Source organism: Dermacentor silvarum, chromosome 10 (genome assembly GCF_013339745.2).
Source record: "Dermacentor silvarum isolate Dsil-2018 chromosome 10, BIME_Dsil_1.4, whole genome shotgun sequence".
NCBI classification, from domain to species: domain Eukaryota; kingdom Metazoa; phylum Arthropoda; class Arachnida; order Ixodida; family Ixodidae; genus Dermacentor; species Dermacentor silvarum.
The window spans coordinates 99,276,431-99,348,519 of record NC_051163.1 but is presented as its reverse complement, the minus strand read 5'-3'; the positions used below and the strand labels follow the sequence as shown (position 1 = coordinate 99,348,519).

At 46.9% G+C, this 72,089-nt stretch overlaps 2 non-coding genes across 2 annotated transcripts; both read left to right on the top strand.

Moving 5' to 3' along the window:
- The first annotated feature begins 53,569 nt into the window (after positions 1-53,569).
- Trnat-cgu (transfer RNA threonine (anticodon CGU)) lies at positions 53,570-53,641 on the top strand. Its single transcript has one exon. It is a non-coding gene; the product is annotated as a tRNA-Thr (tRNA).
- Positions 53,642-54,034: 393 nt separating this feature from the next.
- Positions 54,035-54,106, top strand: Trnat-cgu (transfer RNA threonine (anticodon CGU)). Its single transcript has one exon. It is a non-coding gene; the product is annotated as a tRNA-Thr (tRNA).
- Positions 54,107-72,089: the final 17,983 nt, after the last annotated feature.

Genomic DNA, 72,089 nt, shown 5'->3' with positions numbered 1-72,089 from the left:
GATGCAGTTTGCTTCGGCATGCCTTAAGAACCTTACAGACAAATTAAAGAGTGCTTCTGTGTCTAAACACAGTTTGCTCGTAAGATAGTTGAGTTGCTTCGGATATGTAGAAGCGCATGCTAATATCAAATGGATGACATCTCGACTTGCCCTCTTTTGTCAGGTGGTTTCTCTGAGGTCTCATGCTAAACGGACTTAATCATACGGCGCGCGGGTATTTTACCCTTTGATTATACGTGCAATGACTAACAAAATTCACATCACACTTTTGCAGATAATTTGCCTTGTTTGAAGAAACATTGCTTGTAAAAATTTGTCTTCAACTGACGCCAATACAAGCAAGATATGTTTGCATATTTACAAGATAAGGGGTGATCTATGAGGAGTCTGCTGCTGTTTGTGCTCAATTTCATGGGACGTTTCCTGTGTCATTAGTGGCCTGGTAGGTATTCTTTCTTTTTTCTTTTGTGAGGATCTTATATGCGTTTCCTAATAGTAGTTATGCTTTAGGGAGCTTCACCGCTCCCTTTTATTTCACCGTCACATGATAGTCGATGAGCTCCCGATATAGGCTATGTCTCGATAGCTTGGCACAGCTGAGGACACCTATACCACCATGGCGGCATTCAAGCATAATGGGGGGAAAATGTGGGCAACTTGCCCTAGTGGTGCAAGGCTGGAGTAAACAGCAGAGCTGGTTATCGACCTAGCTTTTCTTGCACGTTTTACTAGGCTTTGCTAAGTTTTGCTAGGAAATGCTAAGTGCTGCTAGGCGCGGTATCCCGAATGGGCTCGCCACCGACACGCATATTCTCGCTTGGCCGCGCTTCAAGATGAGCGGCGGCTTCTTCGGCTGTCCGGATCTTCTTTGGTCTTCCCATGTCAAGGCTACATGTACTCACCACAGAGTTTGCCACCGGCACGGCGGCTCCGAGCTTTATCTCTCCGGTGACGTCACGCCAAAGCTGCGCCTCCACACTTGCCGGGGCGTGGCTGGTCGAAACGTGCCCAGCCGCCGCCAGAGGCGCCTGCTGCAGCCACGGACACCGCTCGCGGTCGGCGCCAGCGTGGGGAAACGGCGAAACACAGACGGCGTCGGCAGCAGCTCTGCGCGTTCGCTCGTTAGTGCTGCTCCAATTTTGCTCCCCACTCTCCACTATGCTCTCCCGAGCATAGTGCGCACCGAGCGCATGCTCTCCTTCCCTCTCCTTCACTTCCCATGTCAAGGCAACATGCGCACGGCACGGAGAGGAGGCGCTTCCCGAGCTGTTTGCTAGGCAACGCACGGTGACGTCAACGCTCGGAGCAGTTTTTGTTCGCACTACACCGCGCAACCAAGAGCTTAAACAGCTCCGATGGTAAAATGCTGGCAGATTATGTGAGAGAGTGCATCTGAGAGCCCAAATAAACGTTTGCACTCCCCTTACGCTACTTTCCACTTGTCATTTGACTTTCTGTTTCATCCTCGTTGAAGTGAGAGGCAAGCTTTGGCCTGTTGGGCATTTCGTTCCTCTAGAAATAGTCGTGCACTACGTGTCGCAGTACGCTCTAGTCGAAATGGTCGAGTTTCTTTTTTGTTCGCAACCTCTGCCGCCACCGGCAAGCCTAGTCGGGGACGTCGCTTTGCTGCTTCTTTGATGTTCAGCAACCCACGTTCGTGAAGAACGCGGTTTTCTTTATGACAGCGTTCATACGGGCTCTCTTACCGAGTTTTGGCCGCACCAAACACATTTAGCACTACTAACCTTGCTTCTTTCGGAGAATACTTCATGTTTGAGCTGTAGCGCTCCGGAGATTCATCCGACGCCCTTTCAGCGGCTATGATGAACCGTGCTACAGCAAAGTAGCAAATTATTGGCACAGTGACCAATTAGGCTTTTTGGGCGTTCCACATCGTCAACGCATCACCGGCGCTAGTGTTGTGGCGCCATCTGCTAAGTTGTTATGAAATCACTTTTACCGCTCGGCATTGCTTTGGTAGTACTAGCAGCATCAAAACAAACAACTGATCTAAATAATAACGACAAATTATACCTAATGGTTTGCCCTCAACGTGAGATGACTAAGCGGAGACGGATTTTACCACTTATTTTGTGCTGTCCGGGTGGAGAGCCAGTAACAGCCATGAATTCGAAACAAAGCGGACCGTCCAGCCTGTATACGGCTGCCATCTTGCTGTACGTCATCGTGGTTAGGTTTGCGATTACGTTTACCAGCGCTTAACCGCCACAATATTTCAGAGTATCCGACGTGCATGCGGGGAGGGCCTAACATATCACGTATCGCTGTAACGCATCATGCAAGAATCAAAGCTAAAATCCTCTTATCTCGTAAATATTCAGACAGTTACGCCCTGAACTATATTTTGCTGCCCAAGAATATTGCCTCTGTACACCTCGTACCTTTGGCAGTGCTGCAAGTTAGTTGTGAGATGGAGTATACGGGGTGCTGCTGCGACAGTAGTGTTTTGTAGAGAAATAGTGTCATACATGAAAGAAGGAAAAATATAGGAGGGAGCATCACCCAACGTTATTGAAGCCGAGTGTGGTGGTCCAAGACGGGTGCTATGCAGGATGCGCCGAGTTTGGCGAAACTCGGGATCTTCACGAGCTGTGGCGACACCCCAAGCTGAAAGAACAAATGGTAACAAGACAAAGTTTGTCCGTCGCCACGCCTCCAGTTTTATTGGTTTATCTAGATTCACTCTGGGTGGCTATCATCTCTTGGGCGGTCGACCAACTGGGGCTCACGTAATCATACGGTCGGTGCATGGTCGTGCCTTCTTTCACTTGTTTTTCGTTCCACTAAGTGCATTACAGGCACAAGCAAGTTACAAAATAAATGCATTTAGTACAACAATATTAGTCACATTTATGTGACTTATAAGCATTTTAATGTTTACATGATGTACACTGAATGTGTATTAGACTATTTTGTAGTTTAATACGTTTCGCGTTATACCACGAGGGGACTCTCGCCCTCCTCTTTTCTCGTCTGGATTGGATTGGCGCGGCTCGCTACGTACTTGCGCTAACATTTCCGAGCACCGATTGGTGTACGCTTGGTTTTCTCACTGGGGTTTCAACAGATCGCTCGTTGATCATTCTCTTTCCTCTGGGTTGGATTGGTGCGGCTCGCTACGTGCTTGCGCTTCTATTTCCGAGCACAGATTGGTGTGCGCCTGGCTTTCACACTGGGCTTTTAACAGATCGCTCGTTGCTCCCGCTAAAGACAGGCTGTGACTAGGGTGCATCGCGCGCGCATCGAGGCACCCCAGCTGCCCCAGCTGCGAGACGAAGTGAGCGTTGGCTAACGCCTAAGGGTTTTGCCGCGCACTTACCATGCAAGCACTCAGGAATGCTGGAAAGCACTCATACAAGGGTCAGAAAACTACGCTTTATTTTCTTTTACTTTGCGATATACCTTCATACTGGCAAGCGCTGAGCGATGGCTTCTAACAACCGCAAGAAGGACTCTTTATACTGGGTAGCCCAAGTGATCCGTGGTTTCTATCAAACGCGAGAGGGTCTTTGCAGCGCACGTGGCCGTTGAGTGCCACCACATCCATCCCAGGTGGGACTCCAGCATCGGTGCAGTTACCCTGTACCCATCGCTGACGAGGTGGCGTTTTACTTTTTTGACAATAACTTTCTATTTTTTTTTGCGTGTGAACGCCCGTGATGAGGTCCACAAAGTTCACGCTGTGGTTGAATATCTCCCAATGCAGATTGAGGCATAGCCCCGTTAGCATCTACTAAATTTGGGGTATATTTGTATGCGGGCCAATTCTTCACTATGAGTTGAAGCGTGCCGCATTTAGGTCACGAAAGAAGAGGAAGAACAAAGAGGACGAAGGAAGAGGAGGACGAGGAGGGCAGTTTCAGTTAGAATAAAATGGCGGAAACCATCCGTCAGTATTAAGCTATGTGTTTCCTTTAGTTGTGTTTACTAGGAACGTTACATGAGTAATGGTCCCCGGTTGAACATTGGCTGCAATAATGGCGCCTAGCGTCGCCGCTTTTCGTCGGTCGACCTTGAAAGTCGCAGCACCCCTCTGGTCGCGCAGAACATGCCGAAGACTCATGGGCCACCATCTTTAACACCGCCGTAATTTTGGCAGCTCGGCGGAAAGTTGTCGCCCGACATTAGGCGGCCTCGATTGTACTTTTGCTCGCCGCGAAGAAGGCACTCGTCAATTTGTGCTATCTACCCGGGGCCACCGAGTGGAGGTTGCGCCAGCAGCTCGTCTCTCGCGAACTTACGGGGGTAGTTCCTCCATTCGGCGATGGCGTACTCCGATAGAGGAAACAAGTCGCTGGTCATCTCCTTCAACAGCCATATGTCTACGCTTTGGCTCACGCAGTACGTGAGCCAAATCATTAGCCGCCTGGAGAGGTGGTCGTTCGGACGGCTGAGGATGTAACTGTAACTGCAACTGTAAGGATGTAACTTCCTTCGCCTCTCTGCCCGTGCAGGGCAGCGGTACCGTGTAACTGCGAAAACTGATTTCGGCAGCTGTTGCACCGGAAGGCAGCCTGGCGTCCATTCTGAGCCTCCCAATATATTGTGACCACTTCGCCTGCACAGGTTGGTTGGTCCGGGTTGAACCTTAAGTGCTCGCAGGTGCCCCAGTACTCCGATGAAGACGGCTGACCTGGCCTGGGGCGCGGTGGACGAGCAGCGCTTGAAACAGGAGAGAGCCGAAGCGATCGCACGAATTTTTTGTCCGCAGCCTAGTCACACCACTCTGTGCTCGGAAAGCATAATTTGCCCACCACGCTGTCTCCGCAGACGACGGCCTTCGCCTAACTCCTCACACAGCCAGCGCACTGGCGCTTGGGAAAGGCAAAAACGACGCGAAACTCTACGTCGGTCATGTAGGTGAACGGGTCCAGACGGTCATATAGACGCTTACTGCCGCTGGCTGCTGCTGCCGCCCCCATGTTTATTTATTTATTTTATTTTATTTTTACATTCTGCAGCCCTGTTTGGGCTATGGCAGGAGTGGGGAATTATACAGTTGTAGAGCGTACACAAATTGCAAATATAAGCAGCACGAAGCAAGAACAAACAACACAAAAGATAAATCAATAACAGTCAAGCTTAAGCAAGAAATCGTCCAGAGGAAGGGAGCGAATGGCACCAGGCAGAGAGTTCTAATAATCAATGGTTAAAGGAAAAAAGCTATATTTAAACGCATCTGTTCGTGACCGATAAGGTACAATATTAAGATGGTGGTATCTCCTAGATGAGGAAGGTTCCACAAATTTTATGTATTTGCTAAGGCAAGAATTGTTCGATGAGTTAATTAGTGAATGCAATAGCATTAGGGATTCTATGTTGCGACGGGTGCTGAGAGTTGTTAGATTTAACTCTGAAAGTTTAGAAGACGGAGAAAAGTTGCTGTCATAACGACGGTAGATAAACCGGATAGCTTTTTTCTGGACCATTTCCAATTTCATGGTGTCCGATTTCTTATGCGGATTCCATACCACACAAGCATACTCCATAAGTGGCCGGATAACTGATTTGTAAGCGACTACTTTAGTATTTAAAGGAGCTGTGCGCAAAGTACGCCGTAAGTAGCTCAGCTTCTTAAGTGCTTTGTTGCAAATATAATTTATATGATGAGACCATGACATGTTATTAGTAAAATAAAGACCCAAGTATTTATATTCGGACACTCTTTCCAGTGCGCAACCGTTAAATGCATAAGAAAATGTGGATGGAAACAAACGCCTACAGAATGACATGTACACGGATTTCTTGAAATTTATAGTCATTTGCCAGGTTTTACACCATTGGCAGAAATAGTCAAATAAATTATTAAGAAGAATATGATCTTTAGGTGAGTTTATAGTTTGATACAGCACGCAGTCGTCCACGTATAAGCGTATGTTGACAGGTATGCTGGAAGGTAAATCACTAATATACAGCAAAAAGAGTAAGGGTCCCAGGACAGAACCCTGCGGCACACCGGAAGTTACGTCAACAGCGGCAGAGTTGGTGTTCTTGAAACGAACGCTTTGTGAACGGTCACTGAGAAAACTAGTGATCCAGTTAACAAGAGAGGAATTGTTAACTATCGAGTCCAGCTTGCATAAAAGTTTGGAGTGGGTAACTGTAGCAAAAGCTTTTGAGAGGTCGATAAAGATAGAATCAATTTGGTAACCTAAATCAAGTGTACTGACAATGTCGTGACTAAACTCTATCAACTGAGTAATAGTACTGTAACCACGCCGAAAACCGTGTTGAAAGTTAGATAAAATATTGTTATTAGCAAGGTAGTCAGAAATATGCCTGTGTAGTATGTGCTCCAACATTTTGCAGGAGTACGATGTTAGAGAGATCGGCCTGTAATTTGACAGACACTGTTTGTCGCCAGATTTATATAACGGAATAACTATTGCTGTTTTCCACGACGAAGGAACTGTGCTAGTTGATAGTGATTTCTTGAATATAAGCATTCGGTAGCGACAACACCAAAGAGAATAACGACGCAGAAAAGTATTGGGAATCCCATCTGGGCCGCAGCTCTTTTTCATGTCAAGGTTCAAGATCATGTTAAGAACACCTTCCTCAGAGACAAAGGCATCTTCAATAGGAGGATACACATCACTGCTGTAAGGAGGAATTTCGAGGTTGTCTATCACGAAAACAGATTGAAAATGCGCGTTAAATGCGGTGGCGATTACCTTAGGATCACTAGAGGACACATTGTTAACCATAATAGTATTGCTAGAACTTACGTTAGGAAAAATTGCGGTCCAGAATTTTCTAGGGTTACTGTGCAATAAGTTAGTTAAGGTAACATTATAGTAAAAATTGCTGGCTTTCTTTGCCTTGGTGCGATATTCATCCTTAAGAAGAAGAAACTGTGCTGTAGCATGGATGTCACCCGCACGCTTTAGGCGTCTCAGTCTGGAAATGCGGCGGGACATGTGAAGTAATTCTCTAGTCATCCAAGGGACCGTTGGGTTTTGTTTCTTAGTTTTCAGAGGAACAAAGCTTCGGATGCACCTGAGGACAGTGTCTTGAAAAAACGAGACTAATGCATTAACATCGCAGGACGCGTTAAGTTGTTCGAACTGCTCGAAAGAATTACATAACACATCAGTAATTGAGTCATCATCAGCCCGATTGAAATCGTGAAAAGTAGTATAAATATAATTAGACGCAGGGACACTTAAGGAAATTGACACTAGTACAGCTTTGTGATCCGACAGACCATCTACTACTTCACACTCATACTGGTCGTCAGGAAAACACGCACTGACGAACACAAGGTCCAAAACGGCTGCCCCTCGGGTACTGCAATCAACGATCTGCTTTATACCAAATGAAAGTGAAAGGTTGACAAGCTCTTTGCACAATAGGACATCGTGACCAGATACGGATAAGCTTGGCCATGTTAAGCATTGAAGTCGCCCATTAATATAACATTAGCAGAAGAAGCATTATGTGCGTTCATGAAATTGCTTAACGTATGCAGATCTGTAGCGGCTGATCCAGGAGGGCGATAGAAAACACCAATTAAAGAGTTTTCTTATGAAGGTTAACCTTACACCAAACTGTCTCAAGCTCACGGGGCCCCTCAAGCACAGAGAAGTTGAGGTCAGACCTCAGAAACAATGCGACACCACCGCCTCTTCTTCCATCTTTACGATCGCTCCGAACTACATTAAAACCGGGTGGAGATATTTCCGAGTCACAGATTTCGTCATGTAGCCACGTTTCAGTGACTCCGACAATATGAGGCGAGTAAGTAGTTGTTAACGATACAAAATCAGAAAACTTATTTATTAAACTTCTGGCATTAGTATTCAAAAGCCGAAGGTTGTCGTGAGAATCTTCGAAAAGTCAGTGTGAACCAGCTCGTTTAACAGTTGAGCGACTCTTTGAAGAAGTAGTAGAAGTATTTATCAAAGTTTTTGTACTGTCGTCCCAGGTGTATTTCACATTGTCAATGAAGGCATGATCATAGCGCAAACGGACTATGTGACCATTATTCCTGTAGGAAGTGGTAGCTTCCCACAGACTTTTTCTGATAGAACGTACGCGAGCCGAGAAATCTTCACCTATGTGAATATCAGTGCCTTTCAGTCTAAATGCATCTTAAGAACAACCAATTTGGTGCGGTAGTCCAGAAGCTTAATGATGATGGGGCGCGGTCGATCGCCATTCCTTTTACCTATCCTATGACAGCGCTCGATTGGGGGGCATTAAATTTTAAGCTGTCCTGTAAATAATTGTAAGGCCTGACTTAGCAAAGCTTCGTTAGTTTCTTCTGCCAGTTGAGAAACTCCATGCAAAATAAGATTATTTCTACGTGACCGGTTATCGAGATCATCGTTCGAAGACAAAAGTTTGTTTACTGTATCATTCAATGATTGGATTTCAACACGGGTAGCATTATCACTCGATGTACTAATTTGAGAAGCAGAAGACCAGGACTCAAGATCGCATACACGTTTTTCAAGTGCATCAAAGTGAGAGTTAACTGTATGTTGAAACTGCTTAATGTCGCTTATATCTTGTGTCATTCTATTTTGTCCTTCAAGCAGCTTAGCAAGCATATTGGCTATGTTAGGATCTACACCGACCGAAGCCATATCGTCAGATTTGCCGTATGAAGATCCAGAGTATGTTAAGTCTGCAGTACAAGTACCTCTAGAACGAGTGGCCTTTTCGGAGTTATCTTTACAAGGTTTAGGAGGGCCTGGATTCAACTCAACGTCACCGCTCAGAAGCAGTGTGCTGAAGCAATACATGACATAAGAGTGCAAAGAAATAAGCGAAAAACCATGACCATGTGGGCGCGGAAACAACAGCAGACAACGATCATCTGAGCGAACAGTGGTAGCTCCTTCAAGATAACATACCTGTGCAAAAAGCAGAGTGCGGATGAGCATACTGTCGTCACTGCTGTTTCCTCGCCCACTGAAGCCAGAAGCGGATGGTGCGGGTTTTATATCCTGCTCGAAGATGTCACGGGACCATGCTGACCGGTATCAGAAACATCCAGAACAATGTCATCGATGACGTAGGCATACGGATTGCTTAGAGCGCAAGTAGACAAGCCATGACTATCGTCCACCAGGGAGATAGGGCTGTCCAGGCGCAAGCAGAAGCTGTCCACGTGCTGAACGCGTTTCCGTGAAGCTTGTAGGCCAGGTTGTAGGTCGCAGGGTTCCACATCCAGCGCAGCGCAGTAGATGGCTCGATCAGCAAGGCAGAGGAAAGACTGCGCAAAAATCAGAGTGCGGATGAGCATACTGTCGTCACTGCGGTTGCCTCGCCCACTGAAGCCAGAAGCGGATGGTGCGGGTTTTATATCCTGGCTCCTAGATGTCACGGGACCATGCTGACCGGTATCAGAAACATCCAGAACAATGTCATCGATGACGTAGGCATACGGATCGCTTAGAGCGCAAGTAGACAAGCCATGACTATCGTCCACCAGGGAGATAGGGCTGTCCAGGCGCAAGCAGAAGCTGTCCACGTGCTGAACGCGTTTCCTTGAAGCTTGTAGGCCAGGTTGTAGGTCGCAGGGTTCCACATCCAGCGCATCGCAGTAGATGGCTCGATCAGCAAGGCAGAGGAAAGACTGCGCAAAAAGCAGAGTGCGGATGAGCATACTGTCGTCACTGCTGTTGCCTCGCCCACTCCGAGTTCAACTCGAGGAGGGTTTCGCGATGTACTAGCAGGCCTCGGAAACTCCGCTGGTTTTTTGTCCACGCGAATTGCAGCGCCATCCATGAGATGGATGCGAAACCAAAATCGCTTTTCCTTTTTTTTCTTGTCAACCCTCTCTAAACTTTATCGTTTCTCCCTCGCCTTCAACTATCGGTGTCGCGGCTGGTGCGGCCCGCGCTCGTCGTCGGCCGTGCTGATAACGGCAAAAACGGCAGCATTTTTTTTTGGCATTATGCGGTCAGTTTTGCGGTTTTCGCCTTCCGCGCTAGCAGTGTGGTCTGTGTGGTACCCTACCGTTGCACGTTTGTCGGCTTTTCCCCGCAATGTCTCGCAGCTGTCGCTGTTGTGTGTGGTTCAGTGGTGTGCGAACACATCGAGACGAAGTGAGCCATGCGACGTGAAATTCTACCGCATCCCTAAAGACAACAGGTGAGCATTGTGCAGTTTGCTTCCAGGTTTTTATTCGTGATAGTAACAGTGCGCAGTCGTACATGGCTCTCTGGTGGTGAGGCAGCACCTGGCTGATTTGAAAACACCGCAACGATGCAGTAAATCGTTATGTCAACAAGCAGCGAACATAAAGCTCCTTATAAATATAGTACCACCTGTGTGTACCGCAGGAAACACGTGTGTAGGTGTGCGCTTTGCGCTTATTTCTAGCTAATTGGTCGCCATCATTTAAAGATGCGTTTCTGAGAATTGAGGTTCACATATCACAACTAGTACTCTGCCGCGACGCGAAACTAGCGCAGTTTTGTATGATCCAACTGCGATGTTATAATTTATGATCTTCACTGTTCTTCAGAATGGAAGCGTTTTTAACCTACGCTGGAAGGATGGACCTGATGGGTTTGCCCAGAGACAAGGTCAACAACCGCAGAAAATGTGCTCGACGCACTTCCCGGAGGTGGATTTTATGGACCGAGCGAGAAGCAGGCCGTGAGAAGCTATTCTGCGCATTGGCCATTAGAGCAATTACAATAAATGTTTTTACATGTGCGTACATGAAACACCATCCGCGTTTTGTTGCACTCTATAGTGCGTTGCACTGTCTGCACCAATTCTGGTTTTCGCTAACGAACACAATAAAGTGAGTCCAAAGAACTGTTGTGTTGCAAGTGGAATTATTTTTTAATACAATTTGGGCACATGCTAGCTTTATTGTAATAATGAACGCGACTGCCTGGATGAAAACGCAAAAAGAATCCACTGCGTACAAGCACGAATACACGAATGGCACGGCTGGACAGGAGAGGAGCGCGGAGCGCGCGCTTCGGTCCGGCGGTGCGTCTGATAACGGCCACGACAAAAAAAAGAAAAAAGAAAAATAACCCGCCGCGGACAGCTAAAGAAATAAAAAAAAGAGCCTTGCGTGAGGCATGAGGGGAGGGTGAGGCGAGGCATGGGAGAGGGATAGGAAAGTCAAGAGGGAAAGGAGAAACGAGCGGAACAACGGTATCATTAAAAAAGGAAGAAAAAAAGTGCTATAGCGAAAGGGGGAGGCTAAAACAAAATCGCGCCGCTTTTCTTTTTTTTTCTTTTTTTCGCCACCATAGTACCGTCATCCATCCGCTAGGGCCTAACTGAAGTGCGCCTTGGCGCTAGCGTCGACTGAGCGTCTGCTATAGGAGAACCAATGGGAGGTATAGGAAGTTTCACCCCCCTGGTACTAGTTTGGCACGAGTTCGCCTGTCAATCAAAACCATAGGTCACGCCCCGCTGGAGGCATGTAAGTCTTGTGCGTGCCCACCACGGTTGGGCCACGCCCAACTTATTTTTCGGCAACAGCCACGTAGTGCGGAACTGAGAGGCATTAACAATCTTCACCGGCGAAATAAAACACGCACAACGCACTGTCATCTTTGATGCACTGAGCACCACTATAAAACAAAGCGTCGACTTTCGCTGGCTTATTGCATATATCTTCTTGGGCTGTGATGGCCCCACAACACGGTTCATTGCCTGCATTGTGGCGACGTAGCGCACAGCAAATAATTATCGGCAGGTCACTGTAGCTGCTTGCAAGGCGTCGATGCGCCGCGGTGGACGACGATCCTGAGCAGTGCGTTGTGTTTTCCAACGACAACGTATCGCAGCTGTCATTTTCGATGGCTGCTCTGTCATAAGTCATGTATCGGAGCCGCAGTGTCGCAAACACGGTCCCCCGCAGGGGCGTCTGCGTCAGCAGGCGTTTGGTGTGTTGCGACACCACGGACCCGAGCACATGGGGGTTGGACCCTCCCGCGTCTAACCGTGCGTGGCTTAGCCGTGTCCGGGGAAAAGGGGATCCTGGAGGTTGAGCCGAAGCCGGGAGTTTGGACCTTTATGGCCCCCCGGCGGAGGCAACACACCTCTTTGGCCTCGGCTTCACGTAGACGGCACCCCCGGACTGACCCACCCGGGGGAAATCGGTAGTTGCCTTTTCCTGTCTCTCTCTCTCTCCCTCCAACCTTCGTCTTTCTCTCTTACTTTCCATCTCTCCTGTCTTCTCTTCACTTCGTTTTACTTCCTATTTTCCAGACAGCAAGGGTTAACCTGGTGTAGTTTATCCATCCTTGGGTCTATTATATTAGGTTATAGTGACTATGTACAGCTGGCGTCTGCATCTCCTTCGGGTCTTGTAGCGTCCCCTTGTTGGGCTCGGTGGTGGGCGGCTGGCATAGTTACCGAAATCATTGTTAGCTTATGGCTTTTTCTTCATTCCCCCGACTCCCTGATCGCTCTCACAAACGAGGGCGCACCGAAGATATTTTTGAATTCCATGGCAACAGATTGCAAATCTTCCCCCGATTTCATGTGATCCATTCTGATAAACCCGAAAAGACGGTGAGAATGATCTCACCCTTTCTTGTTTCGAAAAGTCTGACGAAAGCTCTTGGAGCAGGCTACAAAGCATCGAAAATGGCTAGCGGCGACCTCCTTTTGGAGCTCCGCGATGCGAAACAGCACGAAAAGCTTCCTAACCTAGTGTCATTCGGGGAGATCCCAGTGACAATATCCCCGCACCGAACTATGAACACCAGCCGTGGTGTTGTCTCCGACGATGACCTCATGGAACTGACAGAAGCTGAACTGTTGGAAGGCTGGAGCGAGCAAAACGTGATCACTGTTAAATGAATCATGCTAAGACGGGACGGCAAAGAGATCAAAACCAAACATATAGTACTTACTTTTGGCTCAAGCATCCTGCCCGAGACAATCGAGGCAGGCTATGTAAAGCTACGGGTCAGACCCTATGTACCAAATCCTCTTCGTTGCTTCAAGTGCCAGCGTTTCGGCCACAGTTCCCAGAACTGCCGAGGCCGACAGACATGTGCTAAATGTAGTTCCGGTGACCATGCCTCTGAAACATGCGAAAACTCTCTCCACTGTGTGAACTGTGATGGCGAGCACGCCGCATACTCGCGGTCGTGCCCGTCCTGGAAAAAAGAAAAAGAAATTGTAACGATTAAAGTAAAGGAAAATCTAACGTTCAAGGAGGCACGCAGGCGGGTATCCTACCTGCCAAAGAACACCTTTGCCGAAGTGGCGCGTCAGGGGGCAGCGTCGCAACGGCTTCCGGCGGCTGTCCGGCCCGCACACAGTGAGCCGGCAGTGACGCCATCTGCCCCCCCGGCGGCTGCAGCTAACGCTGCTCCGCCAACTCACAAGAAGGGGCCATCAACCTCCGGGCTGGTGGCCTCAAGGGCCTCGTCCCTCGAAACGAGGCCTTCCCGTCAAAACAACCGCTCGCAAGAGCGCGTGTCCAGCGCCTCGCAAGAGGCGATGGACACAACAACCTGCCAGACAGCGCCGCAAGCGCCAAAGGAGCCGCGAGAATCTCGCGATCGCTCCAAAAAAGAAAAAGCCCGCATCACAGGGCCCGACAAGGGCTCTGTAAGTTAAATTAGTCTCTTTTTTAAACACACAGCACAAAAAAACACTTCCAACATGAATACACAAATAATACAATGGAACGTCAGAGGACTCCTACACAACCTCGATGACGTCAAAGAAATCCTACACAGGTTTAATCCTAAGGTGCTGTGTGTACAAGAGACGCACCTTAAACCTACACAATCAAACTTTCTCCGGCAATACGCCATTTTTCGTAAAGACCGCGATGACACAGTCGTCTCTTCCGGTGGTGTGGCTATTGTAGTCGATAGAGGTATTGCCTGCCGGGAATTAAAACTTCATACGCCCCTAGAGGCAGTTGCTGTCCGAGGGGTGTTGTTTGACAAGCTGATCACTATCAGCTCTATATACATCCCTCCCAATTATCAGCTACATAAAACTGAATTCCAAAACTACATAAATGAACTTCCGGAGCCATATATAGTTGTCGGAGATTTCAACGCACATAACACTTTGTGGGGAGACTCACGTTGCGATGCGAGAGGTCGTCTAATTGAAAATTTTCTGTTCTCTTCAGGCGCATCATTACTTAACAAGAAAGAGCCTACGTATTACAGCGTTACACATAACACATATTCATCCATTGACCTAAGTATAGCATCGAGTACACTAATGCCATACCTGGAGTGGTCCGTTCTCAAGAACCCCTTTGGGAGCGACCACTTCCCAATTATGCTAGGCTTAACAGAACAAGATAGATGCTCGCCACACGTTCCCCGATGGAAGCTTGACTCGGCTAACTGGGAACTTTTTCGAGAAATAACATATTTAGGCCGGGATGACATTGCCTCTTTTAACATAGACGATGCTGTGGCGTATATAACAGGTTTTATCATTGACGCTGCTGAAAGGTGCATACAACAATCTAATGGACTGGCTAATAAGCGTCGCCTGCCATGGTGGAACGAGGAATGCCAAAAAGCACGTAAAAAGCAAAACAAAGCCTGGGGATTGCTTCGCAACTCCCCAACAGCTGAAAACCTGATAAATTTTAAGCAAGCAAAGTCGCAGGGCAGGAGAACGCGCAGACATGCTAAAAGAGAGAGTTGGGAAAAGTACATCTCCAGCATAAATTCGTACACCGATGAAACGAAAGTCTGGAATAGGGTAAATAAACTAATAGGCCGGGAGTCACATCCCCTACCCTTAGTAAGTAGCCAAGGTGATAGCCTGGAAGACCAGGCGGATTGTCTAGGTGAACACTTTGAATATGTATCAAGTGAATCGCACTATACAGAAACTTTCCTGAAGTTCAAAGAACGCGAAGAACGGCAGCCCCTTAACCGCAAAGGTTCTTCGAGTGAGGCTTACAATCGACCATTTACCTTAGCCGAACTTAAAGCATCTCTCACATGTTGCAACAACTCGGCGCCAGGTGGCGATCGTATTATGTATGAAATGGTTAGATACCTACACCCTGAAACACTGAAAACACTCCTGTCTCTTTTTAATGCCATGTGGGCGGCTGGGTGTATCCCGTCCTCATGGAAAGAAGCCATAGTCATCCCGATACTTAAACAAGGCAAAGACCCGTCCTTAGCCAGCAGCTACAGGCCAATAGCTCTAACAAGCTGCCTGTGCAAGCTGTATGAGAAAATGATAAACCGGCGTTTAATCAGTTTCCTAGAAAATAACGAAACACTAGACCCCTTCCAGTGTGGCTTCCGAGAAGGTAGGTCGACAATAGACCACCTTGTTCGCATCGAGGCAAACATCAGAGATGCGTTTATTCATAAACAGTTTTTACTTTCTGTATTTATAGATTTAGAGAAAGCGTACGATACGACATGGCGCTTCGGAATTCTGCGAGATCTTTGTGCGATGGGGGTCCGCGGTAATATGTTAAACACAGTCGAAAGCTACTTGTCTAACCGCACGTTTCGCGTAAGAGTGGGCAATGTTTTATCTAGAACATTCACCCAGGAGGCTGGTGTGCCACAAGGGGGCGTGCTTAGTTGCACACTCTTTATTGTAAAAATGAACTCCCTGTATACAGTTATTCCACGCAGCATGTTTTATTCTGTGTATGTTGATGATGTACAGATAGGTTTCAAATCATGCAACATTGCTATCTGCGAACGACAGGTACAGCTTGGATTAAACAAACTGTCTAAATGGGCTGATGTAAATGGATTTAAAATAAATGCAAAGAAAAGTACGTGCATACTTTTCTCAAACAAAAGAGGCATGACACCAGTGCCAAATCTCACGATTAATCAAGAGGAACTATCCGTGAGCAGTGAGCATAAATTCCTGGGACTAATTCTAGACTCGAAGCTTTCCTTTATCCCCCATCTTAAATATTTGAAGGCAAGGTGTCTGAAGACGATGAACCTTTTAAAAATGTTGTCGCCCACAACATGGGGTAGTGACCGAAAATTCCTCCTTAACTTGTACAACAGTCTTGTCCGCTCACGCCTTGATTACGGAGCTATAATTTATAATTCTGCAACGTCAAGTGCATTAAAAATTCTAGACCCCGTTCACCATCTGGGCATCCGCCTCGCGACCGGTGCTTTCCGAACAAGTCCGATCCAGAGCCTCTACGTAGAGTCGAATCAGTGGTCACTTCATCTGCAGCGTTCATATAGTAGTTTTACATATTTTCTTAGAGTACACGCGAACATTGAACATCCCTCTTATTCAACCATAAACGACATGACCACTGCCACACTCTTCGAAAATCGACCGGCATCGAGAAAACCGTTCTCTTTGCGTGTCAGGAATCTTAGTGAGGAAATGGGTGTTCCGTTGCTTGAACACTGTCTTATGGCTCCAGCGAAACTGTTACCGCCGTGGCAGTGGCAGCTCATAGAGTGTGACACATCATTCGTAGAGGTCACTAAGCACGCACCAGAGGCACATATCAAAATGCATTTCCTTGAACTCCAGTCCAAGTACACATGCACAGAGTTTTATACAGACGCTTCTAAGTCACGTGACGGGGTGTCGTATGCAGCCGTCGGCCCATCCTTTTCGGAATCCGGTGTACTCCACCCGGAAGCAAGTATCTTTACGGCTGAGGCTTATGCACTATTGTCAGCTGTGAGGCATATAAGGAAATCTAAACTTCAAAAATCAATCATATTTACAGACTCTCTAAGTGTCGTAAACGCTTTAAAGTCACCCTGTAAACAGAAAAATCCTATACTCATTGAGCTCTACTCCGTACTGTGTAGAGCGTATGTATCTAACCAGCATATCATTATATGCTGGGTGCCTGGCCATAGAAGCATTGAGGGTAATGTGCTAGCTGACCGAATGGCTACGTCAATAACATCGCACGCTACCAATCCTACAGCTACTGTTTCTGCAAGAGATTTGAAACATTTTTTGCGTAAGAAATTGCGGAGCCATTGGCAACGCCTGTGGGATGAAGAAACAAATAATAAGCTTCACTTGATTAAGCCACAGTTAGGTTTCTGGCCCTCCGCAACGAGAACACGGCGAACTGATGTCCTGCTCTGCCGTCTCAGAATAGGTCATACATTTGGCACCCATAGTTTTTTGTTGACCGGGGATGAACCACCAACCTGTGGTAGATGTGGTGAGAGGCTAACCGTCCTCCATGTTCTCCTGGAGTGTCGGGATGCCGAAGCAGATAGAAAAAGACATTTCCCTTTAGCTTACCGCTATCATGTCCCTCTGCATCCCTGTATGTTTCTTGGTTAGGAACCACTGTTTAGCACCAAAGCAGTCCTCGCTTTCTTAAACGACGTGGTACTGCATGTTATAAGCCCAATAAATTCATAGCACATCCTCCCTCCAGAGGATGCTGCTGTGATAGTAGTTTTGTATAAGCACATGCCTCCAGGCCCTTGTGGTTCAAGGGCTCTGTTTAGGCAGTAGTGCTTCTGTCCAATTACTACATTTTAAATATTTTAAATATCGTGTCACTCTTTCTCAATGCATTCTTCATTTCATGGTACACCTCATTAGTCATTTGCATGATCTTAGTACCTGTATATTTTACGCACTTTACAGCGATTATTTTTAGGCACCTTTACAGCCACACTTCATCAACTCAGAATTCATCGCTCCACGCACACTCACAAACACTGGCATGGCGCTCTTTGGCCATAACTGGCCCTTGCGCCATAAAACACCACACATCATCATCAGCAAACACGGTCAGCGGTCAGCGCAAACACATCCAGTGCGATGGCATTTCTTCATTACAAGCACGGCACACTAAACAATTGCAGCACCTTCCTGCGTTTGAAGTCTAATTTCCTAACTGCACACAAGAGCCCTCACCCGCAAAAATGCGATTGCTGCGCTGTCGTTACGGTATCCATCTGCGATCGCTGTTAGCTCAGCAGCAGAGGCAATCGGCAAGCACATTGAAGTGAACAACACACTCAAATTCCGCATACATGCGCACGGAGGCACCTTCACTTAAAATCCCTATATAAGAAAAGTACCGCCATCTATTCTTTCCTCCGCCGCCTCCTCTCCTAAAGCGCTTGCTTTTCTCTTTACTTTTTGCTTGCGAAAGCCAAGTCGACAGTGGCACACCTAGAAAGTCCACGTTGAAGCTTTCAGGCCGGGCGCGCGCCGCCGCCGCCGCCGCCGACTGCGGCTACGCAGAGGACTTTCAACATGGCTCTTAGGCGGAAAAAAAGATAATATAAAGAAGTGAAAAGCGCGCGCTATCATCGTCGAATCGGAGATACAGGAGAGAGGGAAGCGGCGTTTATCAAAGGATGGCGGTACTTTTCTTATATAGGGACTTTACCTTCACTGGGCAAGCGGTGACAAGCGATGAATTGTGTCGCTGGGCAGCACGGTCTTCGCAATGCATCGCGGAGACTTCGCGCACGCAGATAAACTGGTGCATTTTCACTGTGCTGCGTCACTACTGATCCTACAATACCACACAGCAATTTTACAGCGACAGCCGTTGCTCCCGTCTCTATCGGTAGAGTGTCGTTTCAGTTGGTAAAGCGAGGCCCTTAATAGCCGCCTCAGTGAAAGCACCTTCGGTGAACAGTCATGCCGCAGCGCTGCGTTGCCATTCCCCTAATAGACAGGGAATCGACACATCATTGTCATGACTGACTTTATGCGTCATTATCGCATCGATTTTATCGAGAATAGAACTGCAGCACCCACAGCGGCTGCTCACCGTATGAATTCCCTCGTGCGTGCGACCTTCTAGAAGGCATCCGCTTGTAAGCTTTCGCCTGACTGTCGCCACTCGCGGCAAAAGAGTGCAAAATTTAATAATTCACTTGACGCCCGTTTGTCATGACAAATTTATAGCATTCAAAAGGAAAAACCGACACTTTAAGAATTCAAGTGTTCGTTATTTTATTTCTTGTATTTCAATGTATTCGATTGAGGGAAAGTGTAGGTGCAAGAATGCACCGCATGTGCCCTGTTCGCATTCGACGGAGGATAGAAAGATAATGCTCGAAAGAGGAGGCCCGCCCTTGACGCGCCAGAGAAAGGCGTGGCAAGCGGCTGCACGGCAAGCGTGCAGATAGACAGCGGCACAGTGACGGTATTACTAAATTGCGATAATACCTTGATAACAATACGCGGCGCTGGCGCGTTTTGTTGCGCAGTCTTCTGTGCTTGAAGCGCGGAAGCACTGTGCTGCGCAGGGTGCGCTCATGTTGTCATACGCGGCTTTATCTCGACATTTCTTTTTGCCTGCTGTTATTGCACGTTCCTTGCTATCTCCGTTCACTGACTGCCATCGAGCAAACTCGGGTAAAACTCGTGCGAACGAGAAACTGGGCGCATCCTGCATAGCACCCCAGGTGGGGAAAACATCAGAGCACGGAGGAGACCGTAAGGGCTCTGTTATACTCCGGCGTAACGTCGACGCGCGCGCACGCTGGGCACAGCGACGCTACGCTAGCAAAACGAGAGCACTCTATAGTCTGACGCGAGGCGCGACTGACGCGGCCAGCGTCCGTCGGCGCGGCCCGGTGCGGCCCGGCGGCAGCCGGCGCGAAATGCAACATGCTGCATTTCGCGCCGATGACGTTACCCAGACTGCACCGCGTCCGCCTTTCTTTCCGCGCGGCGCTCGCTTTCTGCGCTCTGCTCTGCTCTACTGAGCATGCGCTGCTTTGGCTCCGGCCGCTGCGTCGGGCCGCGTCGCGTTGGACTATAGGGGAGGCGGATTTGCGCCTGGCGGGGCATCGCCGACGTGACGCGACGAAACGAACCCCGGCGCGCGCGCGCGTTGTGAACGCCGGAGTATAACAGAGCCCTAAGAGCGCGCGGTAGGTTTTAGTACTCCCGCTATATATATATATATATATTCGTTGTCCATTCCAAACCATTTGAAACTCTTTAAATAAGCTAAAACATGGCTACCACCGAGGCACTTTCGCTTAATGCTGCGCTCAAGTTTCTGAATTATGGCGTAGAACCGTTTTGTTGCGCTATGAGTATGGGCTCTGTTATACTCCGACGTTCACAACGCGCGCGCGCGCCGGCGTTCGTTTCGTCGCGTCACGTCGGCGAGGCCACGCCAGGCGCAAATCCGCCTGCGACGCGGCCCGACGTAGCGGCCGCAGCCAAAACAGCGCATGCTCAGTAGAGCAGAGCGCCGCGCGGAAAGCGAGCGCCGTGCGGAAAGAAACGCTAACGCGGTGCAGTCTGGGTAACGTCGTCGGCGCGAAATGCAGCATGCTGCATTTCGCGCCGGCTGCCGCCGGGCCGCGCCGACGGACGCTGGTCGCGTCGGTCGCGCCGCGCGTCAGAGTATAGAGTGCTCGCGTTTTGCTAGCGTAGCGTCGCTGCGCCCAGCGTGCACGCGCGTAGACGTTACGTCGGAGTATAACAGAGCCCTAACAGAGCCCTATCTGTTCGGCGAGCCGCATGAGAGAGAAAGCCTTTCAAGCGAGTCGGAAGTTTAAAAAGGCAGATGCTGCAGGCCTCTCCGAAAGGTGCATGGCGTTACTTCACTGTTGCACTGAATGCTTTTGCGGTAACTGTAGGCTGAGGCTCGTGTTACACTAAATTGAATACTAATGCCTGTTGTCGTTTAGAGGCTAAGCACGCATATCCTTCACTTATAAAGGGAGGCTAAAAACTGCTTTGTAAACTAAGAGAGAGAGAGAGAGAAAGCCAAGACGCAGCACGTACGGAGCAAATGCAACTCAGCTTCACATTTGAAGAAATCGGAAAAAAAGAATCGGAGCACCAACACGGAAACGTTGGTGCGCCAGGAGTGAAAGAAGGTACTCTATTCTGTGCACACATCTTTCTTCATTTCGACATGTGGTGAATTCGACTTGCCAATAATGCCGGCATAACAGGGCAAAAAACACATTAGCAAGGCCTGGCTCAAAAATGTGACTAATACATATCGCCTATTATCGCTCACAACGGTCTGTTTACTTCAGCCGAAATATACCTGTAGCGTGAATGAGCTGACGTTGGATTGTGAACTTCTCAGAACTCGCCCAATGTGCGGAAAATATGCCTTGCACGAAACGACCCAAACGGAACAAGCATTCAGATAAAATTGTGACCAGAGATACAGGAAGAGCAGCCGAGCAGCCGCCGGTCACATGGGCATCAATAAAACTACCGGGCCCCAAACGTATCGTCAAATCTCGATTCTCCGTGATCTCGACGCAAGAGCTCACCTGAGGCTCTATTCTCGACACGCATGGCGGCTGCACGGCCGCCATTATCCGCCATGTTGACTCTCTCATTGGCTGTCGAGAGGTCACGTGTTTTGAAATTTTGGCCGGGAAACGGAAGTTTTGCAAAATGCAATTTTGCGTTTTAATCAGAATGACGAAACGTGACGTGCAGCTGCAAATTTTATCGACTAATACTTTTTCGTGGTCCTTGGCACCTATATTACGCCTTTAGCGCTTTAAAAAGAAAGTGGACGTTAGCATGCAGAAGCCCGTGCAATGCATCTGCAATTTCGCGAATATGTGGTGGCCTTCCAAGATAGCCGGCATGTCTACGTTGATTGGCTGAAAGAATACAGGAAGGGCCGTTTCGTAAACGTCAATTTGACGTTGCGTGACGTTGCGCCGAGCCGCAATTGCAGAGATTTTGCGCCATAATTTGTTGTGCGACGAGCTGTGCGAATTATGGTAATGAGCGGCGATATTCAATAGCAGTCGAGAGGTATGCGTATCGCCGCATTTTCCCTGTCATCTGGGGCCATGGAAAACTTTTGTTCATAACGCATGCTCATAGCAATAGCATCGCTCTCGGGTGGTGCTGGCATTTGTGTTTTGAGCCATGACTTTTATTAAAAGCACGTTTATTTGAAATAATATTGGTTGAAACTAACAAACTTTCTGCAACTTTTTGCACTTTTGACTGTTGCGTTTGTATTCTAACCAGTATTAATGACTTTTCGCGTCATCAAAGGCGATGACAACGGCGACTTTTTAATTTATAAAAAGAAATGTACGCAAGGCGGTGCCTTGAAGTTTCCTCTCGCGGTGCGAGTAAGCAGCGAAGTGAACAAGAGATGGCAGTGCCGGCGCTTGCGTCGCGCAAGCGGATACCTGTGGCCCGCGCAACGCTACCGATGGTATTCGGCGAGTCACTTTCGTTTCACGAGAGAGCAATAGCGTGGCCTAGAGCGTACGCCGATCATCACTGGTAGGTCGCTTATGTTGTCTCAAGGTAGAAAGCACGCGCCTGGGCGCCAATATACGACTCATTCCGTTTCCCGAAAACACGCATCCTAGCTAATGCAGCAGACGACAGCTTGTGCGCATGCAGACGACGGAAGCGAGAAACGATTTTGATGGAATAAGCGTATGCTTTGAGCCAGATGCTTTATTTTTACTGCGGAGGAAAACGTTTTTTGCTCTATCAAGAACGCTAGGTTCAATGCCTACATTAGTTTCTTAGGCGAAACGTCAAACTTGCGTCACGTTACGAAAGGAAATTGGGGCTATAGGCGCTATTTTAGAAACGTGATGCCTACGTCACGCCTCGAAGAAATTGGCGGAATGTCCAGAATAGCGGCTCTGTTGGACCACCAATGAGCAAAGGGACTGGCTTCATGGAGCGTTCACTTGCCAAGGCCGTCTGCGTGACGTAACGCTCCCTTCTAACTTTTTTCTTCCTCCGTGTTCTCGGGGCAGTTGCACTCAAGGGCCCCGGTGAGGGGCTTGTGATACTGGCAGTGACCCACTTTACAGCGACGCTCTCTATGGCTAGGATCCTGGATTTTATGGCGTACGCACGGACAAGCTGTCCCCTAAAAAGTGGCAGTGAAAGAGCCAACAACACAAGCAAACGCATGTCGCCGCTCGCGTCGAAGTCCGGTTTAACGGTCACCTGTGTCTAAAATGATGTGTCACTGTGAATGTATGACGTAGTACATGACGTAGTGCTCACCTGATAAGGCGACCAAAGGGAAAGAGTTGGCGCCCCTCGGCGCTCCTGCGCGAACGCGATCCTACCACTGCTCACGCGTTTGTCAGCGTCGTCTTCCTCCATAGCTGGCTCCGTTGCCGCTGATCATTCCAGCGTAGAATTCGACTTCTGTCGTAATCGACAGAAGTGAAATCTACGGTGAGTTTGTGAGTTTACGGGGGTATAAGCTATTGCTTGAGGGGGTATGTCCGTCTTCCGCGACGGACAGATTTAATAACAGAGGTGATACCCGAATGTGTGTGTGTACTTATCGTCACGATGACCACCGATAAGAACAATAAATATGTCCGTACCTTTGTTCAAAGTTCTGTGTCACCTCTGTGTCGTGCGCCAAACAGCTTCGCTGGTCACCCACCTTCATAGAGTGGAATGGCTCAAGAATTTTTATTGTATTATTTCCCTTGTAGAATATATTTTATTATCATAGCTCACATCACTAGTCCTTCTCATTATAGTACCACCTATAAATTTTCCGTAATTTGCAGCGATTGTTTATAGGCCAATATAACCCCGCGTGACTTTTGGTATTTGTTATCTATCGTGTCATCGACTGCTTTACAGAATTTCTTGGCGCTCTTTGGGCCATCCTTGGCCCTTGCGTATCAAAACCCATATGTCATCATTAATGTGAAATATAGAAAAAAAATTTCATGATGGTGTGTCACGAACGATCCTCACAATTCAGATAATCAAAACAGATGAAATATGGTCTGTTTTATAATATTGTTCTTTATAAAGCCCCGATAATAAACTATTGAAAGACCGGACGCAGTTTTGTCTATGTAAAAATGTTGTTCATTTTTTTAATAACATTGAATTGCTATTGGAAAATGGTCATTGGGCCATCCAACGTCATCGGTGGGAATGTGTCGTCTGTTGTTTTTCGTGTACTGCAGGGGCCACAACCGCAAAAATTCTTCCCACATGAGGGTGTCTTCCCCATCACAGCTGGCTCAAGTGCTTTTGGAGTGAGCGATGACATGGGGACATATTGCAGTTAACTAAGCATTAAGTAGGTGGGAAACGGGCTAATTAGTGAACGTTTATTTTGCACAAGCAGCGCTAAAGCCCACGAGGTCAAAGCAAGGAAACATATGCAATGTTTACAGGTGCTTTATATACATGGTGATCACAGTTGACAGGTTTTTTTTTAATTAGGTGCTGAGACGTACGTGAAGATCACCTCTACAGTAGGGTTATGTGGCGAGGGGGGCACAAAGTGAGAGGATAATTATGGCTGTTAGCAGTGCAATTCACAAAAAATGAATAATTAACTTTTGACTGCCGGCAGCAAGCAGGCACGTTCCTATTGAAAAGTTAGAGCTAGTCGTGTTTCTACGGAGTTCCATTTGTCACAATTCTTCTAGCGTAGCTGCTCACTGCGCATATTAGTGGCGTCGATATGCTTGCGTGTAACCCGCGTTCACGAAGCGACTAATCACTCTGCCTGTTTATATAGCCAGTTATATGTGGTTGCGTATATGCATCATGACAACTGCCGGAAGAATTTGAACTTTTAGCGGCCGTTTACCTTTGTGGCCCTGTCATGAAATTACTACGACTGACTCGAGATACAGCGACTCAACCGGAGGATTTATCCTCCCCCTCACAAAAAGCTCAGCACTGAAGAGGCAATAGCCCTCAGACTTATCCAAACAAACGCATTCCCAAATCTACACAGATACAGCAAAATATACCCCCAAACATATCGCGGCATTTGCCCCTGGTGCGGCGACACACGCCCTACACTCTTTCACATCTGGTGGGGGTGCGGGGGCAAACCTCAACATTTAGAGACGCCTAACACGTCATTTGAGCGGTGGGAGGTACAGCTGACCGACGATACCCTAGCGGGACAAGAAGCTCTCGTCCCGCAAGTACGTCGAGCAGCCATGGACTGTGGAGTCCTGAAATGAGGACACCACCCACTGGTCCTCAAGATCAACAATCTCGATGGCCTAAATAAATGTTTTTCTCTCACTCTCTTTCTCTCTTTAGTGGCACATCACACGCAAGCAGCCACTGAAGTTTCAGGTATTTGGTGCGAGAGGAAGGAATGCTTTTAGGCACAAGCTTTATCTAATATGTGCGCGCTGTCACAACAATTAGCATCTTTGATATGTAAGTGCGTCCTTCATATATTTCATATGTCGGTGTAGCAGTGCTCATCAGCGGAGCAGTGCAATAAACGCTATCGATAGTGGTTGTCCTCTAGAAAATACTTATTATTAGAAAATACGAATAACCATTACCGAACTAATGCTTATTTCATGTTTGTGACGTGCCGCTCTGGCCGTCAGTTACTATGGTTTCCGGGCTGGCGTAAGACGCATCCAGACAAAGTGGAGACCACCGTTACTAGATTACTTTGAAAGAGGTAATCTAGTAACGTTGCCGAGCGCTGGCTGCTATCGCTTGTGACAATGTTAAAGATCAGTGTATAGTTGAAAATTAAAATCTTTGATAGTCTCACTATACCCAACGTAGTAGACAAGCGCAATGTTGCTGCGGCTTGGTAATCGGCGCACCATTTTTGGAACTTTCAGCTCTACAATCTTGCAACAATGCTACCAATAACACGTTATCAAGACGTTTGTGTGCTATGTTGACACAGCCTTAATGCCTGACTGTTCTTGCGGCTTGTACGCAAAACATTCTTTGGACGTAGAAATTGAAATGTTCAAGCGAGATTAAAGTGGACTTTCAAACGTCGTACGACATTTGACACAATCAGGCACCGTTTACACACCGTTGTGCTTTAGTTGGATCTGCATGCAGTTAGGCACAGGCAATGCTTTCAAGGGCAAGTCACGCCGACAGTTGATTCATAAGGTTGCAGGTATCCGGAACAGGAGACGAGGTAGTGGGGCAGGATCGGGCCGGCGGCTCGACCTTCCGTCCTTCTCATTTGTGTATGCAGGTGTCATGAGGAGACATGTGCGAGCGGCGGGCAGGATGCGGTTTTAGGAAAAAGCTTGACGCTGGGACTAGGTAGTGTTAAGAATAGCCAGGAAGTTCCATGGTGTGCTTCGCCACATAGTTTGTTTTACACAAACTTTATATTCTAGTGGTCAAAGAAAAATAATACGTTCCACTCAGAGCCCTTGGTTAAATATGAAATTATTGAAGGTGATGCGCAAGAGGGAAGTCCTTTATAAAGAGTTCCGGCAGAGCCCATCTCACGAAGGCTGTGGACGCTAATGTGATTAGCATTCAGGCAATGTAGGCACACATCGTATTCGTTTAGGCTCCTTTGTTTAGAATCTGTAGAGGTCGTTCTGACTTTTACATTGCTTCGGCTACATGCGACATCCACAGTCTCGGGGATCGGCTTACATTCGTGTGCCAGGGTCGACCATGAGTATTACGGCCTGATGATGACTGTGTGACGACGACGCAGTGACGATGGCGCGACGAAGATGATATGACGAAGAAGACAGGACCACAACGGCATAATGAGAGCGGGATGACGAAGGTAGAATGATGACGATGGAACGACAACGGCCGAGTCACGACGACGGTACAAGAAGGAATGCACGAAAACGATGCAATGATGACGACCACATCAAAATGACTGCGTTATCATGATTTATTGAGGGCAAAATTATTAGAAAATGAATTCCGGTGTTTTACGTGTGACAACAACGAATTCATTATGAGGCATGCCATAGTGAAAAACATTTCTTTACTTTTCGCTTCTTTGGGCTCTTACGTGCGTGCACTGCGCCCAATGCACGGTACATTGGCTTTTGTGCATTTTGCCTCCCACAAAAATATGACCGGTGCGGCCGTGATTTGGTCCGACGACCTCGGGCTGAGCGGCGCAGTGCCATAGCTGCTATGCCACCTCGATGGACGACAGCGTGATACTATAGAATATCCAAGCAGGAATGATCAATTGATTAAGTTCAATGAGGATGACTGAGGTATGAAGATAATCTAATGACGTTTCTAATGTTATAACGATTGCGTGCTAACAGTGTTATTACAACGGCATGACGGTAATGAGATGACTGTTAGACAAGATGGTAAGAAGACATGACGAGAGTCTGGTGACGAAACTCGAATGACGATGAAGGGAAAACCTTAGGGTACCACGTCCCCACCGGATACCAAGACGCCTAATCTAGTAGTCAACTGGGTTCACTGGGTCGGCGGAAGAGGCTATATATCATGGTGCCCCAACTTTGATGCACCAAGATTTAAATAAGTGCAAATGCCACATAGCGGGACAGAATCAAGGTAATGTTATTTACTATCGCTTGGAGATACTCTATTTTTTTGCATTCCGCCTACGCTGGAATGATGAGTGGCCACAGAGCCAGCTGTGGAAGACGACGACGATAATGTGAGCAGTGGCACGAGCGCGTTCGCATGGTTGCGCCGAGAGACGACCTTCCTTTCCCCTTGGTCGCCTTATCAGGTGCACACTACGTCACGCACTACGTCATACATTCACAGAGACACATCGTTTTAGACACAGGTGGCCGTTAAACCGAGCTCTGACGCGAGCGGCGATATGCGTTTGCTTTTGTTGTTAGCGCTTTCACTCTCACTTTTTAGGGGAGAGCTTTTCCACGTGGACGCCATAAAATCCGGGAACCTAGCCATAGACAACTTCGCTGTAAAGCTCCCGATACAACTCTTTGTTGCTCAATACGTGCTAAATGAACGTGTTTTTCCGAGCGTGAAAGAAGTCCGCGAATGCACGCAAAGTGATCGAGCGGCCAGTCACGCGGCAATTTTACGATGTAGACAAAATACGCTCCCGCGCGTGCCCCGTCTTCAAAGTGATCGGTGATGTGGACAAGGTGCATGCGCCGAGTGCCGGTAGATTAGTACGCACTGTGATTTCCCCGTTCCATTCACGTTAAAGCGAGAGACAGCACAAATGTCTAATAGCTCGCTGCTGCTACCCCGCTTTCTCATTCTAGCATTCTGATAGCGAGCTTCCGCGCTCCCTCGAGCGAGATGTGTTCATAGTTACCTGTGCGCGTGGGACACTCTGATTGTTAATTTAGTTAGTTAGCGAATGTTTACAGCTTTACACTGACGATAAAACTACAATCCTTACTTCGTATAGCTGTCTACTAATTTGCTAACGCAATGTGAGTTTTTATTAGTCGTAATCTAGTTGCAACGAAACAGTGAGTTTTTATTAGTCACAATCTATTTTAGTAGCCTGTGATGCGATGATACTGAGTTATGCTGATTGCATTTGAGCACTAGAAACCAAACCCATCTCTGATCGTACAAACAATAAAAAAATGGTGGAATAAACTGATGACACATAGCGTCTTTAAAATCAGGATTCGTTGTTTCCAATTCTGGCGAACGCCTCATTAATGGCGCTGTATCAATTGGGCAGCATCGAATTACCATGAATGAATATGCCACATACCTAAGCATCAAGTTAGACTATATTGTTCGGGTAGAGAAAATGGCTTAAGGCATACGAGTCGTGAATAAAGTACATTACAATTTCAAGCATACACTAGCGTCACTCTATTGGTATTTTATTCACATATTAACTACGGTGTAGCATTTAAGGGAAACAGATCTAATACCCAGATCAGCTTGCTGCAAATCGTACAAAATCAGGCCGTCAGTATACTAACGTGCGCTTACAAATGCTTATCGAAGACGTCTCAGAATCATGCTTACCGTATGTCAGATAACTTTAATTAGGCATCTCGATTTATAGGCTCATAAGCAATTATCTCCCAGATGATATAATTTCAGAACTAAAGCGCTAAATCTGCTTTAGTTCTTTAGTGACTTTGTGTTATACATAAAACACGACACAAACATTGAATGAATAGTCATACATGGGTTGTGAAGCCTTTTTCACACAAAGAAACACACCGCTGTGATGTCACGAATAAGGAATTTGTAAGACATGGCTAACCTATCAGTACTAATGGGTGTCACAATATAAACAACAGTTTTATCCCTTGTTATCCTATTATGAATCAGCAAGCCCACCGAAAGGAAAAAAACACTGTAGTCGAAACGGTTCAGTTCGGGTGTAACTTTTTTCTTGTCAATCTTCAAAGCCGCACTAAAACAAAAATAGATCAAGGATTAACAGCACTCAATAAATAAAAACCTGCCTATAATTGCTCTTTATTAGCATGTAGTGTTTTAATGCAAATCATTACTGCGAATCAGCGTACACTTTCCTTGTATGGCAGGCAGGGCAGTATTATTTAAACTTCACCAACGAAAGAGCTCACGCGAGCGCTGCTATCCTCAGGGTAAAGAAACAATAAATCATGATATAATCGGCCTGAAGGTTGTTTCACATGCTGCGACTGAAGCAACAAAAATCGTTGTAGACGCACGCGTCGCAATGCGATTTTTAGAGGGCCAATGTCACATAACTGCGATTTAAACGATGCGGCTGGTGCCATGGCCACGGTTGATTGCTGCCAAGATTTGTGGCACACGCCAAACAATTGTTTAATGTAATGAACAAAAACTGTTCGTTAGAATATTACTAAGCTGTGTTTATTAGGAGCAAAGAATACGCGTATTTTGCAACAGAAGAATGTTTTGAATCTTATATTTGTTTCAGAGTGCGCAACTGACGTTAAATGCGAGGAGAAATGGCGGACGTTCACAGCTGTTCGCAGCAGGTTGTTCAGCGCTTTGTGTTCTCTCGTGTGCCTTCTATGCCCGTGTTGTTCTGCCTGCATTACAGTAAATTGCAAGATGAGCTATCAACAAGCCCATATAGCTACCCCCACCGCATAAGCAGTATTTGGACTTCGGCTCAACCGAAGGAGTCGTGTCGGCGCAACAAGGTCCTCGCTACCCGTACTGAGCGTCAGCTTCCGGAGAAAGGATGTGTGTATATTGTTCGTGATTGTGAATAAGCGGTACGTGCTCCTATAAATATTATTGCACCAAACCTAGCATAAAGCGACAACCCGAAAACCAACGTCTGCCCCTGAACGAAGTCGCAAATGATCTGTGTGTGATTAATGAACGTGGAATGGAAATTGTGTTGTGAAATTCATCTTTAGCGCTAGCTTGGTTCGTCTATCGCGGTGCGTGTGCTGTCAATGTGCGTGTATATATACAGGGTGTCCCAGCTAAAAGTAGCCAATGTGTTAAAAACGACGGAGTGTGCTAGGTGGTTCAAACCAACTCAGTGGTGTTGAGGATCGCGTGTCCTTGTCTACGGTATTATTTCGTTTTGCAAAGTCAAGTAGTATAAACTAGTTGCCTAATTTTAAAATATTGGCTTTACCAAGAAAGTGTCAATACGAAAGTTGTAGATCACATTTAAAAATGGCCGACTGAAGTGTTTGCAACTAAGTACTATTGATGGAGCTTCTTGTAATTTGCTTTAAAGATAGCTCACGAAGTACAAAAACAAGCGCGTCATAGCACAATTATTTCTCAGCCAAAGTAAGAAAGTACAAAGGCAAACCTCAATGTTAATTCCTACCTGGTATTCCCAAACAGATTCTATTTGGAAAATTTTAGGTCCATTTGAATTGCCTGCAGTTCAATGCTCAAAGCTGAAAAAAGTGATTACTTTTCTTGCTGTCGAAAGGCTGCTTCAATGCAGATAGCAAGCTTTATCCCCCTGAGTTGCAGCTATGGAGATTTGTCCAATATATTGGACATCAAATACTCCATCACTATACCGTCCTCAGCGTATTTTTCCCATAAACACCAGTTGTCCAATATTTTGGACACCTACTAGTGCCGTCTATGAAGTTTTGTCGAAGTTGCGCCAGCGGATCCGGAAATAAAGAAGACGACATGGTGGCGTTCAGCGAAGCGGCCATCTACGGCGACCATCAGAGAAGTGCTGTTCATAGTATTGTTTGAGCGTTTTACCGTGTTATTTATGATTGACTGGAAAGGTAATGATACAGGGAGTATGCTGAATGGAAAATTTTAGTTGCGCGTACGCTTGCTTTTCTCTGCTAGTTATTTGATAATGCATGTCTAACACTTTGGACGCTGGCACTCAAGACCGTCATTGCGAATGTACGGACGCCACGTGCAGTGCGTTGAACGCGCGTTCATTTCGGTGTCACGGGGGGTTTCTTTGTGCTTGCTTGTCTTTTGAGTGCGAAACACGCGAGGAGCCCGGGCTGTCGGCGTGTCATGTCGTGGTCACGCGCAAAAACACAGTCAAAACAAGTGCAGAATTGATCAAAGCCGGTTCAAAATAAACTACTATGATTCAGATTAATGAAGCATTAAGCGCATTAATTAGCGGAAACTCGTGAAAGTCATTAAAATCTTGTAATTTGATCGCATGTCGTCGTGGCCACGCGCAGCAAAGATTTTGTTGGCTCCACGTGCGTGTTGCTTTGGCTCCATGTGCGCGGCGGTTTCCCACCAGTTGTGCCTTAGCACAGGTGTCAAAACGGATGATGAATTGCTAAACACAAGATAAACGCAGGAAAAAACAAGATAAACAGAAGGAAAACACAGGGAAAACACCGGCGAATCACTGCTTCGCACTTCCCAAGCTTTCACCGTTGAGTAGAACTGAATTACCGCCGAGTTTACCAAGGCCACTGTGCCCAATGTTCTTTTATGGCGTGCATGGATAAAGTGCCTCGTTTTTCTTGTTCAGGGGACAGACCTCGCATGTCGGATGACACAGCGGAGCAGATAGTCCTGGGCAGCTCGTCAGACCTCGACTTGTCGGACAGCGACGATGACACTATCGCTGATCCGAGCTCTTCTGCGCCCCTTTAGGACCAGAAATTAGGGTCCACTTCGTATATTATTTGGTATTTGTAAAATGTTGATTAATAAACGGTTCTTCCAGCATTGGCAACAATTTTCTTCTGTAAACTAGCTTTGCGTTGCTGCAGGCCCACTACTTCACAATTTACCCGATAAAGTTCCAGTGTCCAATATATTGCTTTTGCAAGAGAAAGTCGATGAAAAGATGACAATGTCGTCCAAGTAACAAAGGCAGGTCTTCAATTTTAAGCAACGCAGTACTGTATCTATCATACGTTCAAACGTAGCTGGTGCATTGCACAGTCCAAAAGGCTTCACGTTAAACTCGAAAAGGCCATCAGGTGTAACAAACGCAGTCTTTTCTTTATCCGGCTCATGCATTGGAATCTGCCAATATCCGGAGCGCAAGTCGAGGCTCGAGAAATACTCGGCACCTTGTAAGGTATCCAAAGCATCGTCAATACGAGGCATTGCATAAACATCCTTACGGGTAATTTTGTTTAGCGCCCTATAATCGATGCAAAAGCGCACAGAACCATCCTTTTTTAAACAAGCACAACAGGAGAAGACCAAGGGCTTGCTGAAGGCCTTATAATGTTGCGTGTCAGAATGTCGTTCACTTGTTCTTCTATAACTTTTAGCTCCCAAGGTGACACGGTACGGGCGATGGCGAATGATGCGAGAGCCGTCTGTTTCAATTCGATGAATAGTTAGTGATCTGACCCAGGCCTCACGAAGAAACGTCAAAACAAGCTTCATGCTTCATTAAAATGGTGAGGAGTGCTTTGGTCTGGTCCGGATTGAGATCTGCACTCAAGGTGGCTTTACAGCACTAGTGTGGCCTGCTGCGCGCGTACAATGCGCGGAAGAACTGGCAAGCGAAACACTGACCACACATACCGGCGCAGCGTTGGCGAGCTTGGCGACAGGAGACCCTTTCGGCAGTAGTAGTGGCTCAGGAGTAGTATTAAAGGCTGTGAGGCTGGCATAGCCACTCGAGAACCGGACCAAGCAAGAAGCGATCGCGAGTCCTCGATAAATGCAGCGCTGAGAAGGTACAACCAATGCGTCTCCGTCGACAATGTCTGTTGACTCAACGGTAAGAATACGTTCTTCGTCTGGTGGGATAATAAAATCCGTTGCTGCAATGAGGTTGCGACACGGGGAATCGAAAACGGGATAAGTCTCGCTGTCGCTGATATGAATCCTTGGGTCGCCGCACGAAATTAGTGCAGAAGCAGCGCACAAGAAGTCCCATCCTAATATCATCTGATGAGCGCACGTCGAAAGCACCGCAAGTTGCACATGATGACGAATACCGTCTATCAGAACGCGAGCTGTGCACTGTCCGGTAGGAAAGATGGGAACGTCATTGGCACCACATAGGACCGGACCAACATACGGCGTTTGCACTTTTTGCAGACGAAAGCACAGTTCACGATGTATAACACAAATAGCGGCTCCAGTATCTACAAGGGCGTCGACAGAAACACCTTCCACACAAATGGAGAGCAAATTGGCGGGGCGAGCAGGAGGAATTGGGATAGTCCGACACGATGCAGTTTCTCCTCCAAAAACTGCAGCCTCTAGTTTTCCGAACGGGTGTCCACAACATGGGAAGCAGCACGCAAGGGCGATGAGGAACGGCGGTAAGGTGATGGAGAGCGACCAGAAGAGGTTGTGTACGGTCCGGGAACGTGGGAATCTAACCCCGGTGTGCTGTCTCACTCAAAGGTGGCGTAGCCTCGCCTTTCACCTGGGTGACGCCCGGAAACGTAGGAGTCAAACCTAGGACCGCTGTCCCGCTCAAAGGTAGCATATACCCCCGCCTTTCATCCTGCTGACGCCGACGGCAGTAGCGAGAAGTGTGGCCGCGAATACCGCAGTAGAAACAAACCGGGCGCGACGACCGCAATGGAGAGTAGTATGGCTGTGCAGGAGTATTCGCTGCCAGTCAAGCTAGGGGGTCGCGATAAGCTTCGGCAGGTGGAGACTGAACGGCCGAAGGAGGCCGGGAGGCAATTTCGGCATAACTTGGCGGACGACATGGTCCAGTAGACTTGTCCATTTGGGCGTTTGTCATCGACGCCAGTTCGTCCTTGATGATGTCACGCAGTCCAGAAAGAGCGGGGCGAACGGTCGCAAGAGTCGCAGATCCCGAAAGACGTCCGTGAAGTTCCTCCCTGATGAGAGTGCGTTTCAGGGCTCGCAACTCAGCATCACCGTTGAGACGAGGGTCGCAAGAGGCGCGTGGCAGGCGATTAGACTGGAGCGTGTCTAGACGTTGGCATGCTGCGATAATATCACCAACGCAGTTTGAGCTATGCATGACGAGAGCATTAAAGGCGACTGTGTTGATGCCCTTCAGTATGTGGCGAACGCGGTCAGCTACCGCCATGTCACTCTGTGCGCGGCGGCAGAGAGCGAGGACGTCCTCAATGTAGGACATATAGGACTCGTCCTGCTCTTGTAAGCGCGTTTCCAGCCTCTGTTTCGCGATTTCGGAGGGTCCAGACGACATTCCGAATATCTGGCGAAATTGCTGGGTGAATGATGGTCTGTCCGAAAAGTCACTTTCGTGGTTAGAAAACCACGTATTCGCAACTTCGGTTAAGTAAAAAGAGACATACCGCAATTTGTGCGTGTCGTCCCAATGGTTAACGTCACTGGCTCTGTTGTAGTGATCGAGCCAACCTTCCACGTCGTCGCCGCGGAGGCCGGTAAAGACGGGAGGATCGCGGTGTTTGGTGTTCACCGTCCAGGTAGACCCAGCTGGCTGAGCAGTGGTGGTAGCAGCACTGGTGCATGGGTTGGTTTCTGCCATCACCGTGTTAGGCAAGAGCAAACGACGACCGGACCGGAGCTCCAGGGGAATCGGGAAAGTAAGAGGACGTGGGAATCGAAGTACACTGCACCACTTGTGAGACGTCGACCGATGCGATGCCTTTATTTCCGAGCAGCCGCCCGAAGCAGAGACGAAGCACCGCATGAGACAAACGATGATGAAAAGTCGTATGTACAGATGACGACCACGAGATGCCCAAAATGCGCTCACAATATATATATATATATATATATATATATATATATATATATATATATATATATTGTGAGCGCATATATATATACATATATATATATATATATTGTAACGATGTTGAGGAACACAGGTTAAGAAAATAACGATATTTAATAAGGGCGAACCTGTGCCCACGACTTTAAGTCACTGCGGCTGTGAAGAATGCCCGGCAGTCGCGTTCTGAACCTGGCGTCCAACCGCCTTCTTCTTTCTTCTCCAGTCCTGCCTCGTGCGCGTGGCGCAGGCAAGCCGGGTCCAACCGGTTGCTCGTGCACCGAATATTGCTGCCTGTTGCTGCTGAACAACACCACGGAACGGCGTGCACATTGTCCAATACGAAGGGCGCACAATTTGAATGTGGCCAAGTTGTCGCGGCAATATCCCCCTCCTTAACGCATCGGCCCGATGCGTGAGAAAACGTAGTGGTTCCTGTGAGTTCTCGCGTTTTTTTTTTTGTTTTTTTCATCATCTCTCGTGGTAGGGTTTCATGCGGACGATATGTACAACTTCCGTGGGGTTGCGCCGTCTTGAGCTCTCGTGTCCAGCGGATTTCACTTCGTAAGTGACGTCGCTTATACGACGAAGTATTTCGTAAGGACCGAAGTAAAGGCAGAGAAGCTTTTCAGACAGTTCACGGCGTCGCACTGGGGTCCATACCCACACCTTGTCACCGGGCTGATAATGCGCTTCACTACGTCGCTGGTTGTACCGGCAGGAGTCTATGCGTTGTTGGCGGCGTATTCGGTACCTTGCCATCTGTCGTGCCTCCTCGGCTCTTTGCAAGATATCATCTAGGTCAGATGAGTTATTGCTTTCTTCGTCTAACGGCAACATAGCATCCAAAGTTGTAGTTACTGCTCGGCCGAAAACAAGTTCAAATGGGGCAACTCGCGTTGTTTCTTGAACTGCCGTATTATATGCGAAGGTGATGTACGGCAAAATTTCGTCCCACAGCCTATGTTCAACATCGACATACATCGAAAGCATGTCATCCAGTGTTCTGTTGAGGCGTTCAGTTAAACCGTTTCTCTGCGGGTGGTACGCCGTAGTTCTCCTGTGATCAGTATGTGTCATTTGCAACAAACATTTCATTAGATCGGCAGTAAAGCTGTTCCCCGATCGGTAATAACAACTGTGGGAGCGCCATGCCTGAGCACGATATTGTTGACGAAGAATTTTGCAAGTTCGAGAGCCATTGCACTGTACAGGGAATCAGTTCTGCGTAACGGGTCAGATAGTTCGTGGCCACAACTATCCACTTTTTGCCTAAATATGATGTTGGGAAGGGTCCAAGGAGGTCCATACCAAGTTGTTGGAATGGGGCTTTTGGTGGCTCTATTGGCTGGAGGAGGCCTGCCGGTTTTACGGACGGAGTCTTGCGCCTTTGACACTCGCGACAAGTCTTCACATAGTGCTGTACGGATGCTAATAACTTAGGCCAGTAGTACTTGAGACGAATCCTGGCGAATGTACGGCTCACGCCCATGTGTCCAGATGAAGGTTCATCGTGACATGCATGCAAAATTTCTTCTCGCATAGCTGTGGGTACGACAAGTAAAAACTTTGTCTCGCTGTTCTCGAAGTTTCTCTTGTAGAGGACACTTCCTCGCAGACAGAACGAGGATAGCCGTCTAGAGAAAACACGCGGGAGTTGAACGTCGAGTCCCTCCTGGCGCTGTATAAGTGGTAGCAATTCCGGGTCATCTCGTTGTTGTTGAGCGATTTGTGACGCGTCAACAATACCAAGGAACGGGAAATCCTCCTCTTCTGACACGGTTGTCTCGAGTGGTGCGCGTGACAAACAGTCGGCATCGCTGTGTTTCCTCCCGGATCGGTATACGACAGTAATATCGTACTCTTGCAGCCTAAGGCTCCATCTTGCTAGTCATCCGGATGGATCCTTGAGATTCGCCAGCCAGCAAAGCGAATGGTGATCACTGACTGCTCTGAATGATCTACCATAGAGGTAGGGTCGAAATTTACATATTGCCCAAATGACTGCAAGACACTCTTTCTCGGTTGCCGAGTAGTTTGCCTCTGCTTTCGAGAGCTTACGGCTGGCATAAGCAATTACTTTCTCCTGGCCGTTCTTCCACTGCACTAGTATGGCACCGAGGCCGACGTTACTTGCATCGGTATGAACTTCAGTGTCGGCTGTCTCATCAAAATGGGCAAGGATTGGAGAAGCTTGCAGGCGTTTCCTTAACTCGTCAAAGGCGTCTTGTTGTTCGCTTTTCCATGTGAAAGGTACATCTTCTCTTGTTAGTATTGTAAGGGGCTCAGCAATCTTTGAAAAGTTTTCCACAAATCTTCTGTAGTATGCGCATAAACCCAAAAAAACGTCGCACTGACTTTTTGTCTTTGGGTTTCGGGAACCTCGCCACGGCTGCTGTCTTTTCCGGATCTGGCCGAACGCCTTCAGCACTGATGACGTGTCCGAGAAACCGAAGTTCATCGAAGCCGAATTGGCATTTTTCCGGCTTAATTGTCAAGTCTGCTGCGCGAATAGCTTCTAATACTAGTCGCAGTCGCTCTAGATGTTGGTAAAATGTTGTGGAAAATACAACCACATCATCCAAATACGCTAAGCACGACTGCCATTTCAATCCAGCGAGCACAGTGTCCATCATTCGCTGGAACGTTGCAGGCGCTGAACAGAGGCCGAATGGGAGCGCTTTAAATTCGTAGAGGCCGTCAGGAGTTACGAATGCTGTCTTTTCACGGTCGCGCTCATCCACCTCTATTTGCCAATAACCACTCTTGAGATCCAGGGAGGAGAAAAACTTTGCACATCTGAGCCGATCTAACGTATCGTCGATACGAGGAAGGGGGTATACATCCCGCTTAGTTACGCTGTTCAATTTACGGTAGTCGACGCAGAATCGAAGTGTGTTATCTTTTTTCTTAACGAGCACTACGGGAGACGCCCATGGACTGCTGGAAGGCTGATTAACGTCATCTGAAAGCATCTCCTCTACTTGCTTCTTGATGATCTCCCTTTCTTTTGGTGAAACTCGATACGGGTGCTGGCATACCGGTCTTGTAGCGTCCTCTGCTATGATTCGGTGCTTTGCAACAGACGTGCGCCGTACCTTCGATGAAGTAGAGAAGCAGTCAGAAAAATCATTTATCAGGGCATGTATCTGTCTCTTTTGGGCTTCCGGGAGTCTTGGGTTGACGGTAATTGATCTGTCGGCACTGCAGATTCCTGGCAATGCAGTTGACGTTGTCGTTAGGCTGCATAATTCGGTCGCTACACAGAACTCGTAGAAAAAGGCAATAGCTGTTCCTTGTGCGATGTGTTGGAATTCATTTCCAAAATTCGTAAGTGCGACGTTTGCACGGCCATTGCTTAAGTGCACAAGACCCCGAGCCACGACGCGTAGTCATCAACGACGCGTAGTGCAGCAAGACGTCGCTCCTCCGATTCTTCCACAGGTATAGCTTGTTTTGTCGAGAAAGACACACTGGACCGACGTAGGTTAATTATGGCGCCGTTAGCTTGTAGAAAATCCATTCCCAATATAGGTTCCCGTGAACATTCTGGCAGTACAATAAAGTCAGAAACATAGGTGAAGCCTTTTATCGTAAGTCTTGCGGTGCATTGGCCAAGGGGCGTAATAAGATGACCGCCTGCCGTGCGTATCTGCGGTCCAGTCCACTGCGTCACAGCTTTTTTCAGGTTCTTCGCCATCTTGAAGCTTATTACTGAATAATCAGCGCCGGTGTCGACTAAGGCATTCAGCTCGCATCCGTCTATTATCAACCGAAAATCTGATGTAATCGTTTCGTTCCTGCATCTGTTTACTGTAATTATCTCGTCATCGCACTGGAACCGTGTTGGAGTATCTTCGAAACTCTGGTTATCAGCGGCCTCACCTCCACAGGTCGCTTGCTTCAGTTTTCCTGGTGTGGGCTTGGTGAACGACGCCTAGGCAATCTTGGAGACGCGCATGGGCTAGGCGATCAGTAGCGCATGGGCGACGGTGACTGTGATTGAGGTTGGCGAGGAGCAATGGGGCTTTGGCACGTGGACAAGTATTCTTCTATCTCTGCTGGCCGTTCACCGTTTCGGGGGCATGGTGCACGTACAGGAAAACCTCTTAATCCAGCTTGACGGTATGGGCAGAACCTATACAGGTGACCCGCTTCTCCGCAGTGAAAACACAGAGGTCTGCGCTCGTGGTCGCGCCAGACGTCGCTTTTCCGGGGCCTTTGTTCCACAAAACGAGGTGCACTACGTGCTGGAGGTGGATAGGCAGCCGGTGGTTCCAACAGACGAGGTGCACTGTGTACTGTCGACGGGTAGGGAACGTTCATGGCAACTGCTCCACTACTGTGTACCGCGGGTTGCCTGAGTACGTCGGCGTACGTAGGGGTGCGCCGCATCGGCTGTGGCTCACGCTCTGGATCCCTTATGACCTGCCTCAGTTCGTCCCGGACAACGTCGACGATAGATAGTGCAGTTGGAGTCTGAGGTGTCTGCAACTTGTTGAGCTCTTCCTTGATCACTGACCGGATGAGCTCCCGCAGGGCTTCAAGGTCGTTCGGCATGCCTCCAGAGAAGACATGGGCAGGTACACAGCTTGCCTCCCGGTTGTATTGCCGAGCCCACTGTTCCAGCGTCTTTTCGATGGTTATTGCTTCGGTTCGGAACTCTGCCAGCGTGCGCGGTGGGTTGCGGACGAGAACTGCGAAGAGTTCTCGCTTAACCCCCCGCATGAGATGGCGCAGCTTCTTATCTTCACTCATGGTGGGATCAGCACGCTTGAACAGGCGGGACATGTCCTCGATGTACATCGCCACGTTCTCGTTTGTGAGCTGGTTCCTAGCTTGAAGGGCAATTTCCGCCTTTTCTTTACGATCCGTGCTGGCGTATGTTGCTGGCAGTTGTCGAAATTCCTCCCAAGAAGACAAAGAGGGTTCGTGGTTCTCATACCACGTTCTTGCGAAGTCCGCCAAAGCGAAATATACGTTACGGAGCTTCTGTCTCTCATTCCATTCATTAAAGCTTGCCACTCTCTCGAACAGTTCCAACCAGTCATCCACGTCTTCGAACGAGTCGCCATGGAATATTGGCGGCTTGCGAGGTTGGCTTACGACCAGCTGTGCCGGTGTTACCTGGCTAGTCATTGTGGCGACGTCCGTTGTCCGAGTTTCCCTTGGCGTGAAGAGAAGAGGGCCGAATTCGGGCGAGTCACCTCGAAGACGGCGGCTGGTCCGCTGGTGCACAGGTGTCAGTTCCACGGGATGGACTCGCTGGTGGTCGGGGCTACGCTGACTTTCGTTCGTGGGGCTTCGACTCATACCCCACACCTCCACCAGAAATGTAACGATGTTGAGGAACACAGGTTAAGAAAATAACGATATTTAATAAGGGCGAACCTGTGCCCACGACTTTAAGTCACTGCGGTTGTGAAGAATGCCCGGCAGTCGCGTTCTAAACCTGGCGTCCAACCGTCTTTTTCTTGCTTCTCGAGTCCTGCCTCGTGCGCGTGGCGCATGCAAGCCGGGTCCAACCGATTGCTCGTGCCACGAATATCGCTGCCTGTTGCTGCTGAACAATACCACGGAACAGCGTGCACATTGTCCAATACGAAGGGCGCGCAATTTGAATGCGGCCAAGTTGTCGCGGCAATATATATATATATATATATATATATATATATATATATATATATATATAAATGTAACATTCCCTTTAATCAACCATCATTATTCTGGCCGCTACTTCTACCTCTTCTGTTCTCTTGATCTCCCCTGTGCGCTTCTTCCTTCTCTTTCACGAGCGTTACACGGGCCTCTCCTCTGTCGTCAACCCTCCTGGGTTGATATGGTACCACGTTCACAGGTGACGTTTCAATAACACCTTGTGGTTCACTGTAGCACAGAGTCTTTAAAATTCCTTGCTGATGGGCGGTCTTCACAACCTTGTAGGGTCCTGTGAAAGGAGTCTTTGATCCTTGCAGACCCCTGCGAACAAGCACGTAATCTCCCACTTGTATGTCCGGAGATTGGACTGAATGTCGGCGGTCGTAATTTCTTTTCATTGCGGTCTTGTATAGAGCACGTTGATCTTCTGACTTCTTTCGTTCTTGCAGCACCAAAAGATTCGTGATCCCCAACAGGTTGTCTGCGGGAAGCCATTACGATTTGCCATGGTACGCGAAGTACGGTGTACACCCCAAGCCAGTCGTGTGTGAGTGGATGTGGTGGTTCAGAGTAGCTTCAAGGGCACATTTCCAACCGCCTGGAAATCCCGGGTAGAGCGCGATGAACTGTTTGACGCCCCGTATCGTTCTCTCGGCGAGTCCATTTGCTTCTGGATGGTATGGTGCAGCGAAACGAAGCTCTATGTTCCTCTCGTCAGCCCAAGGTTTCAAGCGATCACTTCTAAAAGCTGGACCATTGTCAGTGATGAATACTTTGGTGTGTTTGAACATATCTCGATTAAGCAGTGAGATAACGCTCTTGGAATCTTCTTTTCCGGGCTTGCATGCCACCATGCGTGTGCACTCATCAATGCCCAGTAGAAAAGCTTGCGTAGTTCGTACTCCCTCCCCCTTCTTTCTGAGCTCCGCGAAGTCAAAGGTGTATGGTCTCGAATGGCTTTTCTGAATGTTTTTGGATAACCATTGCGCTTCCACGGGGCCTGAACTTCGCTTTGCAGAGCTGGCATTGATGGCACGTCTTCACATATTCCGAAATATCTTGTTTGATCGTCTTCCAGTAAAATCTTTGTTCAATCTTCCAGTAGGTCTTCCAAAAACCGTCATGGCCACCGGATTCCGGAGAATCATGATACAGGCCTAATATTTTTCCTACACTCGTTGCAGGCACGTGTAGCCTACCATTTTTGAGAGTCATCTCTTCCGTGCCGTCCCACAACATAAGGGTGACATACTTGTCATCATGTTGGTTCCTAATTAGCAGTCTTGACAAGGCGTCTGCATCTGGTAATTTTTCTCCTGGCCTGTGAGCGACATCAAAGGAAAACTGTTGTATTCCGCTCACCCATGTCGCCAAGCTTCCTTTGGGTTGTGAGAGATTAAGAATGTATGGCAGTGCTTGGTTGTCGGTGAATAAGCTGAAGTGTTTGCCTTCCAGGTACGTCCTGAAATAACGAAAGGCCATTACGACTGCCAATGCTTCTTTTTCCGTTGTTGTGTTGTTAACTTCTGCCTTGGTGAATGTGTATGAATAAGAGCCGATCACTTTGAGCTGTCGCTTCGGATGCTCACTCTCATCCCTCTGGAATAGTGCAGCGCCAGTACCATAATGGGAAGCGTCGGTGTTTAGCTCGAACGGCTTCGAGAAATCCGGTATTGTCAGCACGGGGTCCGATGATATAATTTTTAGAAGCTGCTGATATTTCTCTTCGCATTCATTAGTCCACACAAATGGCGTATCTTTTTGAGTCAGCAACGTTAGGCATTTGGTCTTTAGGGCGTAGTCTTTTATAAAAGCCCTAAAATGTCCAGCGACACCCAGGAACACTCGAAGAGAGTGCAAATCGTACGGTTTTGTGAGCTGGGAGATGCGCTTGACGGACTCTTCTTTCGTGCTTTTTGTTTGTCCGTCAAATATTCTCCCTAGGAAGACAACGGTGTTCTTAAAGAATTCGCTCTTCTTCAAGTTAATCTTTAGCCCAGCTTTGCTAAGTGCTTCTAGTACCCGGGATAGATGCGAGCAGTGGTCATCACGAGTCTTCGAATAAATGATGATGTCATCTACATACACGTTGCAGAAAATTCCGGTGAATTGGCTAAGCACGCTGTTCATGATCTTCTGAAACCATGCACCAGAATTTTTCCAACCGAAAGGCAGTCGGTTGTATTAAAAAATGTTGAAAGGAGTAACAAATGCCGTGAATGGTTTGTAGTCTTCTTGCAGCGGAATCTGCCAATATCCTTTACAAAGGTCGATGCGGGAAAACCATGTACATCCCCCTGTCTCGTCAATAATATCGTCGATCCTTGGCATCGGGTATGGTAATAAATCAGTCTGACGGTTTACAAGTCTGTAATCAGTGCACATACTGAAAGTGCCATCATTCTTGGGCACAATTGTAATCGGAGATGCAAAGGTAGGTGTTGATGGTCGAATAATTTCAGCATCTAGCAAGCCTTGCAACTCTTCTTTTAGCCATTTCTTTTTTTCATAGGACATCCGATAGGGATTTCTTTTAACAGGTGTCGTGTCGCTGACTTGAATGGAACTTCAGTTACTTTTGCTGCAGGAGGGTAAACTCCGATGCATATCAGCTCCGGGAACTGTGTCGGTACATCCGAACTTTCTGTGACCAATTTGAGACGTGTTTCAGAGTCTGCACACACATTGAGCTGGGATGCCTCAACCGGAATGTCAACAACGACTTCATCGCGCCATGAGATGTTTTTCTTTAATTTCTTCATGTCAGGGCGTGCCAGTAAAAAATTAAATGTGGCGTCATGAACAAGCAGTGCTTCTACAGTTGTTTTGCTTGTTTTAAACTCCAACACACGCGTTCCCACTTGTCTAGCACTCGAGAACTTCCATCGTAACTATGTACTTTGACAACCTTTCCACTGAATATTTGATCTTGTGGAATCAGTAGCGAAGTAACTATCCTAACTGATGCTCCAGTGTCAATTAATACTTCAATCATGTTCCATTGACGCTCATCTGCGCGTACAGTAGGCCTGCCGCAGACTTCGCCAAGTAGACGCTTCCTTTCGGTGCAGGGGCGTAGCCAGCAATTTTTTTCGGGGGGGGGGGGGGGGGGGCAAGCTTCTGCTTTCCTCTACGCCACGTGATCAAAAATAAATATCGGTAGTTGAAGCAGACTCTATACATGTATACCAAGGACATGGGACCGGTCCCCCCCCCTCGCGTGTGCTTGTGAAGAAATTAAGTAAAAAGTAAAGTAAGCTCAGTAAATACAGTAAGTACGACAGGTACAGTGGGCGTTTAGAGCAACGGTCTCTCATCGCGCCACTGAATGGACCAGTCTTCGAAAACGCATCATTGAGACGACCCGTGCGATCGGAGAAGACATCATTAATTGTTAATTTCCGTTAAGCGTAGATGGCGTCGTCCTCGTCGGGGCGAATTGAGTTTCACAAGTCAAGGACGGCTATACATGTGAAAATGCACGTGTGACCAGGCTATACCTACTCCCATAGCAATAGCTTGTTCGCTGCGTCTTTGAGCTAGAAAACTTAAATACGCGCAAAAACGCGTAAGGCTTTTTTTTTTTTTCGAAGCTTTCGTCGCCCTGCTCCCTCATACGAGAGGGTTGCATTTCCTGCGGCAAGTGCATGGGCCGCTGTGTCTTCCGCTGTGTGCGAGCCTGCAGCCGTCATTTGCCTTTACGTCAACAGATTCAGAATTGTACAGAATATTTCACCGCACAGCATAGATATGGCATGTGTACGCATTTTAAGTAGTGCGTGCAACTCATTTTTGCATCACTTACACCGGTGCAAACAGGAAGCGGCCTTGTACCTCACAGAATCTCGACTGATTGGTGTACTAGTTATGCAGGAATGAACTCCGGTCTTGTTCAGTGCATAGTGCACATAATCAATCACAGGACGCGTGAACTCCGACGAGAACTGTCAGCGCCTGCAACAAGAGTTTACTTACGCTGTACTGCACACAGCAGTAATTCATGCTTGTCGGCTGTCTGTTTCGTGCATTCTGTTGCGAGTCGGTGGAATTTCACTGCTGTCATCAACCCCTTCGTGTGTACATTGCTGGTTTGGGATTCCGCAACCAAACAGCAACAACCAGGCTTCCGTAATTGCTGGTTTGGGATTCAACAACACAACAGTAATTACCAGCCTTCCGTAGGGGTGCAATCGCAAACAAGAGACGTTTCTCGCGCAGACTAAGCCTACGTTCACACTTGGGAAGCGGCAAGCGGGCGGAAAGGCCAAAGCGGCCGGAAAGGCCAACGCGGCCGGAAAATTTTTTCCGCGCCTGTCCAAGTTGTTCACATTTGTTTTGCTACCGCCGCGGCCGCCGCTGCCGTTTTCGTCCAGATCCATCTCGTCTGCGTACGTACGTTTGTCGGCGGCGTGGCGCTCATTATAGCATTATTTCGAGCGGTATGTTCATTCTTTGACCCACGTACCGTCATCAAAAGTGATCATTTTACGCAACTTCGCGTGTCATCTGCGACCTTCGGTAAATTGCTCGTTGGCGTTCTGTAATTCTCCTCACACGGGCGCGGTAGCACTGAGTCACAGGTTAGTGCCTATAGGCGTGATAATATTTCTTTAATATCTTTTATTTACAAGTTGTAATAACATTTCATCATTTCCTATTGTCGGCGCCTCCAGGACACCAAAGGGGCAATGGGAACACCACAGCTAAAACCCGGGCTGGCCCTTGTGTTGGGGCTCGCCAAAGCCTGCGCGTCCTACGTGAGACCTACGCTCCCAATCTATCGTCGCGACGAGAGAAGCACCCCGCGACTTCTGCAACATACCGTGCACGTGCGAGAAGAATTATGGAGCGCCAACGAGGAATCTACCTAACTATTGTCTGCCGTGGAAGTGGAAGAAGAAATGGCTTTTATATTTCTACCTACTTGTTTTCTAGAAAAGGACAATCAATAAACGGAAGACGCGGACACCTCGGAAACGGCGGTGGTGGATTCGCCTGGCTTTGCAAAAGCGCGAGAAGTTGTGTCACGCCAAGGCTTCGTTGCCGCACCTCCGGTCGCGCGACGTTGAATACTATCGCGAGTATTGCTGACAGTACGTTTTAGTGCCACTCTTGTCGTAGAGCAAGGGCTGGTTCTTGATCGCGTCGATCAGCATTACAGCCTACACTTTTGGTGCCATGTTCAATTTTACGACCGGTTGTTTACATGCTAGTGTAGCTTCCAGTGAAGCAGAACGACTTTCCGCCGCGTTTGAGCTTCGCCATGGCGAAAAAAATCGGCCCGAGACCGATTTGGCTCGCAGCTTGTTTTTCTGCCTGTTTTGCCGCCTAGGCGGGCGGATTTTTGCAAGATTTTGCCGCTTCCGACAGCTTCGAGACCAAGTATGAACGTAGCCTAAGATCCTGCGCGAGCGCGGCCTAACCGGCACCTGAAGGGAAGCGGCGGAAATGTATACCGGATATTTCGACCACCTGGGGTCTTTAACGTGTACCTAAATCTAAGTAAACGGGCCTCGAGCGTTTTCGCCATCATCTGAAATGCGGCTGCCGCATTTGTTGCTTCATTTGTTGCGCATTTGTTGCTTCAGAATGCAGCCGCCACATTCTCGCCCAAAACTTCACAGAGTGTCAAAGCCTTGACAAACACCGTGACAGTTTTTTTCCATATGCAGACATGATTCGCTGTAAATTACCAACCCAAACGGAAGCGCCCAGGAATGAAATTGTGATAGTAGCACCGGTTTCATGAATTATGTCAGCGCGAAGCGACGAGAAAAAAGGGTGGGTAAGTGGAGGGGGGGGGGCGGAAAAAATTTCGGGGGGGGGGGTTTGAACCCCCCCAACCCCCCCCCCCCCCCTGGCTACAACCTGTTTCGGTGTCTCCAAAGAGAAGGAAAAATCCGGGCTTACCAGTTCTTTTACTCGTTTCGGGTATGAAGTCCTCTCTTTGGCTGAGTCAATTTCAGCACAATTCACTTCAGTGCTTTGGCCATAGGACGCCTGGTCTTCCGGGGATCCGATGGTAGAGCTTCGACTACTCTTGGTCGTTGGGGACGTCTTTCAGTGTCTGTAGGAGTTCATCCAATGTGGCAGGTTGTCTCATCATGATTAGACGCTGATAATCCTTTGTCATGCCCAGAATAACCAGTGGCACGATTGATGATTCCCGCAGCTCGGGGTCGGCGCGTTGCAGAAGCAAACGTTTCTCGTAAAATTAGTCGATAACCGATCCTTCTCGCTGCTTGTATACAATGGCCTTTCCCCAGCATTCTATTGGGTTCAAAGCGAAGTCTCGCAGAAAGCTAGCTCGCCATTCAACCCATGGTACATCTGTGTTGATGGGTACGCGCAATTCGAACCACTTCTTCGCATTTCCTAAAAGGAAATGGCGCATATTATAGATGCGGTCACAGTCCGTGGTCCAATTGTTCTGCGAACATGCATATTCATAAATGTGAAGCCATGTTGACGGGCTTAACGATGTACCATCAAAAGGTTCTGGCTTGATAAGTGCTTTCACCGCCTGCTTTGTTGATAGTAGTGTTGATGACAATAAGGTCAGAAGCTCCCGCTGTCGCTGTGCTTGCTGTTCCTGATTTTTCAAAAGGTGTTGTATGAGATGGTCGGCAGCTTGAGTTTCGCTTTTAACTACCATTGGTCTACTCGAACTGTCAATCCAGCGTTGGAAGTCAGTCACGCGCATATGCGCTCTGACTGAGCCAATGGATTCGAGATTCTCAAGCGATAAATTGGCTCTATCGGCTAAGAAGGCCAAGAAGTCCAGCGTGCTGACCTTTTCAGGTAATTCGACGGCATTGTCTCCATCTTCCTGGTAGTTCCTCACCAGTAGACGACCATCTTCATGTCGGGCGATGGTGAATGACACCCACATGGTTCAAAACTGCGACTGCGCCAAAATGTAACGTTCCGTTTAATCAAACATCATTATTCTGGCCACCACTTCTACCTCTTCTGTTCTCTTCTCTTGCTTGATCTCCCCTGTGCGCTTCTTCCTTCTCTTTCACGAGCGTTGCAATATATATATATATATATATATATATAGTAACCCACCCACGCAACCCCCCCCCCCTCTGTTATTCATATCAGTGTTACAGCATGAAGCAGCACGATTTCACCTGCTGCAGCACATACTGCCACTCATGGGCCAGACGGAACACGAAATACAGTTTTAATACTTCATTTAAATGTTTGTGCCTTTAGGGTACATGGGCTGCCTTAGGGGCGGCAATGAATCGTACAATGCACCTTGATTTTGTGGCTGAAACATCGAAGAATACATCTTCAAAAAATAGAGAAGGTTCCGAGCCACTGGGGTAAAGTGACGTCGAATGTCCAATAGGCTGCCATCTCTTCCGCGACATCCATGACTCTTGTCATCCGTGTTCCTTCGACTGAACGAAATATGTCTCCCGCGTCTTCTGGAGACTTTCATAAGATGTGTAGGCATGGAGTATGTGGTTTTCCACCTGCTCCTAGAAACAGAAAAAAAGCAGTCATTCATTGCAGCATGCAACAAACATAAACGAAAAACTGATGTAACTTGTAGGAGGCAAAGCTACAGCTAAAACAGTTTTGTTTAATGGTCATTTTGAGCAGCTAAACAATTATTTGGAACAAAATTTCCTGCTCCGGTGGTCCACCTTTCAGGGAAAAATGTTATATATAGTTTATCTCGACTTTTGTCCCCTTAAAATACTATCGCCTCATTTCAAAGCATCTCCAATTTCAGATTATGCGACTTTAGACGCTATGCGCGGAGATGACGGCAAAGAAGCAATCAGTCATTTAGCCCACTCAGCCTGTGCCCACGTCACAGATTGCCCGATAGTACGCACTGGCCACCTATGTCCCTGGGAAATGGAACGTTGTTCATAGTAAAGTGGTGAAGGCTATTTCTTGCAGTGCATCCGGGAGCGCAGTTCAGTAATACCGGCAAGGAAGTCGAGGATCAAAATATTGTAGGAGATTAGAACTAACACAAGTCAATGTCGATGGAGACACATGCACACTTCCATTGGCTAAGCGACGGTGCCAGCTCATGACGGCTGCGATGCTAAGTTCCGCCGATGGGCCAAGCCGCTACAGTCACAGAGCAGAGAATGCTCTCCTGCATTCACCGTAACCATTTGTATGCGTACTATATCAACAATCCTCCTTCCCCTAATTCACAGGTCGCATTTCCTGCCATATTACTCGCCAAGCACTGCCATTTTTATCTTTTCCCTCCTTTTTATTCCCCATTACGTACATACTCCCAAACCAATTAGGCTTGTACCAGCGGGTGAAACAGTTACTGCGGTGTTCCTGTTTTTCAAAATTACTTCCTCTCCTTAGCACAGCTTCCTCCCCTTCTGCTGGGCAGGCATTGAGAGATTGAAAGGACAGGGTTACAAGTCATTAAAAGAGGCTCTCAACTGTTTGATGTTATTCAAACAAAGTTCCAGCCCTTCGAATTTCAAATTAACAAGGCGTCACTAACTGACCATATTTAACTAGTAATGAGATGCGCTGTAAACAGTAGCAGTACCGAAAAAGTACAACTTGTTCCACATAAAACAAAAGTACTGCTGCTGCAGTGCCTGTGTACTGCTGCAGCATGTTTATGCATTCTGCTGCAGGTTTAAGGCCTGCTTTAGTTGTTGGCATAATAATCTGTGCACAGTCAAAGGATACAGAGTTGTCTGGAAAGGGGAGTTCCTTATTACCATGTTCAGGTGTTGCTGAGCACATGCACAGGGTGGTGTTCCTTTCGAAGCATCTTCAGCATGATGTAGAAGCAGAAATATTTAAGAAGATATATTGTCATATTTCTCACCATGGGTACAAACGCTGCATCCATTGCTCTCGGCTGGGTGAGCAGTATTGCCAGAAAGCGCAATGTACGTACAGTCAGGAAGACTGAAATGAATAATAAAAAACAGAGCATCTCTAAGTGGTAATGTTGAAGCCTAGAAATCAAAATTGCAGTTTCAAGGAACTAATTTCAGCTTTCCGGATTTTCCGACAATATGCATGACTGATTGTTGTGACGCGAACGAAATCAATATTTGAAGATGTGAAATGATATGTTCAATATATTGGCTATACCTAAAAGAATTATGGTTAGAAAAATTGCGGTCCCATTTGCATCCTTTCAAAAACCTATATAAGGCATTCTAAGCACTTAGTAAAAAAGCAATAAATCATGCCAAATGACACTTCACGAGTAAAGGAGATGCGTCTTTGCATGAACTTCATTGACTTTTGAGGAGTGCATATTTTTAACCAGCACAGACCTTATATGTTTGGTCAAGACCATCGACACTTGTATTCAAGCTAATACTAAAAATGCACTCTCTGACACTTCAAAGAATTCTTGCATTTTGTAACCTGACTTCGTTTTCTAGATACCCAATTTAAATTGCTCCATTACGTAACATTCCCTTATGCAATAAAGCAATATGACAAGAAATAAAAGTATAAAGGTGCTTCAATGCGGTATAAATCCTTCTGAAGGTGGATCTGAATTTATAGCAGAGATTTTATGACTGCATTTGTTTTTTAAATTATTCAGACGGTAAAATTTATAGTTTATATCTATCTAGTTTATAATTTAATACTGTGTTCTCATGAAAACAAGCCTGCGTTCGTGCAGGTTCTCGCGCACGTAGTCTGTATTACACTCGGCGGAAGTATACGTCATCTTTCGGGGGAAAAAGAAGAAAAAAAACATACGGACGGCGCTGCCTCCATGACACCACGCACAGTCATCCCGCATGCTAATCGACGCTGCTTGCGACGAACTTATATGGCTGGCGACAAAATTTTATGCGACACGGGTTTCACGACAGATGTGAATTTTCTGTGCTGTTAAACCATGACCGCCCTATTTATTTGAAGCACTGTTTAGATGGTAAAATTTGCAGGCTGACACATTTATGTAAAGGTTATGTTCAAGGCTCAGCGGGATTCCGCCTTCGATATGGTAAAGAGGAAGCTTTAGCTCAGGCCCAACTCCGATGTAACCTATTCAAATACATGTAAAACGCAGAAATGCTTTTCCGAGAAAGCCCCTTGACTGATTTTTACTAAAGTTGTTACACCCGCCGTGGTTGCTCAGTGGCTATGGTGTTGGGCTGCTGAGCACGAGGTCGCGGGATCGAATCCCGGCCACGGCGGCCGCATTTCGATGGGGGTGAAATGCGAAAACACCCGTGTACTTAGATTTAGGTGCACGTTAAAGAACCCCAGGTGGTCAAAATTTCCGGAGTCTCACACTACGGCGTGCCTCATAATCAGAAAGTGGTTTTGGCACGTAAAACCCCATAATTTAATTTTAATTTTTTTAAAGTTGTTACATTTGAGAGAGGAAAGTAAATTCAAGTGACTGTTGGAAGCAGAATTGTGATTTAGGGCCTAACTTTTTTAAAACGAATTTTCATAACTTCGTAAGTTGAAAAAAAAAACAGAAGCGCGAAGTTGACAGATTTGTAGCTCTAAACTTAGAAAAGCTATTTCCGTTCTGTGATCTGCATTCGTGAGAGCATTCAGAGTGGACAAATTTAGTATGTCGATTTATATCTTACCTGAATTTGTTACATATATTACAAGGGTATCGCAAACGTTCTCCCCACAAATTAGTGGCATTTTTGATGTGTATAACATATAAATTTTGTCCGCTTTACATGTAATATTAGCTGTAGTTTACAGAATTGTGATTTCGTTTTTAATTGCTGAGCTACACAATTGTAAACATGATAGTCTGAATTTCTGAAAATTTTCAATTTTGCCAACTTTTTTGAAATATTGACGACCTAAATCGAAAATTTGCGACCAACAGTAACTAGGTTTTAGCTCTTTCTTTTGCAACTAATCTCATTAAATTTGGTGCGGTGGTTGCTGAGAAAAACGATTTCTCATTTTACATGTATTTAATAGGAGCCCCAGAGCTAAACCTTTTTACGCAACCCAAGGTGAAAGTACAGGACAGGAAAGAGCGCCACTTCGCAAACCTTATGATCCTTAATCTTTTGTTTCCGGGTGCTCATGGAGGGTCACTATAACACTGGACAAGTTAATTCAGACTCAAAACGTGCTACACAACATGACGCACGTGATTAATCGCAAGGCAGGCACAGCCACGGTCAGCAAACATTTCGAGGTGTAAAAAACTTCGCCTTCATGAAGTAAATGCGACCACTACAATGCAATATGCAACAGTTTATAGCTTACCTGAAAGCGATCGCGTATAAAGTCAACCACAGCAGCAAACATTTAGCAGTCGCGGGCAGTAGCCTTTAGCCAATCCAACTTTGTCTGTCAGGGCCGGTTTTCTTCGTGGGCCGTTGCTGCCCACTGTCAGTAGGCACTGAACCAGCGTCGGCGACATCGTGCAGTTGAAGTCCCGGTGCTGACTCGTAGGCACTGTAGTACAGTCAACACCTTCACAAAATGCCAACGTGCACGTCCTACGCAAGGCGTGGAGTGTACTAGACAATGGTCGAGTGGGCAAAACGGCACTCTCCTGCGAGCGAACTGCATTGGGCCGCAGGCGCGCTCGGCGGCATATTAACTCGACAGCGTTAAAGGGCCCCTTGTCGCAGAAAATCCAGCGTCGGCAAACGGCGTTCTAGGTCGGCGGGTGGCGGGGAAATGCATCCCCAACCACCCCGACCGCGCAGGCCCTCCACGTGGTGCAAGGTTTTGATGAGGAAAAAATGAATTTATAACAGTGAAGTCAGTCAGAAAAAATGATAAAGTACGACTCTACCATTCGGCGTCGGGTTCGCCATCGGATTGTTTACCAATCGGCGTCGAATTGTAATTTGAATGTACGAGAAAACTTAATATGCTACGGAGAAACTAAAACACAAACCCTTTTACCAGCGTTTCTACCAGACCTGCGCGCGTCGGGGCAATAGCAAACAATTAATAAAATAATAGAAAAAATGTGCTAGGGCTTTCACATTTTATGTAAGACCGCTTATGTTGCCCCTGGAAAAAAGTCTTTCCAGCAAGGCATTTCTGTTTGAAAGTGAAGCCGACTTTAAGGGGATCGGTGTAAGCTTGATCTTTGTAAGCTGGCTTTCCCACGTTCAGGGTTGCAGTGAATGAAGCCTACTTGCCGTATGCGAACGATGCGACGCGAACGGGTCCCGATAACGCTATTGTGTTCTACTCTTAAAGGCGAAGCTTAAGCGTCCTCCATGTTTTTCAACGTACTTTCGCTGCGGGCGCCGAGGCCAATTGCCCATAGTACGCTCTTGAAATATTGCTTATTTTCAACTGTAAATTTACGTTTCCACCATTTTGCCAAACATATATATTTGAGGCATGGATTATACAACACAACGCCTTCAATTTTGCTGTCGTTGTCAAGCGCGTCGTCTGCTAGCGAGCGCGCGTTCGCTACGCTGACGCCTAGTTTTTCTCGCAGAAAGTCTGTGCAGTAAACTTTTTTTTTAGTTGCTTTGGTGCACCCATGACTCTTGACGGCCGGTACCAAATACAGCTTTAGCGAGGTGAACTGCTGTTTTTACCACTGTCTTCTAAATGTAACTGGCATCTTTGCAACACGAAGCTGCATAGGAAAATTTTATTATTATATTACATTATAATATCGTGTCATTTTACACGCGCTTCTTGTTGGTGGATATTGATCAGGGACAATGATCTAAGAAAACAATATCAGAGTGAAATAAACTAGGTTTATTAAATGCGTGGGGCGAGGAATGACCAACGTATTTCTAGGTGAATAAACCAAGGGCACATAGACATGTATATTCACGATAGATTTGTAAGGGAAAAATAACAAATATTCCAAATGCACTAATTGAAAAAGTGAGTACTCCCGACCGGAACAAGTGCACGTATTTGCAGTAACAAACACGTATTAGTGAATACTGCACAGAAAACTCTCATTCGCAGAAATAATATGCATAGCAAGCTAAACTATCAGCATATGTGGGTTTATTGACCAGTGGCCATCACCCAAAAAGTTCACATGCTCGTGACGCCTGCGGCAGAAAGGATGTTCCACATCCGCCCCTAGGCTTGTGAGTGGTGGCGCTGGCTAACATTTCCAGGGTTCATTCTAGTTGTAAAAACATAAATACCCCAGAAAGTGGATGGAAAAACGTCTCCGCGGTAGCTCAATGGTGAGAGCATCGCACGCGTAATGCGAAGACGTGGGTTCGTTCCCCACCTGCGGACACTTGTTTTTTCATTCGTTTTCATTTCCATTAATTTATCATTTCTTTAATTCAATTAGTAAGTAGAACTAATTTCCCCTATGTTGTCCTTGGTGTCATTGTTTGTTGGCTTCTAATGATATGATAATAAAAATCGGGCTTCTCGGTTCCCTTTCTTCTCGTTCATTACATAACGAGGGCTCGAATCCGGCAACATTGATGCCTTCAGGTAGCATATGTGGGTTTATTGACCAGTTGCCATCACCCAAAAAGTTCACGTGCTCGTGACGCCTGTGGCAGAAAGGATGTTCCACATCCGCCCCTAGGCTTGTGAGTGGTGGCGCTGGCTAACACTCCCAGGGTTCATTCTAGTTGTAAAAACATAAATACCCCATAAAGTGGATGGAAAAACGTCTCCGCGGTAGCTCAATGGTGAGAGCGTCGCATGCGTAATGCGAAGATGTGGGTTCGTTCCCCACCTGCGGAAAGTTGTTTTTTCATCCGGTTTCAATTCCATTAATTTACCATCTCTTTAATTCAATTAGTAAGTACAAGTAATTTCCCCTATGTTGTCCTTGGTGTCATTGTTTGTTGGCTTCTTATGATATATATATAGGGTGTGCAGCGAAAAGTAGCCAATGTCTTAAAAACGACGGAGTGTGCTAGGAGGCTCAAACCACCTCAGTGGTGTTGAGGATAGCGTGTCCTAGTCAGCGGTATTTTTTTGTTTTGCAGAATCAGTTAATTAGTATCAACTAATTGCCTAACTTTTTAAAGATTGGCTTCACCAAGGAAGTGCCAATGCGAAAGTTGTAAATCATATTTAAAAATGGCCGACTGAAGTGTTTGCGAGTAAGTACCATTGATGTAGCTTCTTGTAATTACCTTTAAAGAAAGCCCGAGAAATACAAAAACAACCACGTGATAGAGTCACTATTTCAGCGCTCCCAGACGATCGATCAAGAAACGAAATCCGCATATCTGTACAGCGGTTCCGGGACGGGCTTGGCGTTTGAGGTGGCCACAAGGAACACGCCAACAACTCTGGCTAGTAAGATATGATCGCGAACGAATAAAAAACATGACAACAGCATGACAAACATGTGAGCATTTACTTAAGCCGGAGCTTCTTTCTTTTTTTATACTTGCCTTGCGTGTTCGGTGCTTCATTCCACAAGTGGAGCATATGTTTATGCCACATATGTTTATGCCACGTCACGTCGCGCTTATCACCGCCGCTCGCTCTATGCGCCCGATTGCGACAGGGCACGCGAGTAAATCTCGAAAAAAGCATGCAAACAATGACCTTTACTGGTCCGCTGTCTGGGGGCGCTGAAATACTGGCGCGATCACGTGGTTGTTTTTGTATTTCGCGGGCTGTCTTAAAACGCAATTACAAGTAGCTCCATCAACGGTACTTAGTTGCAACAGTTCAGTCGGTGATTTTTAAATGTGATCTAAAACTTTCGTATTGGCACTTTCTTGGTGAAGCCAATATGTAAAAAGTTAGGCAATTAGTTTATACTACTCAATTGACTTTGCAAAACGAAAATACCGCCGACTAGGACACGCGATCCTCAGCACCACTGAGTTGGTTTGAGCCACCTAGCGCCCTCCGTCATTTTTCAAACATTGGCGACATTTATCTGGGACATCCTGTATATATATATATATATATATATATATATATATATACATACATACATATATATATTGCAGTAAAGATGAAGAGATTACTTGGGCTCGGGCGCTCGGACACCGGGCGCAAGAGGGCGAACGAGAAGATGAGGACGAAGCAGATAATAGAACAGCTGGCAGTAGATTCATGTCATCTATGTCAAATAACTTGCAAAAACCAGCCCTAACGTCAGACTTTAATGAAGTTACTTTGCCTGAATTAGCTCAAGTAATTCGAAATTTACCGGTGTCAGCTCCAGGTGCTGATGGAATTACAGTGCATATGATAAAAATTTTATTCGGACTATCTCCTTCTGATCTCCTAAGCACTATAAACTATTCTCTAAATAACGCCTGGATACCATACGATTGGAAACTAGCTAAAGTAATCCCGATACCTAAAAACAAGGATTAGGTTACACCATAGAAAATATCAGGCCTATCTCTCTTACTTCTAATATGGTCAAACTCATAGTGAGGGTTCTACATCACAGAATTACTGTCTGGATGTCGGATAATTTAATATGAAATCCAAATCAAATAGGCTTAAGAGCTGACTGCTCTATATGGTGTGCCCATGCTGATTTAGAGAGCCGCATACAACTCGCTAGAAAAAGAAGACAATATGCCGCTTTAGTGACATGACATGACAAGAACTTTATTTCAGTCCTGAGGAACTAAGATCTAGGCGAGCCGAAGGCTCCCCCAGATTAAGTCGGTGGCTCCGCCCACGATGGGACCGGGAGACCAAGTCCCGTCGCGATGTCGTGGGCCCTCTGGACAGCCTGGTGTTGGATTTGAAGATTGCTGCTCTTGAGGGATTCCTCCCATTGCTCTTTCGTGATGGGTGCAGAGGCGTTAAGGGCTGGGCACAACCAGAGCATGTGATCAAAAGAGCATGAGTCATGACCACATTTGGAGCACGACTGTGAATGGTCAGGGTCTATCCTGTTAAGGGACCGGGGAGTGGGATACGAACGGGTTTGCAGAAGTCTGAGTGTGCTAGCCTGAGGTTTGTTCAATTTGGGGTGGGGGGGTGGAAATTTCCTCCTGCCGAGACGATAATGGGAAACAATTTCGTGGAAGGTACATAATGGATCTTTGTGGATGTTGACCTCGTTCCGAGCCTGGCTACCCCTGACAGTGCGGTACGTGAAATCGCACGCTATCCGGTGGGCCTGCTCGTTAGGATTACATCCGAGCGGGTTAACTGAGGCATCTATAGGGGCTGGGAACCACGAGATGTGGTATCCTCCTTCGCTGCTCTCCCGATTTCTTTGAAGTGCTTTGTTCACAATATGGTTCGCCTGTTCAGACACTAGTGCGGCCGAGAAGGATCTAACTGCTGTGCGGGAGTCCGAGAAGATGATAAGGGGAACTTTTGCGCTGTGAAAAGCCAGAGCGATCGCCGCTTCCTCCGCCACATGTGCAAACTTAGTATAGACAGAAGCTGCATTAAGCAGGTTGCCCTCCGCGTCTACAACCGAGACAGCGAACTTATCCCCACTGTCATATCTGGCAGCATCGACAAAGAGGGCCCATAGTTTGTGCTGATTGATCTTTTTAAGGATCGACTTGGCTCTCGCGAATCTTCTACCCTCGTTATGCACTGGGTGGATGTTTCGCAGTGCGGGGTCAACCATGATGCGAGTTCTGGCTTGCTGGGTCAGGCTAATTTTGGTCCCCGGTTCATGTCTGGGTTGGATACCCGCTTCTTCTAAAATTTTGATCCCTGGCTTAGAGGACGACAATCTCATTATTTGAGCCACTGTGTGAGCTTCTATTAGCTCATCGATAGTGTTGTGGAGTCCTAGCTCCAGCAGCTTCTCGGTGCTCGTGGACTGCGGAAGGCCGAGCACGCACTTGATACCGGTTCTGATTAGAGAGTCGAGTTTGGCCTTTTCCGCCTTACCCCAATTAAGGTACGGTGCGATGTAGGTAACATGACTTAAGAAGAATGCCTGGTAAGCTCTGAGCAGATTGTCCTCTTTGAGACCGCCTCTCCGATTTGAGATGCGGGCTAAAAGTCTTAGGACATTACTAGCCTGTCCAGTGAGCCTGTTGAGGGCCGTCGAGTTACAGCCCTTAGCATCAATGTGGAGACCTAGAATCTTGATCGAGTCCATCCTTGGTATGGGATGTCCATTCTTAGCTCGAATTTCTATCGGCAGAGTTTTCAGAGGCTCAAGGTTTCTGACCCCTTGTCGGGACTGTCGGTATAACAGTAGTTCTGATTTAGCGGGGGAGAGTTCAAGGCCCGTGCTGGCAAGAAAGTTTTCCGTTGCCTCCAACGCGCTTTGTAACGAGTGTTCGAGCATGGCAAGTGAGCCGCCCGGCGCCCAGATCGTGATGTCGTCCGCATATATGGCGTGACCCACGTTTGGGATTGCATCGAGGCAAGTGGAGAGCTTGTGCATGGCTATATTAAATAACAGTGGGGAGAGGACCGAGCCCTGCGGGGTGCCGCAGTTGCCTAGCTGGTAGGGCCCTCCCGAGACCGTGCCTAGTCGGAGGTGTGCCTTGCGATCCGCGAGGAGAGATTTGGTGTAGTCATGAAAACGCTGACCCAGGTTAAGAGAGGAAATCTCTGTTAGGATGTGTCTATGCGCGACCCTGTCGAAGGCCTTGGAGAGGTCTAGTGCCAGGATCCCTCTCACGTCACGAGTCTTGTTATCAAAGATTGCACTCTTAAGCAAAAGCATAGCGTCCTGTGTGGACAACGCCTGTCTAAAGCAAATTAGGTTGTGTCTAAAGAGCTCCTTGTTCTCAATATCTCAACATAGTTTTACTGAATGTACTACGGAATCATAATGTCCCAAAATATATTATTGCGTGGTTGGCAGAATTTTTGAGATCAATAGAATTTTATTTGTTTAAGGATGGCTGCTCTTCGTCTAAATTCAAACAGACTCGTGGTGTCCCCCAAGGAGCAGTCCTATCTCAAATATTATTTAACATATTAATGAGCTCTATTCCACCCAGTCAGGACGTGCAAGTTTACGTTTATGCAGACGATATTGCATCCTTCGCCGCCGACAACGACATATATTCTTTATACCAAAAATTGCAGAGATACTTGAGTATGCTTGAGGTATGGCTTCAATCAATTTGCATGTCATTAAACGTAAGTAAAAGCGCAATATTTGTTTTCCCACTTATGCATCCGGTTTCTATATCTATATTTTACAATCTAGAAAACATTCCGCAGGTTGAGTCTCTTAAATATTTAGGTATCATTTATGACGGAAAACTCAACTGGAGTCCACATATAGAAAACGTGGCATCTAAGGCTCAGCGTGCTTTAGGTTTACTACGTAGACTGAGCAACCGAAAATATGGGCTACGTAGGCAAGCCCTCTTAATGATATACAAAATGTACATGCGTCCAATATTGAAATGCTGCTGTGTATTGTTCTCGGGAAGCCCTGCTTATAAAACTAAGCCTCTGGTTCTATTGGAGCGTGAAGCCCTGCGCCTGTGCCTGGGACTGCCTAGGTTTGTAGCAAACAATGTTCTTTATCAGGAAGCGTGCCTACCAACATTGCCCTGCAGATTCCGCATCTTAACGATACAAACATTTCTCAAATTTTACAGTTCTCCAATTAGACGATCTGAATATGTATTTTTAAACGATCCAAACTCTTTCTTTCTTGCTCATTGGCCACGTTTTCACACCCCACAGATTATTTTTGTACAAAAGCAATTAGACAGTTTGAATGTAAAAATTCGAGACCTTATTCCATCATATGATTCAAATCAGAATTTAAAGATTGGATTAGATGAAATTTTCCCACAGAACCCTAAGTTTCATTCAGTCCGGTTATTAAATAATATGTTGCAAGATTACCTTGCACACGTACACACAATTAACATAATAGCCACTGACGATTCCGTGAATGACGAAAAGGCGGGCGTAGGCATTTTCTCGCTTTCGCTTGGCTGGTCATTCTCCTTCAGACTACCAGATTTTACTCCCGTATTTGAAGCTGAACTCTTAGCAATGATTCTAGCTTTGCGGAAACTCCCTTTAAATGAATCCAGCGCGGCAATTATAACAGATTCCCTTTCTGTCTGTACTGCGCTTACAGCTTCAACAAATTCACCGGCTCTAAAGACGTTTCTAACATTAGTTCCCCCCCCCCCAGCTGAATCTCATAAAATTATTATGGGTACTAGGACACTGTGGATTATATTTAAATGAAATGGCCGATTCATTAGCGAGAGCATCCCTGAATGGACCGATACTATCGGTCCTTCCAGTGGTGGCACCAATAACAGCGATCAGATATCGGAAATATACAATTCGTAGAGATATCATGGAAACAATAACATCAAGGACTGAATTTCAGCGCCTAAAGTTTCCGTGGAAAATTCATTGGTGTCCACCAAGACAATCGGAAGTCATCCTTACAAAATTACGTTGCCGTGTGCCACCAATAAATTTATATTTACACTGGGCTGGTCTAGCGATATCGCCGCTGTGCCAATTCTGCCAAGAAATAGAAACCGTAGAACACTATTTTTTAATATGTCGTCGGTATAAATTACAAAGAAAAAGACTTCTTGAAATACCGCTTGCTAAATTAGGGTTAAATTTAACATCAGAATCAGTACTCACTTTCGGTGCCTCGGTATTGGGCTTTAGCCACAGGGACGTATTTGATGCCGTTTGTGGTTTCATTCAATCAACAAAACGAATAAAATCTTAAATTCCCACTTTTACAATTCTCTGAGAGATATTTCAGTTTTAATTCATGGCATTAGTATTATAAATTATGAAGTTCAGGAAAATAAATCTGTCTGTTGTTCTGATTAATAAATTGCACATTAACTGTAGTTTCAGAATGCATATCTAAAAGTTCAGGTGCCCAATTCTTGGCCAATCCCCCGAAGTGGGTCCGAGCCATGTGCTGAGGACATCATCATCATCAACAGCTGGCGCAGGGGTTCTGTCTCTGTGTCTCCTTGTTACTTTTACAATGGCGCAGTCTACACTAACTTGCCTTAAGGCGTTCCAACCTTAGGTGTTCCTCGCGCTGTTCTTCGGCGTGCCGGGTCCCTCCTTCCCAAGAACACCGTTCAAGTTTCCTCAGGTCTGGAGCCCGCCACCCTACCACCGTCACAAGTATCCGTTACACCATCTGGGGACGGCGTCCAAGCCTACTCGGTGGCTCTAGGACAGGGATGTTCGGATCACCTCGTCCACGCCATCGCCTACTTGACAGAAAAGCTCCAGGTAATGACGACCGCTTTCGCGTCCGTCAGCGGCTGCGTCCTGCCTGGGAACGCCGTCTACGCTTCCCTGCAGCCGGCGTTCGTGGAAATACCGACGTTTCGGAGCTTTCAAGACGACGTCATCCTTTGGGTTAGCAACATCAATGCCTTAGGTGATCGTCATGCCTGGCCAGACCACACCAGATGGCTGGTTGCAGCGAAACGACTTTGCGGTGCCGCCAAGGCATGGGACAACTACGCATGGACCAAACAGGGGTCGTGGCCTGAATGGAGTGCAGCTCTGATGGCTGCGTTTTCGGCCCGCTTCTTTATGACTGCGGTGAGTACAGTCAGCACAGTTCTTCACATGACGCTACCGAGAGCTACCGCTTAGATCCTGCGGAAGGTGTGCCCAGCAACGCCTCGACAGGGCGACCCGCAGGCTGCCTCGCTTGAGGTGCCGGCTCACAGGGTGTCACCGTCGGCTTCAACCCAGACAGTGGGATGCGCATGGCGACCACCACTCCCGCATCGGCATCAGGCACCACACCATCACTACCAGAGCCCGAGATAACATGCCATTCATCACAGTCGACGACGCAATTTCGAAGCTCGCCTTTGCTTGGTCTCGACATCATACCCACACCAGGCGGCAGATAGCACTCGGCAGACCATAACCCCTTGTGTGGCTCACTGCCGGGAGGCCGCCGGGTTCTTACTCGGGGCTCAGCTCAGAACGACGGGCACCGAAACGAGGTTCGAGTTGAAGAGCACCGGCCAACTCTCCCACTAGGTATTGCGGAACCGTTATCCTCTTCCGGTGCCGTGGATAAGGATCAACCATCACCTAGTATTTCGTCGAACACCGATGATGGAACGCTATCACTTCAGCACCCTACCCATCTGTCCACGGATCCTAGATATCAAATACTTCAGATCCCGTCTGAACCACACCTTCTTACTTCGCTGCTGTCATTGGCCGAATGTGGGTACACTCATTCGTTGCTAAGAGACTGCAAGACGCACAAGCTACTATCCACGCGCAATACCTACGACAGGCCATCTCCAAAGGCGCTCAAGAGACCGTCGGTTTCGGCACAGACACAACCGTCCCTGCTTCAAGCCTTCAAAAGCTCGCAAGACCACCTTTCACATCGCAGGCCAATCATATCCTGCCGACGGTACGGATTTTGAAGAGGACAATCCGGCTGCGCGTGGTTTTGTCAGGACCAGCCGATTCCGGCACCTCGAAGGACCTTTTCACCGCGACAGACTTCAACCGGTGCGACGGAACCCGTTTTATGAGGCCGACGGTGGTTCATAGTCCAAGATTGCCTGCTCCGTTTTTCCAGGTGCGACGAGATAATCATCGCCGGGACATGCGAACAGAGCGAAACAGTCACTGCCGACCCCTCGAGGAGATGGTTGCGTGCTGGACGGTCTTAACGACGACTACTTCCGACGACGGCTATGCAGTAGTTTTCCAGCATCAGCGCACCCTCACAACCACCAGAGCTATCTTCCGCAGCGTGGCCGAGTGTAATGAAAATGAAGAGATGCACTTGGGCTCGGGCGCTCAGACAGCGGGGGCTAGGAGGCGAACGAGGAGAAGACGCGGACGAAGCAGTTAATAGAACTGCTGGACCAGGAACGGGTGCTGTCTCTGTGTCTCCTTGTTGCGTCTACAATATATATATATATATATACACTTTATATATATATATATATATATATATATAAAGTGTTGATATGCTGTACGACGCCGCATAGTCGGTTCCGTTCGAATGTCACGCATAACAGCACTGTTGCAGTCTCAAAGGTGAGGGACCGATGCAGGTGCGGACTGTTATTCCGAATGATTGTGCTGCCGGAGAGTCATGGCTGTTGCGCAGAAGCGCAGTTCCTGAGAGAATTAACTCATGGGTGTTAAGTCCTGCTTAACAAGTTGCTAGCTGTCATTCAAGATAAACGCCCCGTTTTGGGGCAGCCTGTAAATATGCTAACCTGATTCAGACAAGGAAAACTTTTTTGACAGTTTCACCATGTTTGCAACCCATTAATACTGGGTGCCCCATGTGGTATCACACTTTCTTCAACGAACGCAACAGATCTGCACATATCTCCACGAGTATTTGAGGCATGCCGTTCCTTTAATTGTTTCATTATTATCGTTATGATAGTGCACCGGATAACTGAAAGCAGCCGTTTATAATATACAAGCTGCTGAGTTGAGCGGTCATACATTTGGGGAACGGCATTACAATTATGTATGAAATATAGGATAAGCGTAACGTGTTTTTCTCGGAAATCAGACTCGAGAATAATTTATTTTACCCCTAGAAAATAGCCGAAGGACGCAGCCACCTACTTTTTTTCCTTTTTTTTATTTTAAACAAATTCTTTGGTATTACGTGGCAAAACTACGATATGATTATGAGGCACGCAATATGAGACCGCAATAAATGACCCCGTTCCAATTACTCCGCATTCTGTTACTCGAGGAAGGCGGAAACTTGAATGGAATGTTGCGCGGCAGTTTACGTTTTTTTAATCTATAACAATGCTTCCCGTAAATCTGATTACAAGGCGCCGGATGGGGCAGATATGCTTTACTTGTTTGAAGCGGCAAGCAGGAAGGTTACATTTGTTTCTCCGTCTGCGTTTCGCAAGACCTATTGACAGAAAACTACATGCACAGCAACACAAACGAGAGATACGTGTTGCTTGAAGAACGAGAAAAATATTTGTTCTCCAAAGGCAACCGTACAATACCATAATAGAATGAAAGCCGACATTGCGGCCGCAATGCACTTGTAATTTTCGAATGGCATCAAAAAATAAAAAAAAATAAAAAAGATAATGAAAGGAATTTATTCTTAAGAGATAAATACATGTCATATGCAATTACGTACACCATTTGAGCTTTCTGAACGCAAATATCAGCGCGCGAAGTAGTACAAATGACCCTGCCAAGCTGTATTGCCAGCTGTTTCCAACGGCGCGACCTTGATGCGACCCAATACACATCAATCGCAGCGCCGCCACAGTATTTTTCCACGTCGGGTGCCTCACTGCAAAGCATGCGCCGCCCCAGCCGCTCGTCCCACTCGACCGTATTCTAGTACAGCAACTGCACTAACGTTGCACCAATGCTACTAGACTAGGGTCAGTTGTCGAACTCTCTGCTGGCCCCGTACTTCGACATAGTCTACATTTTCAGTTTGCCCGACAGGTGGCGTGAGCGTTCCATCGAGATCCAGCCTGGCGACTGCTAAGCTCGCAAGGCTGTAGTCGGGCGCTCAATGTGCGCATTTATCTACGCTTAACCTTGTGGAAAAGTTCATGCATCGCTGCAACATATCTTAGCCACTGGCGCTACTTCTGTGTTTGCTTCAAAACATGTGAGCGCGGCATGCTTTGCAGTGCCAAGTCCAAGGCTGTCGGCAACATCTAACGTTACGCATTGCGGCCGTCATTTCGCTACCTTTTAGTAACCTTGTTCGCTATTTTACCCCATGCCCTGCTTTCTTTAGGTTCGCCTAAGGTTACAACTAGCGTCATTTGATCAAAATATCCTGCATCTGTATTACTATATAAACAATAATGCGGAAACATATACGCGCGTCGCAACAAACGGCAGTGGCTTCCGTGTTCGTGAGCCCAATCTAGCGATTTTAGCATGAAAGGGCTTTAATGAATGAGTTTATTCAGATGCTTTCCGCATCAAGTTCTTCTTCCACATCAAATTGTAGGCTTTCGGGCTTGAAATGTGAAGAAGGGAGTTCAGCACCCCGCTCCTAGTTTAGCGTACCCCATGTGGACCCTTTGCTTACACTTGTTTCAAGGACATCTTGAATGCCAGCTGTTAAATCGGCCGACTCAGTGTCTCCCGATTTGTGTTCTTAAACACAAAAGATGAATGTGATCTTCGTGAATATAAAAAGACGCGTAATAAACTGAACAAGGACATTAAAAGAGCTAAAGCTGAATACTATATAAATAAATTTCTTAGTTCTGCCAGCAATTCCAGTCTTGTGGGATACTTTCAAGGAAATAGTAAACAAAAAACCAATGACCAGAAAGATTCATTTTGAGAAACCTGGTGTTACTGAGACGGAGATCTCAAACTTGTTCAACAAACACTTTCTCACCGTGGGCTCCTCGTCAGATGCTCCGCCTGACATACCGTGTGAAAATTACATCGCTGTAAATTGTCCCTCAACAGTCTTCTTATCCCCAACAGACCAACATGAAGTGCAGAGCATAATTATGTCTATGAAACATAATTCCGCCTCTGGCCCCGACGAAGTTAAACCAAAACCACTAAAAGAGGTAAGTGGTGTAGTTGCAGTCCCACCGGCACACATTTGCAACCTCATTATGACAACAGGCGAGTTTCCAGACAAAATGAAGCAAGCAAGAGTTTCTGCCCTTCATAAAGGAGGATCCTTTGACGACTTAAACAACTATAGGCCGATTTCTATCCTCTCTATATTTTCAAAAATAGCAGAACACATTATTAACAAAAGAATAACAGGCTTTTTAAATACTCATAACATAATCACGAAGGAACAATACGGCTTTTGTAAAAATAAGTCGGTGGAAACAGCCCTTCTTGGAATTAAAGAAGAAATTCTCGAAAACATAGAAAATAAACTATACACACTAGGTATCTTTTTAGACTTTAGGAAGGCGTTTGACTGCGTGCAACATGAACTCCTCTTGCGTAAATTACGCTTTTACGGTATCCGAGGTATAGCACTTCATCTAATTCAAAGCTACTTAACATCTACATCACAGTTCACAGTAATAAACAAAGTCAAATCGGAGATGGAGACTATTAAATACGGAGTACCCCAGGGATCTATTCTCGGACCTGTACTATTTTTACTCTATATAAATGATATTGTAAATATTAAAGGACGTAAAAAGATGGTGCTTTACGCAGATGATACAAATGTATTTTTCTCAGGAGTAGACGCACATGAAATATGCGCTGAAGCAAATAAATGGCTTAAAAATCTAAATAAGTGGTTAACATCAAATAAAATGCAACTAAATATAGAAAAAACTAAGTATTTGTTGTTTAGGTCGAAAGGACCAACAAATGTACCAGCCTTACCTTTGGAATTTCAAGGAGTACCTATCCAACACACATCTACGATCCGGTTTTTAGGTGTCGTGTTCCAAGAAAATTTATCATGGTCCCCTCAAGTGGATGCGTTAAGAACCGACGTATCTCGAGCCATTGGAATGTTAAATAAATTAAGATCACTCCTCCCGCCTGAAGAAAAACGCAAAATCTACTATGCACTTGTACACTCTCGTCTGATTTTCTGCTCCTTGGTATGGTCAACAACAACCGAGACAAACCTTAATTATCTTTTATCGTTGCAAAAGCGAGCTATACGAGCAATTGGAAACGTACCCTACACGGAAAGCACTGCATCGTACTTTACCAGATATAGCATACTTCAAATAAAACAATTGCTGAAACAAAAATTATCTCTGGAAGCCCTACGTCAATACCGAGAAAACAGAATAAATTTTCAAGAAACCTATCCAGTTAAACAGTCCCCTTATGAACTACGACACAGCTTAATAGTTAAGACAAGATCACGCACAAATTATGGTTTACAGAGGCTATCGTCACTAATACCAGAACTCCTCAATAAGTATCCTGACATATTAAATCTAATTAATTCTAGAGTTTCTCTAATTTAATTCAAAAAGTAAGTTAAAGCCCTATTACTACTTGAGCAGATGTGAGATGTTAGTCCCTGAACCAATTCTAGGTATTAATCTTGTGTATTGTGTTGTATTTCATTGTGTATTGTGTAGATTTATTTCATTATGTGTCTGCATAAGTATTAGGTCTTCATTCTCGTTCCAAAAAAGGAACTGCATATCTCTCTGTATTTGCATTGTTGTTATTGTATTTGGGTTGGCCTATGATGTGTAATCAAAACAAGACTTGCTGCCTACGCTGTCAGGGTGGCACAACCTAGTCAGGCTCTCTCCGGGCCTTTTGTTGTGCCTCCTGAGCCAATTTGTATGAAAATTGTCTCGAATAAAAGAGAAAGAAAGAAAGAAATAAGTAGAAGCGACATTAAATGTTTACAAATTGATAGACAATTCACTTGTAAGCTGCTCGTTTAGTTGTGCCATATTCTTCATGCCTGACACTCTATACCTAATGGTAATACCTAATGGTACTGGAGCGTGTCTTCTACCCGTGCTTCCCTTCTTTCATGTCGGCGCCACGATTGCCCGACCCTATTTTGTTGCTCTCCCTTTCTGAGCATAGCCATATAAGTACAGTGTACTGTGAAAAACCCTCTACTCCGAGGCTCATCCCGATGCCCGGGGATTGGGTGTCCGACGATGAAGCGTTGTGTAAGTTTAAGAGCACCAAAAATCAAAGACACCGGCTCGGTCAATGGCGCAGAGAGGGAGGGGGGGATAGGGGGCATTTCGCAGCTGTCCTGATGGCTTTCATTTGCAGATTTTTCACTTTTTTTGTCTGCAGGCGTGCCTTTCTTGCTGTTGAGAAAATCTTTTCAAAAGCCTGTTCTTTTCAATGCAGCCGAATGAACACATTTGCTGCTTGAAAAATGCCTGGAATCTGAGTGTAATACAGCTGTTGCCTTGTACATCGTATCTGGAGCATGCATAGAGCTTATGCACATTGCAAGTCACGAAAGTCTCAGTGTCTCAAGGTCACTGGTCTCATTGTTCAAGCTCAGGAAAGCCTTCGCATCGCGGCCTCTCCCACTTGCGGTTGCCACTCTGTCACTGCCCACAACAACGCATTTCTCGATTTGCAGCGGCTTATTTTCGCACTTGAATGTGAAAAATGCCGCAAATATACCGTTGTTCTCCATGGTGATTCACGGCCATGATGATGGCAGCTCTACACATTCCATTTCATCAAACAATGCCGTGGACGGCTTGGGCATGTTGTCTTCCACGACATCAGCAGGAATAGTGCTGCAAGAGGCTTGTTCCGATTGCGGTGATGCTGTTCGATGGTTAGTGGCGCCATTGCTTTCTCGCTTTCGTTTTTGCCTCTTATCCGCTGGCTTTGATAGATACGAGGGCAAATTTTCGGAAGCGCACCGTCGGCGAGACTCCACATACCCCTCAAGGTTTCGACAGTTTCTTTGTTGATCACGCACACGTACGTTTTAAGAATGTCCTGGTCGTAAAAGTGCAAGGAGCATACTGTGGACTTTGTTGTGAGGACTTCGTCGGCGCGGGGTATGGCCCTCGTCGCTATAGGACCGGAGAAGAAATGCCGGGCCTACGGGCTTCTGTCGTTCCGGTACCCGCTCGTACAGCCGGGCGCACTATAGGTCGGCAGGACTTGGCCGGCTTAGATACACACACAACATTGCATCAAATTAGCAGATCGGTGTATAACGTGGTACCAGACAAAAGAATGTGGGAGGTTAACCGGCACAAGCAGTTCCTACTACACGCAGGACTACTCGAGCTGAGTGCTGAGTGTGGGAACCGGGTGCGACTGTAGCACCAGTCGCCAGTGGGAGCAGAATCGGTGGCGGTTCCGCGAAACGCGGCACAGTTTGTAAACTGGACCTAGTTCTAGTAACGTTGCGTTGAACGTCGGGCGATAGCGATGACTATGGTACTGACCGCGAAACAAACACCGAAACAACAAAATTATTTCCGCTGTTTGCAAAACATATAAACATAGCCTTTGAGACTAAAGTTACCATTAGGTATAGAAATCCTTCTTTGACAATACTTATTGCAAGTCTAGTGTTTAGTAAATACACGTAAGTATTATTTATGGTCAGTTTCTTTCCCAATTAAAAAACTACGATTGCGGAATCTTTAGAAAATGTTTCTAATTTCGGATGCCATTAAAATTGCATTGACACAAATGGCGCTGTGGAAATTGCTTTGTTCTCTCTTACATATAACGCAGACGAGTGAACATGGTGCAGCGTTATATTTCATGGATCAATTAAGACAGTCCCGGGGTCCGAGCGTAATCGCAAACTTTGCTAAAACGGTGCACAAATGCAACAACGGACACTAGCGCTGACGATTTGCGGGCATTCGTAATCGCTGGCCAGCACAGTGCCACATTTTTTGCTTGGGCGTGCATAGCGTGCGCGCACGTTTATTATTTTTCGTACGGTTTTATGGGTTCTGTGGATGCACGAAGGGAATGTTATTTCCGCGTGTTTCCGTCTTGTAATGCCATTTGTAACTCTGCGACGGCACTTCCAAATATATCAAGGCTCATCGCATATATCTATACGCAACAGGCTTTACTCCAAACGTAAACAAGGCACGTGACCTCTGTGCTGCACTTGGAACTGCGCGCAGTGTTGCCAGGTTTGGCTATATAGAGCCAAAGTGGGCTACAGAAAAAAAATTTTTGGCGTCGACTTGGTGACTTGGTTATGTGGCTATATTTGGGCTAGAGCACTGCACGGGCCGATTTTTGCGGCCCGGGCCCGGCCCGGGCCCGTTTTCACATTGGGCGGCCCGCCCGAGCCCGATCAAAACGTTTATGGCGAGACCCGGGCCCGGCCCGGGCCCGGAAATAATCTACGTTACCCGCCCGGCCCGCCCCGCCACCCCTTTACCTTAAGCCCGAGCCCGGCCCGAGCCCGACTCGAAACTGGCTCGAACCCGGCACGAGACCCAAAAATACATGTTTTTCAGAGTTGAGAAGCCCCAGAATAACTCGCAGAAAGCCGGAGCCCGGCCCGGGCCCGGGTCAAAACACACGCCGTGCCCGAGCCCGGCCCGAGCCCGTGAAAAAACTCCTCTACCCGGCCCGGCCCGGCCCGTGGGCCTGGCCGGGCCCGGGCTTTGAACCCGTGCAGTGCTCTAATTTGGGCTACTGAAAACCTGCGGCTTGGCTTTGTTTGGGCTATAAGTGGTGCCCTAATCCACGCTCCAGAGGTGGCTTTGATCGAGAAGAAGGAATCTCGAAGACTATGTTTTAGCTAGCTGAGCCGGCAGCACGGTTGTGCGTGTGTGCTTGCGCGAAATGCCCCCTACCCCCCCCTCCCTCTCTGCCCCATTGACCGAGCCAGTGTCTTTGATTTTTGGTGCTCTTAAACTTACCCCACGCTTCATCCTCGGACACCCAATCCCCGGGCATCGGGATGAGCCTCGGAGTAGAGGGTTTTTCACAGTACACTGTACTTATATGGCTATGCTCAGAAAGGGAGAGCAACAAAATAGGGTCGGGCAATCGTGGCGCCGACATGAAAGAAGGGAAGCACGGGTAGAAGACACGCTCCAGTGTGTTCACGGCATGGCTTCTGGGTGAAGTATCGCACGGGGCACAGCTTTCCACATGCTCCACGTTTCTCAGGCTAAGCTTTACTGCCATTTTCCTTTTCCTGCGAGATGAATTTTCATTCGTGCTTACATTCGAGATTCATTTCGATAGGTTGGACTTAAGATCGTATCCTCCTTGGAGGGAGAATCGAACCATTGGGAAGTGGGCCAACAATGCTACAAAGTATAAAAAAGGCCTCGAACTCAAAGGTGGGTCCTGGTGCTGTTACTTATAGATGGCTTCTCCGTAACGTCATAGATACAGGTACTCGTTGTGCTAATATCGAAACATATTTGCCATGATGACATCAGTGCACCACGTCACGTGAACATCACCCACCGTCTTAGCTTAGCAGGTGAGGTGTCACGCTCCAAGCCATGGCCGCCGCATTTCGATCGAGGCGAAGTGCAGGAACACCCGTGTACTTAGATTTAGGTGCACGTTAAGGAACCCTAGATAGTCAAAATTAATCCGGAGTCCCCCACTACGTCATGCCTCCCAGTCATATCGTAGTTTTGGCACGTAGACCCCCATCAATTATTATTAGCACATCAACATAGTTTTCTTTTTTCACAGTAACCGGTTTTCACAGGATTTCCACTGTTATCAATTTGTCGTTTACTTTTGCTCTTTGTGCGCCGTCACGGCTTTTACCATTTCGAGCGAGTTATGTTCGGGACGTTGCTCATCGCCGAAAACGACTGCGCGCTTCTTACACTGGTGTGCCGTTTTGCGCAGTAATCTTCTAAAGCTTGACTTACACCGATTCAGACAGTGAGTGGCATTTGATGTCTGGCACTTTTCTTTAACGCATGTTCTTGCCGTGCTAGAGGCCTAAGATTGCAGCCAGGTTAATGTAAATGGACACTACTTATAGGGTTGTTCCTTTTCAAATAAAACCCGATTTTACCCGATTTTCACACCCCGAACGCGTTTCTGGGGAATCGGGTTAAACCCGATTTCTCCCCCAATTCGTAAACCAACTACCAACGTATTTTTCTTTCTTTTTTTACGCTGCACGGAGTTTGCGGTGCACACGCGCCAGCTACCCTGCCTCCGGACAGCGAAGTGAGATCCTGTTGGCTTAACCAGTGACCTATAGACTTCATTTCACAAGCTGCGTGCAGCACTCTGGACACTGCACAGTTCTCAACCAACCGCCCACCGAGCACGCCTCAATCTGAGTTAGTAACTCACCATGTCACAGTGTTATGTCTTGCTAATGGAAGCTGTGAGAGAACTTTCACTCAGCTGAGATACGCTCAAAGATCAGACAGCTCTCGGATGGAGACCGACACGTTGCGCATGCAGATGATAATGTATGTTAACTAGGATGTGTAAAAGATCGATGAGCAGCATTTCGTAAATAAAATGTTTCATTTTCTAGAAGTTATCAATGCGCTTTACAGTCATTATTACTTATCAGTTTTCAAACAAACGCCAAACTTCGGAGTATTCGCTAGAAAACCCTGATGTCCCCCCGATTACCCGCTTGATACAGATCCCTAGTTTTAACTGGCCAGCCTTAATGAGCTCGTGATACCCTCCTATGACAAAAAAAAACTAATGTAATATAGTACTTGTAAATTTGCCAAGTTAAACAAAAAATTGAATTTCGGAATAGTTCCACAAAAAACCTGATTTCACCCCGATTATCATCTTGAAAAATAACACACGATTCTTGCCCCCCAAATTATATATATATATATATATATATATATATATATATATATATATATATATATAGTCACGAGCTCTTGCCTTGAACCACGGCTGCCGCGCAGACAACCAGGGGAAAGAAGGAGGAGAACGACGTGAACCAAGCTGCCTCGGGACCGCGCTCGAAACGCTCGGATCAACCAGATTCATCGGGTTCGACACAGGCGCGTAGCCAGGCGCGTAGCCATGCACCGCCGACCAAAACTGCCACCGACGCCGGGAATAATAATAATAATAATAATAATAATAATAATAATAATAATAATAATAATAATAATAATAATAATAATAATAATAACTTATTTCCCAAGAAAAGAATTGCATGGTGAGGTTCTGGATAAAAAGTTGCACGCAGGCAACTTGACCAGTCCCAAAACCCATCAAAGGCAACAGAGGGCGTCGGGCGTTTACATGTGAGTAAACAGATGGGAAGGTGTCACTTTAAAAAAAATGTGTATACGAGACAGGTAGTAATACACTTTAACAATCAGAAAAACAAGTAGTCTGCATTAAAAAGGAAATATTGAATTTA